The sequence below is a fragment of the Oncorhynchus clarkii genome, chromosome 13 (assembly GCF_045791955.1).
Source record: "Oncorhynchus clarkii lewisi isolate Uvic-CL-2024 chromosome 13, UVic_Ocla_1.0, whole genome shotgun sequence".
In the NCBI taxonomy this organism is placed as follows: Eukaryota; Metazoa; Chordata; class Actinopteri; order Salmoniformes; family Salmonidae; genus Oncorhynchus; species Oncorhynchus clarkii.
In genome coordinates this window covers 28,893,409-28,949,467 of record NC_092159.1, presented here as the reverse complement: position 1 = coordinate 28,949,467, position 56,059 = coordinate 28,893,409, and the positions used below count along the sequence as shown (strand labels likewise).

General features: G+C 40.6%; 2 protein-coding genes across 2 annotated transcripts; one reads left to right on the top strand and one right to left on the bottom strand.

The window, feature by feature from the left end:
• Nucleotides 1–25,025: 25,025 nt before the first annotated feature.
• LOC139364499 (zinc finger protein 664-like) lies at nucleotides 25,026–32,440 on the bottom strand. Its single transcript, XM_071101287.1, has 2 exons — nucleotides 31,830–32,440; nucleotides 25,026–26,186 (listed from the first exon to the last, which is right to left on the bottom strand). The coding sequence occupies exons 1-2, from the start codon at nucleotides 32,200–32,202 to the stop codon at nucleotides 25,636–25,638; spliced, it is 924 nt and encodes a 307-aa protein (XP_070957388.1). The 5' UTR covers nucleotides 32,203–32,440; the 3' UTR covers nucleotides 25,026–25,635.
• A 13,394-nt stretch (nucleotides 32,441–45,834) lies between these two features.
• Nucleotides 45,835–50,076, top strand: LOC139423534 (zinc finger protein 180-like). Its single transcript, XM_071175134.1, has 3 exons — nucleotides 45,835–46,354; nucleotides 49,040–49,165; nucleotides 49,322–50,076. Exons 1-3 carry the CDS (start codon nucleotides 46,027–46,029, stop codon nucleotides 50,074–50,076), a joined length of 1,209 nt encoding a protein of 402 aa, XP_071031235.1. The 5' UTR covers nucleotides 45,835–46,026.
• Nucleotides 50,077–56,059: the final 5,983 nt, after the last annotated feature.

The window sequence follows — 56,059 nt, the reverse complement described above, 5'->3', positions numbered from 1 at the left end:
ACCAGTCTGCTGTTCCCACATGCTTCAAGAGGGCCACCATTGTTCCTGTTCCCAAGAAAGCTAAGGTAACTGAGCTAAACGACTACCGCCCCGTAGCACTCACTTCCGTCATCATGAAGTGCTTTGAGAGACTAGTCAAGGACCATATCACCTCCACCCTACCTGACACCCTAGACCCACTCCAATTTGCTTACCGCCCAAATAGGTCCACAGACGATGCAATCTCAATCACACTGCACACTGCCCTAACCCATCTGGACAAGAGGAATACCTATGTGAGAATGCTGTTCATTGACTACAGCTCGGCATTCAACACCATAGTACCCGCCAAGCTCGTCATCAAGCTCGAGACCCTGGGTCTCGACCCCGCCCTGTGCAACTGGGTACTGGACTTCCTGACGGGCCGCCCCCAAGTGGTGAGGGTAGGCAACAACATCTCCTCCCCGCTGATCCTCAACACTGGGGCCCCACAAGGGTGCGTTCTGAGCCCTCTCCTGTACTCCCTGTTCACCCACGACTGCGTGGCCACGCACGCCTCCAACTCAATCATCAAGTTTGCGGACGACACAACAGTGGTAGGCTTGATTACCAACAACGACGAGACGGCCTACAGGGAGGAGGTGAGGGCCCTCGGAGTGTGGTGTCAGGAAAATAACCTCACACTCAACGTCAACAAAACTAAGGAGATGATTGTGGACTTCAGGAAACAGCAGAGGGAACACCCCCCTATCCACATCGATGGAACAGTAGTGGAGAGGGTAGCAAGTTTTAAGTTCCTCGGCATACACATGACAGACAAACTGAATTGGTCCACTCACACAGACAGCATTGTGAAGAAGGCGCAGCAGCGCCTCTTCAACCTCAGGAGGCTGAAGAAATTCGGCTTGTCACCAAAAGCACTCACAAACTTCTACAGATGCACAATCGAGAGCATCCTGGAGGGCTGTATCACCGCCTGGTACGGCAACTGCTCCGCCCTCAACCGTAAGGCTCTCCAGAGGGTAGTGAGGTCTGCACAACGCATCACCGGGGGCAAACTACCTGCCCTCCAGGACACCTACACCACCCGATGTCACAGGAAGGCCATAAAGATCATCAAGGACATCAACCACCCGAGCCACTGCCTGTTCAACCCGCTATCATCCAGAAGGCGAGGTCAGTACAGGTGCATCAAAGCTGGGACCGAGAGACTGAAAAACAGCTTCTATCTCAAGGCCATCAGACTGTTAAACAGCCACCACTAACATTGAGTGGCTGCTGCCAACACACTGACACTGACTCAACTCCAGCCACTTTAATAATGGGAATTGATGGGAAATTATGTAAATATATCACTAGCCACTTTAAACAATGCTACCTTATATAATGTTACTTACCCTACATTATTCATCTCATATGCATACGTATATACTGTACTCTATATCATCGACTGTATCCTTATGTAATACATGTATCACTAGCCACTTTAACTATGCCACTTTGTTTACATACTCATCTCATATGTATATACTGTACTCGATACCATCTACTGTATCTGCCTATGCTGCTCTGTACCATCACTCATTCATATATCCTTATGTACATATTATTTATCCCCTCACACTGTGTACAAGACAGTAGTTTTGGAATTGTTAGTTAGATTACTTGTTGGTTATTACTGCATTGTCGGAACTAGAAGCACAAGCATTTCGCTACACTCGCATTAACATCTGCTAACCATGTGTATGTGACAAATAAAATTTGATTTGATTTGATTTGATTTGAAGTTGGGTTGATGTTTGGCTCTGAATATGTCTCGAAATAATTTATATAATAATAATATAACATACTAATAATGAATAGCGAAGAGAATGACGGTTTTCTGTGAATATCTTCCATAACGTTACTATAGTTAATTACCATAAATATTAGAAAGCCGGGTTTGACCGTCGGCGTTGTATGAGCTACAGTACAGTACCGTTATCTAGCTGGATAACGTTATGTCCTAACTAGGCACAACTAGGTTTGGATTATTTCCCTCAACTATATTCGTTCCCATATAATGTATATCGTTTCCATAAAGCCAACATGGCTTTACACTCATTAACGTAAGTTTCCAATCTAGAGCAGTTCTCACTTTTGTGATAAGGAACTAGCAAACGTTAACTAACTAACTAAGAAAGGACGGTGACCTGTCCTGACGAGATGTTACAACGAACTGAATCGTCAATGGAGGTCTTCCTCTTTATATAGCCTGCTACAGCATGCAATACTATTAACTCACAAGGGGGCATAACGTTAGATGTACTACGTTTACATGGACAATACTGTCCCATTTTGGAAACGTTACATGTACAATACTATCCCATTTTGGAAGCGTTACATGGACAATACTATCCCATTTTGGAAACGTTACATGTACAATACTATCCTTTTTTGGAAACATTACATGGACAATACTATCCCATTTTGGAAACGTTACATGGACAATACTATCCCATTTTGGAAACGTTACATGGACAATACTATCCCATTTTGGAAACATTACATGGACAATACTATCCCATTTTGGAAACGTTACATATACAATACTATCCCATTTTGGAAACGTTACATATACAATACTATCCCATTTTGGAAACGTTACATGTCCGAGTTAATTATCTTTTCAGATCTTCTCAGAAGTTAATCAAGTCCATGCAATGGATATAGACAAAATTAGATTTCAAGGACTAGCAGAGGACGAGAGGCAGGGGTGAGGACATCATCCTGCTATTTTGACAGTCCCTGAAGGACAATACAGAAGAGGTATTTGCTCTTATTCCTTCCCTTTCTCTAATGTATTTGGTAATAAAATTAGCAAGTGTAGTAAGATCCATGCTTTACTAGGACTGGAGACCACAGCGGCAATTCTGCTCTTGCCCTACCTATTCAAAGAGGACCCGAGTGGCCTTTATGTCCGTGACAAGGTATGCTTATGCACCAATCATCTGTTTCTTCATAAACATAAGTGTGCATGCTTATATAAAACTACAGCTGAACATTTGTTATGTTCTTTCTTAATTGTATGTGTATTAATCTTTTCTTACTTTTGTTGACACAGATTTCACCGCTCTTCACTCCTTTACTGCACATCAGCGGAAATCCATTTCACCATGAGAGTGAAATCCCGCTGGCCTTTGATGGGGAGAACATCCACGTCCCCGAGGACATCCCCATAGGACTTGGGGCTCTGCTAGGGCTGGATTTTTTATTTCCCCTTAAATTTCCCAAAAATGTCAGAAAAACACTTATGTTGTTAAGTTTCTGTGTTCTGGGGATAAGAGAAGTTGGGTGAAGTTACCAGGGCCGGTCATAAAGATGGCAAACTTCCTAACATAACTAAGTGGATACGATATACACACTAAAGCTGAAAAATCTGTATTTAGCATCAAGTCTACAATATTGTTAGTTTACCCATGATACATTAAAAATGAATGTTGTTTTTATTGTACATCATTATTTTAGATTTTTTTAAATGTCATGAAATGCACTTTACAAAGTAATTGTATTATTTATTATGGTCTGACATGTCTGCAGAAATGTTGCAATTTTGTAATGTGTTTTGTTTGGTAAATTGTTTTGTAAATATTAATTCACATTTGTGGTGCCAGAAATAAACAATTCATTATTTTAGTCAATATTGTCAATATTATTATTATATGTTTTTATAATGGAGGGAGGGTGGACAGGGAGTAAAAAAATGAACCCCAAAAGGTTCTTTGAGGAACCATGATAAGGGGTTCTTCAAATAATTTATAGTGGTTCCCACGAAAGTATTTTCTCAACTGCGATACCAACTCCAGTCAGCCACTGTGACGTATAATCTAGTGGACGGGACGCTCCTTCAACATCGACAGTTAGTCAGACACTTTGGTTCACTCTAACTTGATGGATAAAAGGTTTATTCAATAAATCTAACAACTCCTCTCATACTGGGAAGACCCCCACAGGCCTTAAGAGCAGTTTTATTTCAAATGTAGTACCCGGACGGAGAAAATCCAATAAGAGTTTTATAGTTTCATCCTTAGGGTTACTTACCCTAAAGTGGACACACTCCCATCAGTTTCTGAGACAACTGCCCAGACTTTGTAGGCTGTTGAATAATGCTTAAACCTCATCTTTATCAAATTATCCATTAAAGATACCAATTTAACACCTACATTTGTCTACATATGGGTTGCTTAAATTGTATCTAATTATATTCCCAGTTTTACTTTATCAAATCTCTAGTAATCATTAAACACACATACAATTCATCATGTTTTCATATATTCACAGAATCCATATAAAATGTAAGAAATTCTTAGGTACTCACGAAAACCATTCAATTAGCTTTTTCAAGGACTCTCCATAGCGAAGAAGCAGCTCTCCAAACATACTCCCAGCAGAACATTTTTTTTACTTTTGTTTCCCAGACAATGACCATGGGATCGTCAACGGTTCTCTAACCTCCCAGAGACCACTGGAAAATCAAGCCTCCCAGGAACGATAGACCTTCCGCTGCTTTCTAAAATATCATCCCGCTTATTATCCAAATTTCAATAATCTGAGTAAGCATATTTCTATATGTTACTATCAAACGTCAGATTAAGACTCATTTCCACATTCACACAACTCTCAGTCACACAATGCTATTCCCAAACATATCTAATCAATTAGTTTTTCAACAATATTTGAACCTGCAGGAATATTTTCACATTTCTATCTCATGGTTAGTTCCTAGGATAATGCAACTCATACATTTACATCTTTCAATAATTCCAAAATGGGGTCCAGGTTTTAAAAAATTACAGGTGCACCTTATCTTATACTATATCATAAATGGTCTTAGCTAGTAAACACAGATTCTAGTTTTCATCCAGTTCACAGATAGCTGCCTCGGCCCTGTTTACACCTCCAAGGTGCCCCCCTCACTCAGGAATACACACTCAGAGCCTACGAGGATTTTCTAAAACCTCCACTTTACGTGTTTCGCTCGTCTTTCTTTCTTTTCTTTTTTAACTACGTTTGAGATGTGGTATCCACTCGGCTCGCTGCGCCTCTCAGATCAAAGGTGGGACCATCTGCTCCGTTCCCAAAGTGTGGTCTCCCCGAGATCCCATGTTTGAGGGATCCCTCGTGCACGATTTACCTGGGTCGTCAGGAGCGGTCACCAAGTGAAGATTAACATCCCCATCGCCAAATGTGGTTAATTTCTTTAATATCAAAGGAGACAAACTTATCACACAGAGTTAAATTTAAATATTTATTCACTTATTAATAAGGGAGCAGGTCAATACAACACACAAATATAAAGTGAATCAATTGAGTGCTCTACGATAATGATGGTTGGTGGACAAATCACCCCCAGATGATTCGTTGAGAGCCACGATACAAAAGTACAAAGGTCTGTTACAGCCAAGATACACCCCTTTCAACCTACATGACGACTAACAGATGTATAGAACGGGTCACAAGGTTAAGATTTGTATGAAAGATAGTTATAATTCTCAACAGACAGTATCTGCTGTAAAAACAGTACTCGGTGTAGAGACCAGGGTCTGGCCCTGAGGTCATCTCTCCCTGGTATCATATAGAACAGGAACATTAACTCATGCTCTGGAATGCGGCCTATTTAGGTTTTATCACCCAAAAGACATTGTAAATCTCCTGTCAGTGTTATCTCCCAGAGGCCCATCCTCAGTAGAACACACAGACACAATAGTTATAAGAACCCTCTATTCTGTTGCATATAACAACCATTTGATACAATAAAAGTACTATAACATAATGTTGACGTTTTGCTCTCAGTGTCCACTGAAAGTTGACTAGTAACAACAACTGGGACCTAAAAGACACCCACCATGAGACCCACTAAATCTGCCCAAGAAAAGGGAAACAAAATAAAAACCCACACCAAACTTAAAAACAGGAAGTAAACCAAAAAGTTGGATCGACTAAAGGTGTTGACTCTCCACATCTATCAAGACAACTGGAGCACTGGGCCAGACACTCTTAAATAGAACCTGGACCAGCTCAGGTGAAACACCTTCCCACTTATGAGATGGACAAGCCAGCACAGGTGTAACACATACTGACTAACGAGGTGACACCAATCAGTGCACCCTACGTGCTAACGAGCTATACCTACTAACGAGCTATACCTGCTAACGAGCTATACCTGCTAACGAGCTATACCTGCTAACGAGCTATACCTGCTAACGAGCTATACCTGCTAACGAGCTATACCTGCTAAAGTCCAACCTCAAAACATAAACGAAAAGACCAAAGCCTGTAACACCTTGCCCCTGTAGACAACAAATATATCCTATATTTTTGTTGGACATGTTTGCTCACCCCCAACAGAAAGCAACTTTTCACATAATCAACTACATTGCTTCTACAATATAAACATGGTGTCTACTGGCTGTCAACAATTAAAAACACAAAAAAAACACATTTCTAAATAATAATAATATACAATAGTATCATTTTTCTTTCAATAGAATCCTAAAACCCACTAGCTTCTAGAACTCTCGTCCCCTTGGAACGAGACCAAACAAAACTCATCTCCAATACGGAAAAACGTGCATTTAAAATAAATTGTGATCCATGGCAACGCACTGGCTAAACGCAAAACATGTTGACTGCCCACCCTTGAGACAATCAGCAACCAACTCCTGCAATATCCGTAGTAACTTTCCACCTTACTTCTCGCTCTCTTTTCAGGGTTCACTCGATAGGCATGTTGTTGGATCGGGCCCAGTCCCCAATGTCATGCATTTGGGTTAGCACATCTGAGAATGAATCCTGATATTCTAAAAGCAGGGCAACATTGTCAATATAATTGTACCCAAATATGGTCAGCTGGTTGCATAAATAATTATGATTACTAAATGTTACATAAATTGTAAATATGAAAATCAAAACCAAATGTACACCACTTTGTTAATATGTATTGGCAATACTTCACTTAATGGTGAGGCATGGAATAATAAAACATGTATATTTTGTCAGGCTGAATGTTTGAAATATGAGTAGGTGATTTGAGTCATGCTTCTTCAGTAGTGGAATAAAGACAATTAGCATTTGAATGTTGTCAAGAAATACTGGAGTAATGTCAGATTGTTAATATTGATTATAGACCAACTTATTATACTGCTTTCATGTGTGTATATACACAAACATCTGCAACAATTATCATATTACATGTATTTTTTAAACAAGCAGCTTTTTCAACTTGTAGAAAACAGCTAGCTACATTTTGAAGTGCTGCATTTTGATTAAAGTGGGTCACCAATGCAGTAAGTGTAACACAGCTCTTTTTTTGTTACTAACTTTTTGTTAAATTATACTCTTTCAATTCAGAGCCTGGATTTTCCCCTGAGGCTAATATCCATATCATGCTGCAATCAATTGAACAGGGCAAACGATAAGGTAGAACATCATTAAAATACTCCTACTACAATGTTAAAACATTCTTCATTGTGACATCATGAAAATAATCCTACTACAATGTTAAAAGATTCTACATTGTGACCTCATTAAAATACTCCTACTACAATGTTAAAACATTCTACATTGTGACATTATTTCATTGATATCAAGAAACAACTACTTCATGTATGTATTTTCTAATGTTTGATCAGAGATCTTGTATCAGAGAATCTCGTCACATTTATCACAGCTATGAGGTTTCTTTCCTGTGTGTGTTCTCTGGTGTGAAGTCATCTGGCTAGATGTAGGAAAACTCTTCCCACATTGATCACAGCTATAAGGCTTCTCTCCTGTGTGTGTTCTCTGGTGTTGAGTCAGATGGCTAGCTTGAACAAAACTCCTCCCACATTGATCACAGCTATAAGATTTCTCTCCTGTGTGTGTTCTCTGGTGTATTTTAAGTTCTGATGAAGATTTGCAACCTTTCCCACAGTCAGAGCAGCAATGAGATATCTTCCCTGTGGGTCTCTGCTGGTGTTTCTTGGGGTGTTTTGATGTGGAGAGACTCTTCTCTGCCCCGTCAGCATCATGAGGTTGTTGAGGCCCGCCAGAGGATCCACGATAGTCACGTCTCTCTCCTGTGTGAACAAAAAGTCTGACAGGTGGTTTAAGGCCCACAACAGCAAAAATACACTGTAAAAAGGTGATGCCAACAGCGTAGCCATTATGTTGTACAAACAATGATGTCTGTAATGAATGTTAATTATTTGACATTTGTCTTAAGACAGTCAAGTGAACAACAAGTCATATTTTGTCTTGTTTTCACATTAGTAGTAACATCGACGATTGTAAGCAAGAAATACGTTTTTAAAGTTGTTGAAATCCTAAGCAGTGTGCCAGAAAACTTTTGGTCTCCAATATAGGCACCTTTCTGTAGGTCTATGTTGTTGTTAGGTGAAGTTATGGGTCCTACAGTAGGTCTATGGTATTGGTATAACTAGCGGTTTCTGCATTAGCATGGAGGAGTTTCTGCAACCAAATTGTGTTTTAGCGAGCAGAGGGCAGAGAGTGATGCAGAGCGCGATGCACCCATTTGGGGATGTCCGATAATATTTACGCACCACCACTATTGATTTATGGAGCTTCTCGAAGTAATGTTTTCACCTCAAACAGCAAGTCAACAAAGTCTTACAAATACTTTGATTAGAGTAAAATATTTCCAGCTCTCACTCTTGATAACCACTCGACATGAAAGGGAAAAATGTAATGCTCTGATCCAGTGGAAATGTCATACAATACCTGATTACTTCTTATCCCTTTCACAAATAGCCTACAGCTGTGTCTGTCCCAAACTCACTGGTGCGGGAAACTGAGAGCCCAGACTATTTTATACAATGTTGCTATCACGTTTCAGACAGACCTAGGTGATAGTTGATACACTGTTTAAAGTTCTATGTAGACAGGCCATGCACAGCCAATGTGATTTATTTTTATCTGGATATTTTCTAGATGTTTTTATTTGTTGGCTTTATGTAGGCTATTTTTTACATAGTTGGCAATGGCAATAAACATTATTTATATTTATATAATTTTCATTTATATTTATATAGAATGTAGATTAATCACAGACAATGATTTTGAGATACGATTATAAATTAAATTAAACTGTTCCAGTAAAATGTGAATATGAAAATCATAACTGGCACCAGATCAGTAGAAATGGTTAGATACATTTGCACTACCAATGGAAAAGGTTGCTGACTGCTGTTGTAGTCTATTACTGAAAACTTCAGGAGCATAACATCAGAATTTACAAAGGCCAGCAGCAGCGGGAGGAGGAAGAGTTTTTTCCTTATGGTTAGGCTATCTTGATCTCTGGTTCCCTCGAGTCATTTGTGTGTCTCAATTATTTAATAAAACATGTGATTCCTATGTTGATGATGTAAAGAACATTTGCTGCTCTGTGGTGTGTAATGAGGAGCAACCAGACACTGCACGCATTTCTGAAATTGCTTATTCCAGTTACTAATAAGCATGCACCCATTAAGAAAATGACTGTAAAAGCTGTTAAAAATGATATGGTTGAGAAGGATGAGGCAAAAGGAATGGCAAATAAGTCTGGCTGTACAACCGATTGGCAAACGTCCTGCAAATTGAGAAATCATGTGACAAACTGAATAAAAATAAAAAGACACAATGAAACAAAGATAAAGGACATAAAGAATGATAGTAAAAAGCTTTTGAGAACCTTACATACAATGTTGGGAAAAAATTAACTGAATCAGATGACTCATTCATCACAAAGCCCACTACTTTTAGGATTTTTTCATTGGCAAGATTAGCAAACGTAGGCATGTCATACCAGCAACAAACGCTGACAAACACATCCAAGTATATCTGACCAAATTATGAAAGACAAGCATTGTAATTTAGAATTCCGTAAAGTCAGTGTGGAAGAGGTGAAAAAATTACTGTTGTCTATCAACAATGACAAGCCACCGGGGTCTCACAATCTAGATGGAAACTTACTGAGGATAATAGCGGAGTATATTGCCACTCCTATTTTCCGTATCTTTAATTTAAGCCTACTAGAGAGCGTGTGTCCTCAGGCCTGGAGGGAAGCTAAAGTCATTCGACATGCGCTATGCTCTGCATAGTTAGCTCCAGGTAAAATGTTGCACTTATTCAGCCATTCAGTGACCAAAAACAAGCTACATATGGACAGTACCAAAATAAACTGACTCTGGAAATGACAAAGCGCCTCGTAACCTTGCTGGAAATGGGACAAACGGACCCCTTCTGTGGTAACAGACTGGGACGATTTCTAATCAAATCTAATTACCAGGAACGGTGGTTAATTTGAACCACAGAGACTGTGTGGGATAATAACATGGCCTTGTTCCCTCGACTCAGCTACCAACCACCAATCTCTAAAAGGGCCCTTAACCTGTATCACTAGACACTTTATAGTGAGCTACAGGTAGGAATCAGCAATGAATCCCAAGATTGAGCCACCTATGGGAGGGGTATCTATTTGCTGCTCTGTGGTGTGTAATGAGGAGCAACCAGACACTGCACGCATTTCTGAAATTGCTTATTCCAGTTACTAATAAGCATGCACCCATTAAGAAAATGACTGTAAAAGCTGTTAAAAATGATATGGTTGAGAAGGATGAGGCAAAAGGAATGGCAAATAAGTCTGGCTGTACAACTGATTGGCAAACGTCCTGCAAATTGAGAAATCATGTGACAAACTGAATAAAAATAAAAAGACACAATGAAACAAAGATAAAGGACATAAAGAATGATAGTAAAAAGCTTTTGAGAACCTTACATACAATGTTGGGAAAAAATTAACTGAATCAGATGGCTCATTCATCACAAAGCCCACTACTTTTAAGATTTTTTCATTGGCAAGATTAGCAAACGTAGGCATGTCATACCAGCAACAAACGCTGACAAACACATCCAAGTATATCTGACCAAATTATGAAAGACAAGCATTGTAATTTAGAATTCCGTAAAGTCAGTGTGGAAGAGGTGAAAAAATTACTGTTGTCTATCAACAATGACAAGCCACCGGGGTCTCACAATCTAGATGGAAACTTACTGAGGATAATAGCGGAGTATATTGCCACTCCTATTTTCCGTATCTTTAATTTAAGCCTACTAGAGAGCGTGTGTCCTCAGGCCTGGAGGGAAGCTAAAGTCATTCGACATGCGCTATGCTCTGCATAGTTAGCTCCAGGTAAAATGTTGCACTTATTCAGCCATTCAGTGACCAAAAACAAGCTACATATGGACAGTACCAAAATAAACTGACTCTGGAAATGACAAAGCGCCTCGTAACCTTGCTGGAAATGGGACAAACGGACCCCTTCTGTGGTAACAGACTGGGACGATTTCTAATCAAATCTAATTACCAGGAACGGTGGTTAATTTGAACCACAGAGACCGTGTGGGATAATAACATGGCCTTGTTCCCTCGACTCAGCTACCAACCACCAATCTCTAAAAGGGCCCTTAACCTGTATCACTAGACACTTTATAGTGAGCTACAGGTAGGAATCAGCAATGAATCCCAAGATTGAGCCACCTATGGGAGGGGTATCCCTTTGTGGACAAATCTCAAAGTATTACTGCTACCCTGGGGAGATTGCTTTACCCCTTGAACATCGGCTCCAACCCTCTTTGGTTGTGGCAGGCTTGCCACATCAGACTACAAAGGGAAGCACAGCCGATAGCTGCCCAGTGACACAAGCCTACAAGACAAGCTGAATAACTTCAAAGCTCGCGTCGAGGTAAGTAACACTGAAACATGCATGAGAGCATCAGCTGTTTCAGACAACTTTGTGATCACGCTCTCCGCAGCCAATGTGAGTAAGACCTTTAAACAGGTTAACATTCACAAGGCCACAGGGCCAGACGGATTACCAGGATGTGTACTCCAAGCATGCGCTGACCAACTGGCAAGGGTCTTCACTGACATTTTCATCCCCTGTCTGAGTCTGTAATACCAACATGTTGCAAGCAGACCACCATAGTGTTCTTGGGCACAAGGACTATTGCAACCTGCCTAAATGACGACCGACTCATAGCACGCACGTCTGTAGCCATGAAGTGCTTGAAAGGCTGGTTATGGCTCACATCAACACCATTATCCTAGAAACCCTAGACCCACTCCAATTTGCATACCGCCCCAACAGATCCACAGATGATGCAATCTCTATTGCACTCCACACTGCCCTTTCCCACCTGGACAAAAGGAACACCTATGTGAGAATGCTGTTCATCGACTTCAGCTCAGCTCAACAGTGTTGGTTTACATTGTTTCTAAACATTGGAGTAAAAAAAAAGCTTATTTGGGGTTCTGATGGGGTAAACAGTTGAACTAAGCTCATAAGGCATGCATTATATTCTTCAAGAATCAATGCCTATAAATAATTTAAAAGTCAAAATATGGATGTAGCAATTGCACATTTCCCCTTTAACACCACACATCAGTTCAAACACCGCAGAGTTTGTGCTTCTGTTTTTAAGACAGTACTTGCTATTGTTAATCACGGGCCGTGCATCGTTAGAACCATCGGATGCCTTAATACCAAACCGGGCCCAGATATCCAGTTTCCGCCTCTTCTTCATTGTTCGATGAGACAGTCACCTCCCCCTCCTCTTCTTTTACTGAAACGTCGTCGTCCTCCTGTTTCACTCTGAACGAGTCTTCCTCTTCTTTAACTGAGACGTCTTTCTCGTCTTCTTTCACGGTAACAGCCTCAACCTCTACTTGTTCTGTATTGTAACAGCCTCCTCTTCCTCCTCCTCTTTCACAAAAGCTTCTTTCTCCATCCAGCAGACCTCCTCTTCTTCAGCAGGAACGCGGTTAAGTTTGAGACTGGAGCTATGAGGCATATACTGAAGTCGCTAAGTATAATTCAAAGCAGTGTCACTTATCAGCAGCAGGTGATCAATGACGTCTGAAGAATCAATTCGTCGAACACCTGATTGGTTTGGTATTGGGCTCGTTCGACATTGCAGCCGACAGTGCAGGTGACTGCTGACTGACTAATTTACAAATCACCTTGCATCATAAATAACTACTCATTATTATTTATAAATCAGTCAGCCAGTCACCGTTTACCCACAACGCAGCATGGATTTGATGCTCTCGAACACGGCCAGTGGTTTAATATATGACATAATGGCTACACTGGTATGGCGTGTGACGTCATCTATAAAAATGTGGCTGTTCTAAATTCTGTGTTGCTCAAATTCTTGAATAATGAACCTTTTTTTTGACACAATTGGCTGGAAAGCGTCAATTCTTCAGGAAGCTTTGTTTCCCCATCACTACTTTTCAGCATGTTTTCTGTGTATTAGACTACGGGAGTTTTGTAACATTTTCTACCTTGGCTTACTTTTATTTGGGTTCTAACTGGTCTCCAGTAGTTGGTCTCACTGACCATAACCGTGCTGATTGGCTATGCTGGTTAGGCTAATAGCTAGTTGGCTAGATAGCTAATATTAGCAGGCTGGCTAACATAACTGCGTACAGCTAATGTTAGCAGGCCGGCTAAGATAACAGTATTTCTGTTATTTGATGTGGCTCTCTCCAATTTCTCCGGATATTTTGTAGGTATTTCTGAACATGGCGCCAATGTAAACTGAGATTTTTGGAAATGAATATGCACATTATCGAACAAAACATACATTTATTGTGTAACATGACGTCCTATGAGTGTCATCTGATGAAGATCATCAAAGGTTAGTGATTAATTTTATGTCACAAGTCCGACCGAGGGTGTTTCCCTTTCCCGGGCGGGTGGCGCTCGGCGGTCGCCGTCACCGGCCTATTAGCTGCCACTGATTGTTTTTCCTCCCCCTCCTTGTATGTTGAGTGGTAGCACCTGTGGATGTTTAATTAGTTTGTCTTTATTAGACAGCCGGCCCGCCTGGTTGTTGTGCGGGATTATTTTCTATGTAACCTTCGGCTCTGTGGTATAGGCACGTGTTAGTGCCCGGTCGGGATTGTTTCCCATTGTACATTTTGATTCCCTGTGTTTTGGGAACGTAACTTTTTGTGAGCACCCTGTGGTGCGTTGGTGCGATTAAAAGACGCGCAGCATTGAACTCTCTGTCTCCTGCATTTGACTCCACACCCACGACACCCGGAGCATTACATTTTATCTCTATTTCTGCTTTTTGTGACTCCTATCTTTGGCTGGGAAAATGGCTGCGTGTTATTTGGACTTGGCGGTGATCTAACATAATCATAAGCATTTTAAAAATTGGACACAATAGGTAGATTAACAAGATGTTTATCTTTCATTTGCTGTATTGGACTTGTTAATGTGTGAAAGTTAGATATTTCTAAAAAATATTTTTGAATATCCTGCTCTGCCTTTTCAACAGAATGTTGTCGAGGGGTTCCGCTAGCGGAACGTGTCCTAGAAAGGTTAATTTGAAGTTCTACATTTGAAGTTATTTCTGTTGTACTTTACATCATAGGGAATAGGCTGGTCCTCCATATTACTTCACACCTGACTTTGTCATTCTTCTGAATTCTGATTGGTTTTATGTAATAACTTCAAAAATAGAACAGTTAGGTGTAACTTTGCAATGGGACTTAAAACGTTTTTGGGGAAAAATATTTTATTTGATATTTTATAAACTTTACCATAACTTAACCATTTTATTACCCTCTGTCACTCACTTTAAATGTTTAGATAATAAAGCATTTGACCTTTCCACTGCGTTAAAACCAGTTGCTCCTATCTGAGACGCAGATGTCTCAACTAGGCACCTGGAAATGCAAATGCGCTACGCTAAATGCTAAATGTACTCGTTAAAACTCAAACGTTCATTAAAACACACATACAGGGTATTGAATTAAAGCTACACTCGTTGTGAATCTAGCCAACAAGTCAGATTTGTAAAATGCTTTTCGGCGAAAGCATGAGAAGCTATTATCTGATAGCATGCAACACCCCAAAATGCCTGAAAGCGACGTAAACAAAATAATTAGCGTAGCCGGCACTACACAAATAGCAGAAATAAAATATAAAACATTCATTACCTTTGACGAGCTTCTTTCTTGGCACTCCTATATGCCCCATAAACATCACTATTGGGTCTTTTTTTTAAATTAAATCGGTCCATATATACCCAAAATAGCCATCTATGGAAACTGTGTAATTCAGAAAAAAACATTGTTTCAAAACGCTGCGTCATTTTTTTAAATTAAAAAAGTTGACGATAAACTTTCACAAAACACTTCGAAATACTTTTGTAATCCAACTTTAGGTATTAGTAAATGTTTATAATCTAAATGTACTCGTTAAAACTCAAACGCTCATTAAAACACACATACAGGGTATTGAATTAAAGCTACACTCGTTGTGAATCTAGCCAACAAGTCAGATTTGTAAAATGCTTTTCGGCGAAAGCATGAGAAGCTATTATCTGATAGCATGCAACACCCCAAAATGCCTGAAAGCGACGTAAACAAAATAATTAGCGTAGCCGGCACTACACAAATAGCAGAAATAAAATATAAAACATTCATTACCTTTGACGAGCTTCTTTCTTGGCACTCCTATATGCCCCATAAACATCACTATTGGGTCTTTTTTTTAAATTAAATCGGTCCATATATACCCAAAATAGCCATCTATGGAAACTGTGTAATTCAGAAAAAAACATTGTTTCAAAACGCTGCGTCATTTTTTTAAATTAAAAAAGTTGACGATAAACTTTCACAAAACACTTCGAAATACTTTTGTAATCCAACTTTAGGTATTAGTAAATGTTTATAATCTAAATGTACTCGTTAAAACTCAAACGCTCATTAAAACACACATACAGGGTATTGAATTAAAGCTACACTCGTTGTGAATCTAGCCAACAAGTCAGATTTGTAAAATGCTTTTCGGCGAAAGCATGAGAAGCTATTATCTGATAGCATGCAACACCCCAAAATGCCTGAAAGCGACGTAAACAAAATAATTAGCGTAGCCGGCACTACACAAATAGCAGAAATAAAATATAAAACATTCATTACCTTTGACGAGCTTCTTTCTTGGCACTCCTATATGCCCCATAAACATCACTATTGGGTCTTTTTTTTATTAAATCGGTCCATATATACCCAAAATAGCCATCTATGGAAACAGTGTAATTCAGAAAAAAACATTGTTTCAAAACGCTGCGTCATTTTTTTAAATTAAAAAAGTTGACGATAAACTTTCACAAAACACTTCGAAATACTTTTGTAATCCAACTTTAGGTATTAGTAAACGTAGATAATCTATCAAAATGATCACGGGGCGATGTGTATTCAATAGCTCCACGTCTTGAAATCATGGTCGGAAATCTCTCCTCCAAAACATCCTGTCGGAGACCGGAAGAAATGGAATCCCTTTCCTTTGTTTTACCAAGAAATAACTCTCAGGAAAATGACGACAATGGCGACATCGTGTGGAAGCTGTAGGAATTGCATCCTTGCATCCTTTTATTTAATTTGGTGTCCTTTAAACAATACATGCAAGTGGCGCATTAATATTATTTTCAGCTTTCAGTGACCAGTTTTTCTTGCGCTTTTCAATGAAACACACACTCTGTTATAGTCACAGCCGTGATTTAACCAGTTTTAGAAACTTCAGTGTGTTTTCTATCCACACATACTAATCATATGCATATACTATATTCCTGGCATGAGTAGCAGGACGCTGAAATGTTGCGCGATTTTTAACAGAATGTTCGAAAAAGGAGGGGGTAGACTGAAGAGGTTTTAACAATGGAGAATTGGTTGATTTCCAGTTGAAGTATTTAAGATGCTTGAGGACAAAAGTATTGTCCAACCATCAGGCAACTTGTTTCATGCACATCAAATGTGAGGGTGAATTTCAGATGTTCCCTGCTTGTATTGATGAAGGAGTGGAATCGATGAAGTTCCTATGCTGTCCCCTGGAATAGAAGGAACACGTCATCAATGAAGACTTTTTCAGAGCCTGATGGGGTGCTAGAATGGATTGTTAGGGCTGACAATCACATTCTTCTCAAACAACCCCACATACAGATTGGCATAATTAGATTCAATTTTTTAAACTACAATGACCATAACGACTTGCGTGCCTACTTGTCTTGTCTGTGTTTCTTTTACACCTGCTACGTAAAAGAGACAGAAGAATGCACAATGGTCAATGCTATCCCTACCCTAAACCCTAACCTTAACCCCTAACCTTAACCCTTTTAAATGACCAACTTCAATGGGCTAGGGATGTCCCAAGGATGTATCTCTACCTGAAAATACATGATCTAAGTGATTGATAGTTGGTATTCAGCAGTCATAAAGCCTTATTTACTTTAATTAACTACTAAAATAGTGATTTTGTCAGACAGCAGCTCTGCACTTTATTGACTGACTGATCTATTCATCCTTCCATCCCTCCTCAGCCTTCCTGTTCTCTGAAGACCCAGTGAGGGTGGAGCTCAGTCAGAGAGCTGTTGAGGGACTGGTTAGGAAGAACACTTCTACAGCCAGAGAGGTGAGAGGTCACACATTCTACATCCAGAGAGGTCACACATGGTTTAGATGGAAAATATTTATGTCCCATTAGCAGTTCATAATGTAAGCAAAAGGGAATATGTTCCATCATCTATGTTTATTTACATTAGTGCAAATTGTCCACTGATATTGGTTCAATTTATCACCTCTTTTGGCTGTGTGAAAATTAATTTCCCCTCAGACACAAACATCTGTTTTTTGATATTATGAAGGTCATATGTAAAAATGTACTTTTACCCGAGTCATTCACCCCATGTCTTTACATTGCTGATGCATATTCAGTGGCCTGACTGCATCAAGACTATGTCAAAGGCCCATCCTGGTAGCTCTGAACCTAATGCAGCTTGGAGTGATCAGATGGCAGAAGTCACATTCAGGTGCCCGGTGTAAATGAGGCCATAGATGCTCCATATCCATTACTTTGAATGTTTTATATAATATGACAAAATGTGTTTATTTCTGTTGCAGGGGCAGTCAAGAAATGGAATGGCAAGGCCACAGGACATGAGACATGAGCAGAGCTGTGGGAGACCACCTCAAGCCCCTGGTAGAGCCTGGGGTGGTGTTTACCACTCCACCACACCTTCAGCAGGCTTGAAAAGTGGAATTGATACTATTTTTCATAAGAGGGACCAAGAGTCTGTTGATTGGTCGGTCATTGTGTTCATTTGTTGAAATCAAATCTAGCTTTATTTGTACAGCATATTTCAGACATGAATGCAACACAGTGGCTTCACGGGAAAAAACAAATAAAAAAATGAAAATAAACAAATATTTAGTACACAACAAACAGAAGACTAACAACTGCAAGACTAATGAGCACCATAAGGAAATGCAATTGATTAAAATATTAATTGGATGCAAAAACCAACCAATTGTTTTTTAGGAGGGGCTGAAAGTCACTATGGGGGTGTCCACTGAAAGTTGACTAGTAACAACAACGGGGACCTAAAAGACACCCACCATGAGACCCACCAAATCTGCCCAAGAAAAGGCAAACAAAAGAAAAAACCATCACCAAACTTAAAGACAGGAAGCAAACCAAAAAGGTGGTTAAAATAATTTATTACAATCAATACCATTCATACTATTACAAAATCATAATTCTCATTCATTCTTAATTAATTGTATTTACAAAAACATCAAACAAAAACAAACCTCAGGGGAGCATCGTCCCTCCCCGTCATACCTAACCAATACCTAACCCTTTCCCTATCTCCCCTTCCCTAATCTATCCCCTTACCAAACTCACTCTAACACTCCCAGCCCTAAACCCCCTTTCCACCTCTCCCGTGCCGCATGCTTCCCCCACTTCCTCTCCTCCCTCTTCATCTTCCCCCTCAAATCACCTTCCACCCTTCTCACTATCCCTTCCACCCCCCAATCTCTCCCTGTCTTGACTAAATTCTGCCTGGCTTCCCACAGTCCCTTTTTAAAGAGACTCATGAGAAGCCAGAGCAGAAACCTGTCCCTATCCGTTCCCTTTGCTCTCCCTACGCCTCTCTCTAGCCTAGCCCATGTCAAAACAAAATCACTCCTAACCACACCTAGCATTACCCGTGCCCTAGCCCAGACTAGTCCGGCAAAGGCACAGTCCCAAAAGGCATGGTGCACAGTCTCCTCCCTGCCACAAGAGGATCTTGGACAGGTGGGGGATTGCACCAAACTATACCGGTACAAGATGGCACGTACCGGCAAGCACTTATGGAGGCCCAACCAATTCAGGTCCTTGAGCCTGTTGTCCAGGCCTAGCGCCTGCACTCCCTCCCAAACCACTGACGAGATGCCCGCTACAGGCGCAGGACTCCCTGCCTGCCTGACCTCCTCGTACAGGTGCCTGTGGTCTAAACCTACTCGGGCAACTTCAACCTCGGGGTGCGCACGCAGCCACTTGGCCGCATGGCCAAAATGCCACGGCAGCTGTTCCGCCCGAGGACCCGCGTTAGACCACACCATTACGCTTCTCGCCTTATACGAGAAGAACACCCGCAGGAGGTAACCGGACGGGTGTATAACCGGACGAGCAAGCTCCGTCAACAAGAAAGAAACAAAAATGGCGTCCAGCTTGAGGGGGAAATGTGGTACCCCCCTACCTCCCTCCCCGATGGGACAGATCATGCGTGCCCTGGCGACCCACTCGCACCTGCCACTCCACATAAACTGAAACACAAGCCTCACTAGAGGCCTCCTCAGACAAGCCGGCAATGGGTAGATGTATGCCACATACAAAAGAGACGGCAACACATCCACCTTTAGGACCAGGACTTTGCCCATAAAAGACAAATACCTAGCCTTCCACATTGCTAGCTTCCTCTGTACCACTGCGATACGCATGTTCCAGTTTAGCGTCGCTGAGCCGGAGGTCTCAAAATGAACCCCGAGAATCCTCAGGGCCCCTTCACAGAGAGATAACCCCCCAGGCACATCCGTTCTACCGCGCCATCTTCCGAAAAACTTGACGGAAGACTTTGCATGGTTCAGAACTGCTCCCGACGCTCGGGTGAAATCCCCAAAGATGGCAAGGGACCTTGCCAGGCACGAGTCCTTGCACCACAGCAAGGAAGTGTCGTCGGCGTACTGCGTCATCTTAACACGCAGCCCACCGCTTCCAGGGATCAACAAGCCTTCCACCCCTGTGTCTGCCCTAATGGCAGCCCCCAGAGGCTCCATGTACAGAACGAAGAGGAGAGCCGAGAGTGGGCATCCCTGCCTGACCCCAGACGAGAGGTCAAAAACGTCACCTAAGTGACTATTTACACTAACTCGACACCCCGCTCCGACATATAAAGTACGGATCCATCCTATAAACTTCTCCCCAAATCCTAATCTACCTAACACCCTGAATAGAAAAGATCTATTCACGCGATCAAAAGCTTTCGCCTGATCTAGCGCTGCTACCATTAAAGGCAGCCCTCTATCTTCAACCCAAGCGATGGAATCCCTGATCAACTGTAGGTTCCATCTTATAGAGCGGCCCTCTACCCCGCACGTCTGATCCTCGTGGACGACGTAGGGAAGGGCTGTGCGCAACCGGTCTGCTAAAACCTTTGCAAGAATCTTGTAATCTACGCACAGCATGGTCAATGGCCGCCAGTTGCCAAGGTCAGTTGCTTCCCCCTTCTTATAAAGAAGTGACAGCACACCAACAGCCATTGATCCCCCCGGGACCCCCGTCTCAAGGATGGCCTTCAAGACTTCGAGAACCACTGGTCCAAGTATACCCCAAAACTTGAGGTAAAACTCAGCCGGCAGCCCATCCATCCCAGGCACCTTCCCTTTTCCCATCCTCCTAAGAGCGCTCTCAACCTCTTCTAGTGAGATCTGGGCCTCCATCACGTCTCTAATGTCCTCTGGCAACCGCCGGGACAAGTGTTCTAAAAACACGTTTCCCTGCTCTACATCTATTTCCCTTTCCTTAAATAAACCTTGGAAATTATCAGTTGTCACCCTGACCATTTCCTCTGGTTTACTTACTATACTACCATTTTCTTCCCTAACTCCCTTCATTACCTTCCTACTCTGTCTGGCCCTAACCGACTTAAAGAACATAGCGGAACAAGTCTCATTATGTTCTAGAAAGCCACTATGCGCACGCTCCAGGAAAGCTCGAGCCTTCTGCTCCTGCAGCTCCCTGAGCTGCGCCTTTAGGGCTGCGAATCTCTCCCAGTCAATCGACCCGCCGAGGTTGCCTGCCTCGTACTCGAGTTCAATTAACCTTTGGATACGATCCACCTCCCTCCTTTCCTCCCTTTTTTTCCTTCTACAATATCCTATTATAAAAGCCCTTATCCTCCCCTTGACTAAATCCCACCACTCTAACACCCCCTCGCACATGGACCGGAGGCCGTCAAGCCTCCGAAAGAAACAAAAAAATGCGTCAACGAAAGCCTGCTCCTCCAGTATATCCCAATCTAACTTCCAGTACCCCCTACCGAAGAGGCAGACTGGCGACCCCACCTGCAGGAACACCCCGTCGTGATCCGTGAAGAAAACAGGCAACAGCCGCCCAGACAACTGACCCAAAGACCTGGATACAAAAATGTAGTCGAGCCTCCGCGCAACCCCCCTGGAGTTGAGCCATGTAGGACCGACCATTGCCGGAGTAGTGTGCAGGCCACCATCAACCAGACCATGGCAAGCCATTAGCCCAGAGATGGCACCTGCACTGCTATCACCGCCTAACCCTAAATCTATATTAAAGTCTCCTCCTATCACCAAGTGCCTGTTTGTAACACACAGGGGCGCCAGACAGTCCACCATCTCCCTCCTGTCTGCCGCCACCTGTGGCCCATACACCCCAATTAACCTATATCTAGCTTCTCTAAACTTAACATCTATCCCCAAAACTCTACCCTGCATTATTACAAAAGTGTTCTCTATTTTAACCTCTCTATGCCCACACAAAATCCCTACTCCTGTTGAGTGCACCCCTCCTATGCCCCAAAAAGATTCCCCCTTATCCCACTCCCTCTTAAATCTACACACATCCCCACCATCCCTCAGGTGAACCTCCTGTAAAAAACAGAAATCAAACCCCACACCCTCTAAATAACAAAAAACCGCCCTCCTTTTAACATTATCCCTTAACCCCCTAACATTTAGACTAAAAAAAGAAACAGAACTATTCATTTAATTATTTACAACAAATAAAAACCCCAAAACCCAAAGAAAAACCAGGAGACTCACCCGATGCTCCCCTGGTCCATCTCCACCGGCGGGGACGTCCTCTCCTCTCCTGACGCCCCCCCGTCCTCCATCCCAACCCATGATCCAGGCAGTGTGTTGGGTCCTCCCTCCCCACCCACCATCCCCCCCTCCCTGTTTGCCTCCGGGCTGCATATAGGGGACCCCATCTCCCCAAACAGGAGTTGGGATCCCTCTAGCAAACAACCCACCGACCCCTCACTGGAGTCATCCACTAAAATTCAAGGGGCTGAGGCAAACCGGGAGGACAAATTACCCTCCCCTCCCCCCCCCGCCACTCTCTTAACCCCCCCCTCCCCCTCCACACCCCCCTCCCTCTCACTTCCTGCCAAGCTCCCCCTCTTTATCCCTTTCTTCTTTGGTGAAGGAGGTAGCGGGGAGACACAACGTCCCATCCCCACTAACCCCTCCACCAAATCCCTCATTTCGACCTCGAGGAAGCCTGGCAGGCTGTCCCCCCACTCCTTCCCCCCATCTCCCCCCCCTACCACCCCCTCCCCTCCCACCTCCACTCCTCCGTCACTGTCCCCGTTCCCTCTTCCACTCCTTCTCGTACCACTGTCCCCTTCTCCCTCTTCTCAGCTCCTCCACCTTCTTCCGTCCCCTTTTTCTTCTCTCCTTCTGTTCCATTCTTTTCTTCTCCTCGCCTCTTTCTTCCCACCTCATCCTTCTTCCCATCTTCTTCCTGCGCCGTCTTTTCCCCTGTGCCATCCATGCAATCCGCACGCGTCCATTCTTTCCTCCCCCCATCCCCCGCTCCCCCCCCAGCTGCAGACGCGTATGACCTGTGACGAGCCGTGCAATTACGCCACAGGTGTGCTCTTGAGCCACACCCGTGGCAAGCCTTGGGCTCGTCACACTCCTTGGCCTCGTGCTCTTCCGACCCACAAAAACGACATTTCTTGGCGCTGCACGAGGCCAGGATATGGCCGTAGGCCATACAACGCCTGCAGAACGGGGGCTGACGTGCATAGTAGAGTGTTCCCCTGTCAGCCCCCAGGGAGAACATCGCCGGAGGATGGAGGTAGCCATCCACACTCTTCGGGGACTCCCTGAGTAACGCCTGGAAACCTCTCCTCCCGTTCCAGAAACCCATGGAGTCCCTGAGGTACCTCGCTGAGGAGACATTGTCCCTGTACCTCCCCAGAAAGGCCCTCACCTCTTCATCTTTCACATGCGGATTGTACATGGTTACGGTGACCACCCTGAAGTTGTTCTTCGCCAGGCTGGTCACCGCATAATGGCACAGGGGTCCCGTTTTCTCCGCTTCCTTTGCCATCTTCATTACTTCGTCATGTTTTTCTTCTTTGTGAAACGTCACATCGAAAGCCTTCTCATTCGGGTTCCCTTGAAGGCAGAGCACTTCCTTCACCTCTATCCTGAGGCATCCCATCAAAATGGTCCTTCCAAATGTCTCTCTACTCCACTGCTCCATCTCCTTTTCAGTCCAGGCAAATCGTAAGGTATTTGCCATACCAATCCCCGGAACCGATCTTGTTTGCTTGTATTGATTCATTTCAAAAAATAAGCTCTCTTCAGAAAGAAGCTTCAACCTGAAATGAAAACATATTTAAACCAAAAGTGTGGCGCAACTAAAGGTGTTGACTCTCCACATCTATCAAGACAACTGGAGCACTGGGCCAGACGCTCTTAAATAGAACCTGGACCAGCTCAGGTGACACACCTTCCCACTAATGAGACGGACAAGCCAGCACAGGTGTAACACATACTGACAAACGAGGTGACACCAATCAGTGCACCAAAGACACATTTCAGTTGAATGCATTCAGTTGTACAATTGACTAGGTATCCCCCTTTCCTTCATGCTAACCTCCAACCTCAAAACATAAATGGAAAAACACCTTCCCCTTTAGACAACAAATCTATCCTATATTTTTGTTGGACAAGTTTGCGCACCACCAACAGAAAACAACTTCCATTTCACATTATAATCAACTACAATGCTTCACCTTCTACAATATTAACATGGTGTCTACTGGCTGTCAACATTTAAAAACAAGATTAACACATTTCTAAATAATACATTTTGGGGAAAAAATCCATGAGCTTCCAGAACTCACTTCTTCCTAAAACTCACTAGCTTCTAGAACTCTCTTCTTCCTAAAACTCACTAGCTTCGAGAGCTGTGGTCTTCCTAAAATTCACCAGCTTCTAGAACTCTTGTCCCCTTGGAACGAGACCAAACAAAACTCATCTCCAATACAGAAAAACGGGCATTCAAAATAAATTGTGATCCATGGCAACGCACTGCCTAAACGCACAACACAAATCTTTCTAACTGCCCACCCTTGAGACAATCTGCACCCAAGTTGTCCTTACCAAAGACATGTCTGATTTCAAGAGGAAACTCCTGCAATATCTGTAGTAACTTTCCACCTCACTGCGGAGCTTCTCTCTCTTTTCAGGGTTCACTAGATAGGCATGTTGTCGGATCGGGGCCCAGTCCCCAATGTTATGCTATAGTACATTTGGTTTGGCACATCTGAGAATGAAGCCTGATATTCTAAAAGCAGGGCAACAATGTCAATATAATTGTACCCAAAAATGGTCAGTTGGTTGCATAAATAATTAGTACTAAATATTACATGAATTGTAAATATGAAATATCAAAACCAAATGTACACCCCTTTGTTAATATGTATTGTGAATAAATCACTTAATGGTGAGGCATGGAATAATAAAACATGTATATTTTGTCAGGCTGAATGTTTGAAATATGAGGTGATTTGAATCATGCTTCTTCAGTAGTGGAATAAAGACAATTAGCACTTCAATGTTGTCAAGAAATACTGGAGTGATGTTACATTGTTAATAAAATTGATTATAGACCAATTTATTACACTGCAAGTATGTTGAAATGAAGTTGTGTTGAGAAGACATCTTTTCAATTACATTTGGCTAAATGTGAATAAAAACGTGTCAAAACACAAATATTTTTGACTGCCTTGAGACAATCAGCAACCAAGTTGTCCTTACCAAGGACATGTCTGACTTCAAGAGGAAACATATTATTCTATTCAATTATATTTTGCTAGGTGGGATAGCCCCAATGTCAAAACACAGTTTTAACGTGTCCAAATCAATAACCAATATGTAGAAACAGTTTGGGATAAATTGAAAACCTAAACAAGTGTTGCATTTTGATTCAAGTGGGACTTTTTTTGTTAGTCACTTTTTGTTAAATCATATAAATAGTACTCCTTCATTTCAGAGCCGGGATTTTCCCCTTGAGGCTAATATCCATATCATGCTGAAATCAAGTGAACAGGGGGCAAATGTTTAGGGTTCTACATTGTGACATTATTAAAATACTCCTACTACAATGTTAAAACATTCTACATTGTGACATCATTAAAATACACCTACTACAATGTTAAAACATTCTACATTGTGACATTATTTAATTGATATCATGAAACAACTCCATGTATTTTCTGATGTTTAATCAGAGATCTTTTATCAGAGTATCTCTTCCCACATTGATCACAGCCACAAGGTTTCTCTCCTGTGTGTGTCCGCTGGTGTACTATCAGGCTGCTTAGCTGAGTAAAACTCTTCCCACATTGATCACAGCCGTAAGGTTTCTCTCCAGTGTGTATTCTGTGGTGTATAGTTAGATAACTAGATGTAGTAAAACTCTTCCCACACTGATCACAGCTAAAAGGTTTCTCTCCTGTGTGTCCCCGCTGGTGTACTATCAGGTTGCATCGCTGAGTAAAACTCTTCCCACATTGATCACAGCCGTAAGGTTTCTCTCCTGTGTGAATTCTTTGATGTATTTTAAGGTCTGATGAAGAGTTCAATCTTTTCCCACAGTCAGAGCAGCAGATAGATTTCTTCCGTGTGTGTCTCCGCTGGTGTTTCTTGAGGAGATCTGATGTGGAGAGACTTGTCTTTGCCTCGTCAGCGTCATGATGTTGTTTAGGCTCCCCAGAGGATCCACGATTGTCCCGTCTCTCTCCTGTGTGAACGACAAAGTCAGACAGATGGTTAAAGGCCCACAACAGCAGAAATCCACTGTTTATTTGAGGTAAAAGGTGATACCCAGAGTGTACCCATGAAGTTGTACAACAATTGACGTCTTTTAAATTTGACAATTAAAACAGTCAAGTTAGCAACAAGTAATTTTGTCTTGTTTTCACATAAGTAGTAACATTGATGATTGTAGGCTAGAAATAAGTTATTCAAGTTGTTGAAATCCTAAGCAGTGTGCCAGACAACTTTTGGTCTCCAATATAGGCCCTTTCATTCATTGTGTGCAAAAGGCATGAGGAGGTAGGCAATAAATAGGCCATAGGAGTGAATAATTACAATTTAGCAGATTAACACTGGAGTGATAAATCATCAGATGAGCATGTGCAAGTAGAGATACTGGTGTGCAAAAGAGCAGAAAAGTATATAATTAAAAACAGTATGGGGATGAGGTAGGTAGACTGGGTGGGCTATTTACAGGTGGACTATGTACAGCTGTAGCGATCAGTTAGCTGCTCAGATAGCAGATGTTTAAAGTTGGTGAGGGGGATAAAAGTCTCCAACTTCAGCAATTTTTGCAATTCGTTCCAGTCACAGGCAGCAGAGAACTGGAAGGAAAGGCGGCCAAATGAGATGTTGGCTTTTGGGATGATCGGAGCTTTACCTAGCGTGGACTTATAGATGACCTGGAGCCAGTGGGTCTGGCGACGAATATGTAGCGAGGGCCAGCCGACTAGAGCATACAGGTCGCAGTGGTGGGTGGTATAAGGTGTTTTAGTAACAAAACGGATGGCACTATGATAAACTGCATCTAGTTTGCTGAGTAGAGTATTGGAAGCTATTTTGTAGATGACATCGCCGAAGTCGAGGGTCGGTAGGATAATCAGTTTTACTAGGGTAAGTTTGGCGGCGTGAGTGGAGGCTTTGTTGCGAAATAGAAAGCCGATTCATGATTTGATTTTGGATTGGAGATATTTAATATGAGTCTGGAAGGAGAGTTTACAGTCTTGCCAGACACCTAGGTACTTATAGATGTCCACATATTCTAGGTCGGAACTGTCCAGGGTTGTGATGCTAGTCGGGCGGGCGGGTGCAGGCAGCGAACGGTTGAAAAGCATGCATTTGGTTTTATTAGCGTTTAAGCGCAGTTGGAGGCCACGGAAGGATTGTTGTATGGCATTGAAGCTTGTTTGGAGGTTAGATAGCACAGTGTCCAAGGAAAGGCCAGATGTATACAGAATGGTGTCGTCAGCGTAGAGGTGGATCAGGAAATTGCCCGCAGCAAGAACAACATCATTGATATATACAGAGAAAAGAGTCGGCCCGAGAATTGAACCCTGGCACCCCCATAAAGACTTCCAGAGGACCGGACAACATGCTCTCCGATTTGACACACTGAACTCTGTCTGCAAAGTAGTTGGTGAACCAGGCAAGGCAGTCATCAGAAAAAGCGAGGCTACTGAGTCTGCCGATAAGAATATGGTGATTGACAGAGTCGAAAGCCTTGGCCAGGTCGATGAAGACGGCTGCACAGTACTGTCTTTTATCGATGGCGGTTATGATATCATTTAGTACCTTGAGCGTGGCTGAGGTGCACCCGTGACCATCTCGGAAACCAGATTGCACAGCAGAGAAGGTACGGTGGGATTCGAGATGGTCAGTGATCTGTTTATTAACTTGGCTTTCGAAGACCTTAGATAGGCAGGGCAGGATGGATATAGGTCTGTAACAGTTTGGGTCCAGGGTGTCTCCCCCTTTGAAGAGGGGGATGACCGCGGCAGCTTTCCAATCCTTGAGGTTCTCAGACGACATGAAAGAGAGGTTGAACAGACTGGTAGTAGGGGTTGCGACAATGGCGGCAGATAGTTTAAGAAATAGAGGGTCTAGATTGTAAAGCCCTGCTGATTTGTATGGGTCCGGGTTCTACAGGTCTTTCAGAACATCTGCTATCTGGATTTGGGTAAAGGAGAAGCTGGCGACGCTTGGGCGAGTAGTTGCGGGGGGGGCGGAGCTGTTGGCCGAGGTTGGAGTAGCCAGGTGGAAGGCATGGCCAGCCGTTGAGAAATGCTTGTTGAAGTTTTCGATTATCATGGATTTATTGGTGGTGACCATGTTACCTAGCCTCAGTGCAGTGGGCAGCTGGGAGGGGGGGCTCTTGTTCTCCATGGACTTTACAGTGTCCCAGAACTTTTTACAGTGTCCCAGAACGTGTATTGGTTCCTGACTTCCCTGAACAGTTGAATATCGCGGGGACTATTTGATGCTATTGCAGTCCGCCACAGGATGTTTTTGTGCTGGTCGAGGGCAGTCAGTTCTGGAGTGAACCAAGAGCTATATCTGTTCTTAGTTCTGCATTTTTTGAACGGGGCATGCTTATCTAAGATGGTGAGGAAGTTACTTTTAAAGAATGACCAGGCATCCTCAACTGACGGGATGAGGTCAATATCCTTCCAGGATACCCGGGCCAGGTCAATTAGAAAGGCCTGCTCGCAGAAGTGTTTTAGGACGAGTTTGACAGTGATGAGGGGTGGTCTTTTGATTTGGAGGGCAAGTTGGTCAGGATAATGTCTACGAGGGTGCCCACGTTTACAGATTTAGGGTTGTACCTGGTGGGTTCCTTGATGATTTGTGTGAGATTGAGGGCATCTAGCTTAGATTGTAGGACTGCCGGGGTGTTAAGCATATCCCAGTTTAGGTCACCTAACAGAAAAAACTCTGAAGCTAGATGGTGTCGAGGGCACAGCTGGGAGCTGAGGGGGGTCGGTAGCAGGCGGCAACAGTGAGAGACTTATTTCTGGAGAGATTCATTTTTAAAATTAGAAGTTCAAACTGTTTGGGTAATGGACCTGGAAAGTAGGACATTATTTTGCAGGCTAACTCCTCCCCCTTTGGCAGTTCTATCTTGACGGAAAATGTTATAGTTGGGTATGGAAATTAAATAATTTTTGGTGGCCATCCTAAGCCAGGATTCAGACACGGCAAGGACATCAAGGTTGGTGGAGTGTGCTAAAGCAGCGAGTAAAACAAACTTAGGGAGGAGGCTTCTGATGTTGACATGCATGAAACCAAGGCTTTTTCGATCACAGAAGTCAACAAATGGGGGTGCCTGGGGACATGCAGGGCCTGGGTTTACCTCCACATCACCCGAGGAACAGAGGATGTGGGTGCGGCTAAAGGCTATCAAAACTGGTCACCTAGAGCGTTGGTGACAAAGAATAAGAGGAGCAGATTTCTGGGCGTGGTAGAATAAATTCAGGGCATAATGGGCAGACAGGGGTACGGTGGGGTGCGGGTACAGCGGAGGTAAGCCCAGGCACCGGGTGATGATAAGAGAGATTGTATCTCTGGACATGCTGGTTATAATGGGTGTGGTCACCGCATGTGTGGGAGGTGGGACAAAAGAGGTGTCAGAGGTATGAAGAGTGGAACTAGGGGCTCCATTGTAAACTAAAACAATGATAACTAACCTGAACAACAGTATACAAGGCATATGGACATTTGAGAGAGACATACAGCAAGGCATAAAGTAATCGCAGGTGTTGATTGGGAGAGTTAGCTAAGACGACAGGTGAGACAACCACAGCTAATCAGTTAACACAACAACAGCAGGTAAAATGCCGATGACTAGGCAAAGAGGGTCGGATTAACTACACCTAGAGCTTGAGTTCGCGGCTGGGGCCGAAAAAAAATCTAATTAAAATAAACAGAATGGAGTACCATGATTAATGGACAGTGCAGCAGGTATCAGCTATGTAGCCAAGTGATCATAGTGTCCAGGAGGCAGCAGTAGATGGAACAGGGAAGCCGCGGAGGAGTCGCCACTACGCTAGCACGCGGGCGACACGTATATCTGTCGTATATCTGCATGGGCCAAAAATGGTGAGCGAAGATTTTAGTTTTCACAATCTATTCTGAATATTACAGCGCAATATCAGTGCAAGATTGGGAGTGCTACCCAAGGAAACTCACATTAAGTTCTGTGTCACTATTTACTAATTCCCCACTGTGGGGGAAAACTCAGGGGGTTCTCATTGGCTGACTGCAAAAATAGCCTCCCTTTTCAGGTTGCTTATGAGTGCATTTCACATCACTTCGGATTATAATTGTAAGGCTCGCTTGAATGTCCTGGTTAATATGTTTGTGTTATTATCGCAAATCAACTGCTTTATACTTAAAAAACACTTCAACCAGTAAAATGCTCTTTAACATCAGCCTGACAATGAGGGTTTAAAAAATTGGCCCAAAACTTCACCAAAAAATAACATAGACCCACTGTAGGACCCATAACTTCACCTAATAACAACATATACCCACTGTAGGACCCATAACTTCACCCAACACTAACAGAACTGCTGTAGGACCCATAACTTCACCTAACAACAACATAGACCTACTGTAGGACTCATAACTTCACTAACAATAACATAGACCTAGGACTTTAAATAATGTAACATTTCAGGTGAAACATGGAATCTAAAATGTATTTGTCATGACATTTCATAACCTGATCACCAGATAATTTTGTGAATAATCCCACACACATTATGAGCTAAGTATCTCTGTGCGCAAACAGACTAACGAGACCCGACTGTAAATCAAGCAGACAATAACACATTATAAACATAAATTTGTTAGGGATGTTGGATCCAATGTGGAGCACGGCATAACTGTCTTTACCAGAGTAATGAATGAAGAAGCACTTTGGTTGTTGTTGCATGTCGTGATGTCTGTCACGTGACTGTCATTCAGAAAATGATTTTCTGGATCAGCTGATGATAGTTGAACATGTGACTGTAACTAAACAGCTTCTGTATTAAGAATGTGTAATTATTGAAGAACCACATTAATGACAGTATCCATTTGGGTGTTGTCAATAAAGTTAAAGTGACTCTCGGTGAGAACCATTGGATTTAGCAAACTCTGAAATGATTTAGGATTTCTGTGCCCATGAAAACGGTTTTCCCAGCGTAATATAAGGAGCCACTAAATGTTACGTAGTTAGAGAGCATTTCAGAGATCTGAATACAAAAAACTGTCCTAACAGGACAATAACCTAAACCACAAGGCCAAATCTACACTGGAGGAGATTACTAAAATGACATGAGTGGACTAGTTACAGTTTGGACTTAAATCGTCTTGAAAGTCTATAGCAAGAGACTTGAAAATGGCTTTCTAGCAATGATCAACATCCAACTTGACAGAACAGAAGGATTTAAAAAAAGAATAATGAATTTCACATGAAGATAGGTTGCCTATTGGATGACATCACGACTTCCTATCAAAGCCAACTCCTTGAATGCCTTAGTATGACATCACTCACTCCTTCTAGTTTGCAGTTGTTGAATTTTTTATTTTATTTTGCTCAAAACATGTATTTGTTTCCCTTTTATGTGTTTATACTTTAATGTATTTATATATCACTTTTCAACAGGAAAAGTTTTTTTTAAATCCCTGGAGGACGCCATGAACAATTCTGACAATACAAAAACATATTCAAGTGTAGAACACCCTTTTAAAATCACACATTAGTTTAACAATTGCAGAGTTTGTGCCCCTGTTTTATAAGATAGTACTCACTGTATTTACTGGTGTTAATCAGACCAATGTCCCTGTTTTATAAGATAGTACTCACTGTATTTACTGGTGTTAATCAGTTCTCCAGTCTTCTCTTCTTCATCCTCCTCTAATATGACAGTAATCTCCCCCTCTTCATCCTTCATTCCAAAAACGTCTTCATCTTCTTTCACTTCATCCTCCACTCCAAAAACTGCATTTTCCTCCTTATCTTTTACAGTAACATCCTCCTCCTCTTTCACTCTGAAGGCGTTTTCCTCTTCTTTCACTGAAACGTCTTTCTCTTCTTCTTTCACTGTAACAGCCTCACCCTCTACTTGTTTTTGTATTGTAACATCTTTCTCTTCCACCTCCTCTTTGACGAGAGCTTCGTTCTCCGTCCAGCAGACCACCTCTTCTTCAGCAGGAGGAGAGTAGCTTAGTGAGCTCATGGTCAGAGATAATAGATAGTTAGCATTAGCGACTAGACTAGTCCTAACTTAACCAGCCAGCTAGCTGACTTACAACGTAAATATGAAATTAAATGGGGTAGCTAGCTGTTTCCCCATAACTATGTTTAAATCATAGTGGTAATTAAACCACGAAATTGTCTAAAGAGCTTGAATGTTCCGACTTTGTTGTCCAGCGAGCTACCGAGGTGTCTGCAGTTGTTGAAGAAGCGTTCCGTCCACTAGATTATACGTCACAGTAGAAACATCGCCTGAAAGACACATATCGCCATCTGCTGTTTGGAGGGAGGAAACGCAGTTGAGGAAGGAAAACTATTTTTATTTTCTTCATTGAATTATAATATTATAAAGCAGTTTAGGGAAAAGTTTTTTTCCTCGCCATTAAATAATAATATTATATCAACACGTACAAAGAGCAACAAGTGTTGTTTGATTAGGTCAGATTTTTTTTAATGAAAATTCAAAACAAACTACATCTACTCCACATCTGTATTCCTGATTCAGTCAAATAACTAGATATCAAAATAAGCCCCTAGTTATGGATACCCTTGATAAAGATGAGCAAAAATGACTGTATATAAAAAATAAATACATTTTACCCACTACCAGGATATTTTAGTCCAAAACCTGGTTTAACTCTCTGCTAGGAGGCTGAAACTTGGCCATAAGTGGATCTTCCTTCTTTATAGATCAGTATTTTAATTCTTTATTTTATAGAGTCGTTTATCTCATCTTTATCAAGGGTGTCAACAATTTTGTCCCCCACTGACCTCCATACTGCTGCTACATAGCGTAACAATACATCATGTAGATGTATATAATGAACAGACTAGGTCTATACTGCTCCTACATGGTGTAACAATACATAATGTAGATGTATATAATGAACAGACTAGGTCTATACTGCTCCTACATGGTGTAACAATACATAATGTAGATGTATATAATGAACAGACTAGGTCTATACTGCTCCTACATTGTGTAACAATACATAATTGTTAAGGGATTTTATATATATAATGACTAATTATGTATACATTTCAATCAGGATGTACTAATCAGAATACTATTATGTTACTGTATATGTACTAATCAGAATACTATTATGTTACTGTATATGTATGAATTTTCTTTCTTGATCCCAGTACTGAATATAATGTGTGTGAATGTGGTCAAGAGTTAGTCATTGTTCTGTCTGTTTCTTGGTACAAATGAATCAGACTGGCTAGAATGCTTATCTACACGAGAAAACCTTGACTCGTAAATTATATTAAATTGGTAGGGAGACAGATGTGGGAAGGCTTGAGATACAGCCTTTGTACTGGAACGGAGATGGCACGGGTTGGGGCTGGAACTAAGGACGTCATTTTCAGTTTATAACCTGTGGTAAAACTGTATCGTATTCAGTACCCTCGTGAATAAACTCTGCTGATTGACTTTGAGACTGGGCTCTGTCTATTATTATAGAATAAGGGTCTTACAAGTCCTTATGAATGGACAGAGTGTTTACATTTAATTGGGTATTAAAACAGAGCAATTTAATTCCTTTAACAAATTGGTCCTTCGAAGCCGGGATCTAAAAATCCGTCCCTGCCATCTGGAGGTCGTACGCCGAATAAATCGTGCACGAACGGGTCTGGTCCTGTTAAGTTAAAGACTTGGCCTCTGAATTGAGGTTTTAAAAAAAAACAGGCCGGTATTCACCCCAGAAGACAGGGACGGTGACAGATCCAAACGAACAGTGCTTTTCCCATTCGGCAGCAGGTCAGTAGCCTTTATTCTCGAATTTGGGAGGGATTATTTAGGATATTTCTTGATTAAATGTTATAAAGGAGTTTGGATTTGATCAATAATAGGTGCTTGAATATTCTGAACAAATACAATGGGTTTTTACCTTGGGTTTTAACCAAAATCGAAAGGAAGGAAACAGGTCTGAAATTGACCTGTGGTAAGGTGCACTACCATGAATAAACTAGAGCTTAATAAATCCTCGTTTTGCAAGCCAGAAGGTTATTAAGGAAAGATATAGTACGCATTGGAGAATTAGGACGCTTGTTCCGTACAAATAAGATAGCCATTAATTCAAAAAACATACCTAAATAAAGTTTGAACCTGAGTAGTCTATCTGTATATGGGAAGTAGTCTGACTATCAAGAAGTAGTAGATAGATATATATAAAACAGGTGAGGATAAGTTAGGCTTGGTGAGAAGGCAGGGGAATTCTAGGCGAACAGAATAATTGAACCTGTACAATGCTGAAAGAAATTAATATCTAAAGGAGAGGTTAACTTAGTCTAGAGTAGTGAGATATGAGATATTAACGTTGAAAGTCAAGGAGAATATCCTACGGGTGAAATGTAATGTCCTATCAAAAGTAATCTATAGACGTGGTTCACAGGAAGGAAAATACATACTGATAATCTTTAAAGAGACACACACATAGTCAGACAGAAAAGGAATAAAGTAATTAAGTAACGGTAAATTGCAAATTCATAGAAATACACGCACATAGAATTTAAAATTAAATATAGAAAGGCATAGATAAGTGATTAAATACCATGGCTGCTAGTAACGGTAAGGATTAAGAATGGGTGGAAATTCCTCAAAGAAAGTGTCGGAACTAACGGGAGATTACCGTTATAGGAGAACAAAGAGAATGGAAGGGAGGCATCCAAAATCTGACTCAGACAAAGAACCTGAATAGAAGCTGATATTACTAATATAGTCAGGAAGGGTTTTAAATTAGGATGATTTTCTGGGAATTCTCTGTGTCAAAGTTCTGCTACTACAGACAATTATAATAATATAATTATTGGCGGGGAAACAGAATCATTTTAATAGCGGGACACCAAGGTACGTATTTCAGCTTTGAAACCGATAGACTAAAATTGATTTTAGATCTATCTGACAATAAAAAAAAAAAAAAAAAATAAAAAAAAAAAAAAAAAAATCTATTTGCATGTTTTGCCTGAAAAATACGGTCGCCAGTGTTTGTATAAAATATGAACTGAAACGTTAATATGTGTTTTAGATTGAATTGAAAAAAGAAGTCATTAAAAATAATGGCGAGACAATTGATGTAATACGCTATTTTGCCCAAAATGATCTGGTGGAATAATGTATTGAGATGGGAGTCGTATTTAAATAAATGTATCATAGAAGAGAAAGTCACCTAAAGTTAAATGTAGGGAATAACGGAGAGATACGATACAATTTCGTGCTATCCGGATGTTATAGCTCTTTATGAATGGACTGACATACGATAAATTTAGCACAGAAAATGGTATGTTTAAATGTTAGGGTATAGAAAGTTGAGAAGTTTGGTTGGTTTTACTTTGTTGATTAGAATTTAAAGCTGAACTCAATCTGAATAGGGAATATATATTTTACAGAGGCAGGCAGATTTGCGGCGTCGTTTTACGTTGAACAACATCGTTCCTCAAATTTAAACAGAAAATTGGTTGTGGCATTGAGGGAAAATGCGTGCATTATAGCTTAGAGTTACTTTTCAAAAGTGGCTAAAAGTTCCAAATACATTTTTTTTTTAAAGGAGAAATATCGGAATTGCAACGAAATTGCTAGGCATTCAATGGGGCTATATAGTGCAACGCTTTGGACTATAAAATAGGTAAGAATAGTTTAATCGTAAAAAGTTGTGATTGTTTTCCAGAGTAAAAGTTTGGGTTAAGGGGATTTCCCTGTTACCAGAGACAAGATATCTTAAAGGGGTACACTCACATATGGATTATTAGGAGTTTTAATTAGACAAGTGAATATCGTATTGGGAATAGAGTCGTAATTAAAATGTTAAGTCAAAGACGAGACAGTTACTTAAATCAAAATGAATTCTAAATAATAACGAAGAGACAATTACGATTTATGCCCATCGAATTTTTTTTATAAAATTAGCAAATTTAGAGATATTGGTTGGTGTTGTAAATTATAATTCAAGATTTGAACAGATGTGATAAATTAGGTTTGGTTTATCGAACAACAATTATTTACAATTCATTGAAAGTCGTTACGGATTGGGTCGAAGTTGAGCGCTTGTTGATGACATCACTCGCAAGGCACTTTTGTCGCCACGGAAATTATGTTGTGACTAGGGGTAACGGAGGAAATTGTTTGTCTTTTAGAAGGAAAATGCGTGCATTATTGTTTTGAGTCACTTTTCTGAAGTTCAGGAAAGATGCTAAAAACGAGCAGCTGATTCGCTGGGTGGGCATCATAGATTTGTGTTGTTTATTTGGACTGTATTGGGCTATGAGAAAGGGAGACTGGATGTCTGAATCGTAAAACATCGTGATAATGGATTCTGATGGTTATTGATTCCGGGTTTGATTGTTTATGTAACACCAGTGAATTTGAGCACTGTTTCCATTGTGTGGAACCATGTTAGGGTATTTAAAGTTGAAAAGCAACCTCTATAGAAAAACATAATTAGCTAGGTTGAATTTGGTTATTTTAGCTTTTCCCCTGATACATAGACATCTGTAACAGGGGCAGGCAGATGATTTGTTTTATTGAGATGTAAACGTGAGTCTGAGTAATTTTGTCATCTGAAGCATTATAGTAGTGAGTTTTTTGTATAGTTTTTTTTTTTTGCTGATAAAAGTGGTTTGTTTATTTGGTTACTGGTTATGGTCAATTTTAGGGTTTGATTTAACTTAGTTAAACATTGTATTCTGGTGTGTTTAAGTAGGATTCCTTATTCCGGGACAGATGGAAGTTATCTAAAATATGTAAGTTGAAGGAGCCATGGGAGAATGCGACTGCATTTTATTAAAATCTGGGATTAAATGACGGATTTCTTACACTGAGAAATGTACGACATTTGCGGCAGAGGGAAAAAGTAATACAATTAACCTGATAACATTATTATCCAATGTATCTAAGGGTAGCATGTTCATTTAAGTAAACATATACATAGACAATGTTTAAAACTTATGATTAATGATTTGAGTCAAAGGGGAATTATCATTAAGTTTAGTTTATAGATCACTTTTGAGTTTCTGAATCGAAGTAGCATAGTGAATGCTAGTTAGGCGTGTTGTGTTCTTTTGGGAAAATTGAGGTTTATGTTTCTCACTTTTAGAAGTTTCCTGGGGTTATAATTTTGGGGAGAGTGGGGGACATAGCGGCCATAAACGACCAAATTGAAAAAGGCCTGGAAGTTTTGATTATCCATTAAGGTTTGCAAATATATACACATAAAACATTTGTTAGGACTATTTGTTTTAGTGCAAAGGTATTTTAAAGAGGCACGCTCACATATGGAACTTTATGAGTTTATTTTATGAGTTTTATTTTAAGGATAAAGTGTTCTTTAATATGTCTAAGGTAGTATGGAACATGACTATAAAAGGGTGGTATGACCTTTTGACCTTATCGTGGTTATCTTTTGGGGTCTGATCAGCCCCGGGGGAGAGCCATTTGTATAATGAATTGTGGTCAGTTGGGTTACTAATTTTAAGGTAAATTCATTATAATGGAGTTTTAGTTAGGGGTTTAGAATTATTGTTTGAATCACTGAAGAGAAAGTGTTTCAGGATTCTGATTTACAATATTAGCTGTGAAGTTTTTGAATTGGCTATTATGGATTTGATATTACAACAGAAAATAATTATATTTATCATTGAGAATAAATAGGGGTGATCAATTACTGTAGATAAGGTATTCCACACTATGCAACATATATTAAATTCATGTTATTGTCAGATAGAATACTGAGGATCCCTGAAGGAAAGAGCTTGTAAGTGTAGGAAGGATTTTATATGGTTAGCATTTGTTTAGGCTCTGTTTAACTATTAGGTTTTTTAAATATTATTAAATTTAACAGGAATATAGGACATCTGTGGTGATTTAGGATTATTGTAAGGATTAAGATAGATTGATTAAGGAAATGTAAGGACTTTAGAGATTGCCACTTATAGACATGTTTGTCTAAAATCAATGATTTTAGATAGTCAAACAGTGAGACGCTTAGTGGCATTTTGAGAGATAGGAGAGAAAGGAATTACTGTTTAAATCGGTAAATATATATTTAAGAACATAAAAATAGCACAGATACTTCTTAAACTAAATAAGACATTTGACAGAGAATTGATACAGGATTGAGATGAATGGATAACCAAGGGAGAATTGGACTTACATGATAATGTCAGAAAATAAGGATAATTTACTAATCCTACCTAAGTCATTATTTAGGGTATATAAGGTTGTTACCTGGGCAGAGCCAGGTATCAAAAGGGGGGTGGGTAAGTTAGTGGCCTATTGGATAAGAAACTAATAATCAAACAAACAAAAAAAGCTAACAAATAGGCATAGAAGTTAAAGATATAATCAGATAAAACATATGAGAAACTGTTTGTTAACCAAGCCTGTATGTCCAGGATTTTATGCATTACAGGTGAACTACAGGTGAAGTCACTCAATCCAGTCCCAGAGGCTTGTTGGGGGGACCATACCAAGGACTCCTGGTGACAGCTAGCTGAAAGAGCTACCCGGATACATATCGCACGGCGGGAGGGTAAGACACATTGGCACTGTCGAACAATAAACAGTGTTCGAGAGGAGAACTGGAATGAACAGAATTCCGGGGGCCATCTCTCGAATGAAGTAATCCTCCCTGTCCTATCACCCCTGTTTTTGTTCATAGAAGTGAAGGTGTGTCTGGCTCTTGCTAGTGATGTGTTCTCGGGGAGAGGGTGGGGCTTCACATGGAAGCTGTTCGTCTGAGCTGTTTTATCGTGGGTGCCATATTCCTGATAGAGCACGTCCTACTTGAGTATGCGGAGAGTGGTAATTTGACCCATGGTTTAGACGATGAGGATTTTGTTCCAAAAACAAGCATAAGAGATCCCTAGATCTGGGTAGACAGGAAGTTAGAGTAGAGGTTGGGAAGGATTTCTCAATGGGGTTTTATGTAGACCAAATGGGGTCTCTAACTACACATCAATCTCCTCTTCACATCGGACTCCTGATGATCAACCTCCTCCTTCACATCTGACTCCAGTGATCAACCTCCTCCTTCACATCTGACTCCTGATGATCAACCTCCTCCTTCACATCTGACTCCTGATGATCAACCTCCTCCTTCACATCTGACTCCTGATGATCAACCTCCTCCTTCACATCTGACTCCTGATGATCAACCTCCTCCTTCACATCTGACTCCAGTGATCAATCCATAGCGTCTTCTTTTTTGGGGAATCCCGATGGACGACGTCATCGAATAGGACGTCATCACCACCACAAGTTAATAGTCATTCAGGTTATCAATGGGAAGAACATTAGCAATATGTCCTGTCTGGTAACTTGTCTCATTTAATGGATTTAAATTGGCAGGTGCACAGGGAGAAACCCCATTAAAACACGTTTGGAAGTCTAACTGTGGCCTGTGATGTTGGGATAAATGATAGTCCCTTATTATACAAGAGACCAAATTCACAAATTCTACATGTCTTAAGTGTAAAACTAACAATGACTCAATAATCCTTCTGGGAATGTTATGACATCATAAAGATATGGGAGGAGTTAGAATGTTGGCTGTCAGAAGTACAGTTATACAATGTAAAATGACGTTTAATCTGTCTGTCTGTATATTTCAAAACATGGCATATGAGGATGCAGTGAGATACCCGATGGTTGGATGATACTTTTCTAATCAGTCATCTTAAATGTTATACTTAAAACCTGGAAATCAACCAATCCTCTGTTGTTAATTCAATAGAATGGTAAAATGCTTTATTATCTAAAAGTTGAAAGTGAGTGTGCAATGAAGATTTATTTCCAAAGCTGCAATGATGGGACACACACAGTATGGATGTAATGATCAGTAGTGACGGGATATAAATAGCACTCCCACAGAAATTCTACATAAATCTGCCCTATAATATACTAACAAAAAAACAGTTGAAATGTCTATCAAAGTTGTGATCGTATAGTGGATTTAACAATTCCTACTAATTCCTAATTTACTATAATAAAAATAAATACATTATTTCCATGTGTCTCATATTCACTACATCAGAATAAACTGTCATCCATTTTAGTATCAAAAATTATCAAATTAACCTGAAAGATTATGCAATGTAAAAGTATAAAAAATGTATAATGCACATAAACTAACAGAACCGGGCTAATAAACTGTCTGGTGTTCATGAGTTTATAAAACATATACTTTATACATTTGTCATAAATTACCTGCATTGATGAGACACATTGTGGATGAATGATCAGTAGTCAACAGGGTAAAAATAGCAAACCTAAAGAAGATGCATTTTCCAGTTTGCTACCAACTTGAAAGAGGGAACTTTAGCATAAAACCTACATGGAAAACAGATTCGGCAAAAAACATATAGAGGCTTATTTGACGCCAAACCAACAACAGTAGTTACTAAAACATAAATAGCTAATGTATTATTACTTTATAAACTACACACACTGAAAACAAACAAAACTTCTGAAACACAGCCCACACAATCAAACTGTCGCGCCACCCAAGAGCTCCTCCCCAAAGAGCTAAATGAGCTCTCTTTATTTCCTCCTGCCTTACTGCTCATGCGCTCTTAAATTGGCAGTGCACGGTGAAGGCTCCATGCAGATTTCGCAACAAGTTATTGATTTGGACACGTTAAAACTGTGTTTTGACATTGGGGCTATCCCACCTAGCAAAATGTCATTGAAAAGAAGACTATGCCCGACATCCAATATTTGTTCGGTTCTAGTTAAAAATATGTATTTTCTGAAAATTTTTAAAATGACTTTAAAGCAATGTACTGTTAGTAGCCGAGTGGTTAGAGCGTTGGGCCAGTAACCGAAAGGTTGCTGGATCAAATCCCTGAGCTGACAAGGTAAAAATGTTGTTATGAACACGGCAGTTAACCCACTGTTCCTAGGCTGTGTCATTGTAGATAATAATTTGTTCTTAACGGACTTGCCTAGTTAAATAGAGCTGAAATAAAAAGTCGACTAGAGTTCTCAAAGCTATTGAGTTTTCGGATTCAATAAAGAAAAATGTGAAACAAATTATACTATTGTATATTATTATTTAGAAGTATGTGTTTTTTCTTGTTTTTAATTGTTGACAGCCAGTAGACACCATGTTTATATTGGTGAAGGTTGTTTTCTGTTGGTGAGCAAACTTGTCCAACAAAAATATAGGATATATTTGTTGTCTAAAGGGGAAGGTGTTACAGGCTTTGGTTTTTCCATTTATGTTTTGAGGTTGGACTTTAGCACGTAGGAAAGGGGGATACCTAGTCAGTTGTACAACTGAATGCATTCAACTGAAATGTGTCTTCAGTGCATATATATATAAATAATGATGTACAATAAAACAACATACATTAAAAATGAAACATAGGTAAACTAACAATATTGTAGACTTGATACTGAATACAGATTTTTCAGCTTTAGTGTGTATATCATATTCACTTAGTTGTGTTAGGAAGTTTTTCATCTTTATGACCGGCCCTGGTAACTTCACCCAACTTCTCTTATCCCCAGAACACAGTAACTTAACAACATAAGTGTTTTTCTGAAATTTAAGGGAAATTTAAGGGAAAACAATTAATTCAGCCCTAGCAGAGCGCCAAGTCCCATGGTGATGTCCTCGAAGGCGTGGATGTTCTCCCCATCAAAGGCCAGCGGGATTTCACTCTCATGGTGAAATGGATTTCCATCGATGTGCAGTGAAGGAGTGAAGAGCGGTGAAATCAGTGTCAACAAAAGTAAGAAAAGATTAATAAACATACAATTATTAACAAAGAACATAAATGTTCAGCTGTAGTTTTATATAAGCATGCACACCTATGTTTATGAAGAAACAGATGATTGGTGCACAGGCATACCTTGTCACGGACATAAAGGCCACTCGGGTCCTCATTGAAGAAGTAAGGCAAGAGCTGTATCGCTGCTGTGGTCTCCAGTCCTAGTAAAATAAAGCAATGATCTTACTACACTTGCTGATTTTATTACAAAATACATTAGAGAAAGGGAAGGAATAAGAGCAAATCCCTCCCGTCTGTCCAGAGCCGCTAGAGCCTCCCGTCTGTCCAGAGCCGCTAGAGTCTGCCGTCTGTCCAGAGCCGCTAGAGTCTCCCGTCTGTCCAGAGCCGCTACAGTCTCCCGCCTGTCATGAGCCGCCAGAGTCTCCCATATGTCATGAGCCACCAGAGCCGCCAGTCAGCATGGAGCCGCCAGAGCCGCCAGTCAGCCAGTATCCTCCAGAGCCGCCAGTCAGCCAGGATCTTCCAGAGCCGCCAGTCAGCCAGGATATTCCAGAGCCGCCAGTCAGCCAGGATCTTCCAGAGCCGCCAGTCAGCCAGGATTTTCCAGAGCCGCCAGTCAGCCAGGATCCGCCAGAGCCGCCAGTCAGCCAGGATCCGCCAGAGCCGCCAGTCAGCCAGGATCAGCCAGTGAGCCGTGAACCTGCCTGAGCTACCTCTTAGTCCTGAGCTACCCCTCGGTCCAGAGCTTCCTCAGTAATGAGGCACCCCTCAGTCCAGGTGGGCCCTTTGTTAGGGCTACTAGGCCAAGGTCGGCGGCGAGGGTCGCCACTCAAAGGACGCTAAAAAAGCAGACTAAGACTATGGTGGAGTGGGGTCCACGTCCCGCGCCAGAGCCACCACTGTGGACAGATGCTCACCCAAACCCTCCCCTATGGGTTTAGGTGTGCGGCCTTAGTTATCTTTGTTTTCTTTATTATTTTGGTTAGGCCAGGGTGTGATATGGGTGATTTATGTGTTTTGTCTGTCTAGAGTTTTTTGTAGATTTATGGGGTTGTGTTCAGTTTAGGTGTCTAGGTAAGTCTATGGTTGCCTGGATTGGTTCTCAATCAGAGGCAGGTGTTTATTGTTGTCTCTGATTGGGAACCATATTTAGGCAGCCATATTCTTTGGGTATTTTGTGGGTGATTGTTTCCTGTCTTTGTGTTTTATGCACCAGTTAGGACTTTTTCGGTTTTCACGTTTATTATTTTGTATTCTGTTCATGTTTAGTTCTCTTATTAAAAAAAACATGAACTATAACCACGCTGCGTTTTGGTCCGCCTCTCCTTCCCAGGAAGAAAATCGTGACACACCTTCAGCTGTGGGGTCTTTGTAATGCAGATTTGATAGTTAGATTTTCAATAATGAATGGTTAGCTGTTATGTGACAATTAGGTCAAAAACTATATTTTATTTTTTGGTGTAGATGGCCAAGGAAGTTGCACAGAACTTCCCCAACATCCCAAATTGATATGGAACCTTCAAAAACACATGGAGCAACTGCAGAAATAAATGGCTGAGGATATACTAAAAATGTCTGGTATGTAATGACATTTAATTCAAAGTAATGTGGGACAGCCATATGTTCAGTTCATGCCTATGAGTTCAGAGTTTAAAAAAAGCCTGCATGTGTGCCACTGATGAAGAACCTGGATGTGGCCCAAAGACTGACTGGGTTAGTAACTTTACTTAACATGTTTATAATCTTTTGACAACAGTGACGGCATATAAGACAATTTATGATATAACACAATGGATGGCTAATTCGTCATTCTGCATTGATATTTGATATTATATATAACTTGTTACACTTTGTTTTGTTTTGATTGAATGTTTTCCATGCCAACTGAGGTTCCATGTGCTGTGCCTCGGAATGAAGACAAAGGAGTTCAACAAAGTAAAGAACACAATCTGGAAGTGCAGTCTTTGTTGTTGAAAATGTCTGCTCTACCCCATCCACACTGAAGAGGCTCTGACATGTACATCAACCAGGGATAAAGAGAAAGTTAACACTGACATGTACATCAACCAGGGATAAAGAGAAAGTTAACACTGACATGTACATCAACCAGGGATAAAGAGAAAGTTAACACTGACATGTACATCAACCAGGGATAAAGATAACGTTAACACTGACATGTACATCAACCAGGGATAAAGATAACGTTAACACTGACATGTACATCAACCAGGGATAAAGAGAAAGTTAACACTGACATGTACATCAACCAGGGATAAAGATAACGTTAACACTGACATGTACATCAACCAGGGATAAAGATAACGTTAACACTGACATGTACATCAACCAGGGATAAAGATAACGTTAACACTGACATGTACATCAACCAGGGATAAAGAGAAAGTTAACATGGTGAAACGTTTCATACTTATTTGAAGTTAAGTGTCGGTTGACATGTTGGAAAAGATTAAAGGTCTACAATTTCTGTTAAATTTGTCAATGTTACATTTTTAATCATTGATTTTCTGGCCACCATTACTGTGGTTACATGTTCAGTATATGTATTGACCAGCAAACCCACTGCAGCCTACCTCACCAGCTAACTCTCCATCCCTGTTCAGTATTTGTATTGACCAGCAAACCCACTGCAGCCTACCTCACTAGCTCACTCTCCATCCCTGCTTTGGACAATTAATAGTATGACTCTCGTACTTTGCTATTTTATTTTATGGTTGATATTAACGATAAAAGGAGATATTATCTGTCTCTCTCCTACAGGGAAAATAAGTACTTAGAACTACCAATTTTTGCAGATAAACATTCAAGAAAAGGGTAAACACAACACTGGACTGAACCCCATAACTGTCCAACTAATATTAATGTGCAACAATATAGAAGAGACATGACTAGAGGTTATGCAATATGGGTGTATGCTGCATGCTTCTTAGGTGTGTAATTGACATGACCAAGGAGCTATTGCAAATTTGAAACTGTGAAAAATGTACGTTACACCTTGTGATTTTACACTACACAAACAAGAGGGTGCAATATGGAAGTAGTCAGCAGACAATAGGTCACACGACCAAGGAGCTATTGAATTTTTTATTTAAAAAATAAATAATGTAAAACCATGTGAGATGAAAATGGACAAACTAAAGGGTGTGCAATATAGAAGGGTAGTCAGTGGACATTCTGAACCTTGTTTGAAGTCAGTAGATCACATGACCAAGGAACTATTGAAATTTGAATGTAAAAAAAGTTTGTACTTCGTAACTAATTCAACTAGGAATACAAAATGTTGCTCACATTTCCACATGTTTATTAGCTTTGGAAAGCGAATTAATGTCCAAATCGTGAAAATAAGAACTGTGCAATGTTGTGCGCAATATTTCCAACATCATGACACTTATTTGGAGTCTGTGGCTCAAGTGGTTTGAACGATATTTAGGTTTGAAAGCGCTAATATCTGTTGAATATCCAACTTGAAACTGTCTTTTGCTCGGTAGTTACACTGGCATACAAACTCGGTAGCATAGAGTTGATAATCCATATGACGCTGGAAATAGTGCATTCTGGGTAGTTTAGAAGATTTCCCGAAATAAGTTAATAAATATGTAATAACGCAAAAACATAACTGTTTGTACTTATAGGTAACCATAAAGTGACTACAACTAGCTTACTAAGTATTTAACCACACTGTATTGTTACACTGGTGAGTAAAAACTTCCTACACTTTAACTTACATTTTACTCAACTACGTTACCCCCTCCAGTCAGCAGAGGGCGGTCTGGGAATTTAAGGCGACGCTGTTGGTGTGACGTATAATCTAGTGGACGGAACACTTCTTTCAGCAGCAGCAACAGTTGGTCAGACACCTCGGTAGCTTGCTAGACGAAATAGACGAACCAATAAAGCTCTTTAGACGCTTTCGTGTTTATTAGCCACTGTATTTTAAACTCACTACTGTCGTCTACTTAGTTATCCGATTTAATTTCACATTTACGGTGTTGTTATTAGTCAGCTAGCGGTCTGGTTAAGTTAGCATTAGCCTAGCTGGCTAACATCTCCGACCATGAGTTCACTAAGCTACTCTCCTCCTGATAAAGAAGAGGTGGTCTGCTGGATGGAGAAAGAATCTCTGGTGAAAGAGGAGGAGGAAGTTACAATACAAAAACAAGTAGAGGGTGAGGCTGTTACGGTGAAAGAAGAAGAGAAAGACGTTTCAGTGAAAGAAGAGGAAGACGCGTTCAGAGTGAAAGAGGAGGAGGATGTTACAGTAAAAGAAGAGGAGAATGCAGTTTTTGGAGTGAAAGAGGAGGAGGGGGAGGTGACTGTCACATCCAAAAAGGAGGAGGAAGAAGACGAGGAAACTGGATATCTGGGCCCGGTTTCCCAAACGCATCTTCAGGCGTCCAATGGTTCTAACAATGAATTTAGCCGTAAGATGGTTTTGAGAAACCGGGGCCTGATTAACACTAGTAAGTACTGTCTTAAATACAAAGGCACAAACTCTACAGTTGTTGAACTGATGGGTGGTGTTAAAGGGGAAATCTGCAATGCTACATCCATTTTTATTTTATTTTTAACTTTTACATTATTTATTTATAGTCGTTGATTCTTGAAGAATATAACACATGTCTCATGAGCTTAGTTCAACTGTTGTACTCCTTCAGAACCTCTAATAATACAAAGACTGCCCATCCATGAGGTGAAAATTATAGTTTAATTTCGAGGCTATATAGTATATTCTAGATTTCATCCACGATGTCATAATGATAGTTTAACCAGGTTTATAGGCTATATAGTATATTCTAGAATTCATCCATGAGGTCATAATGATAGTTTAACCAGGTTTCTAGGATATATAGTATATTCTAGAATTCATCCATGATGTCATAATGATAGTTTAACCAGGTTTCTTGGCTATATAGTATATTCTCGAATTCATCCATGATGTCATAATGATAGTTTAACCAGGTTTCTCGGCTATATAGTATATTCTAGAATGACCAGTGTAGATTTCCTGTGGAGGTCAAATTGTTAGAGCTGTTGATAAGTCATTGTATAATATTCAGCCAGTTTATTTTCATGCCATTACATCAATATAGTCTAACCAGAAGAGAAAAGACTCTAACCGAACCACCTCCTCCTGGTGGCCTTTGTAAATTCTGAAGTTGTTGGTAATAGGCTACACAAGTAGTCGGCAACCTACATTTGGAGTGCAAATATATCTTACCATTTCTACTGATCTGGTGCCAGTTATGATTTTCATATGCACATTTTCGTGGAACAGTTTAATTTAATTTATAATAGTATCTCAAAATCATTGTCTGTGATTAATCTACATTCTATCTAAATCTAAATTAAAATGATAAGTAACTTTTATTGCCATTGCCAACTATGTAAACAAATAGTCTACATAAAGCCAACAAATAAATATACTATAAATCACATGGCCTGTCTACAATGAACTTGAAACATTGTATGAAATATTCTGGGCTCTCAGTTTCCCGCGCCAGTGAGTTTGGGACAGACACAGTTGTCGGCTATTTGTGAAAGGGATAAGAAGTAATCAGGTATTTTATGACATTTCCCCTGGATCAGAGCATTATATTTTTCCCTTTCGTGCCGAGTGGTTATCGAAAGGGCGAGAGCTGGAAATATTTTTCAAATACTTTGAGGAACTATTCTCATTTGCAATTGATTTTGATTAGACTTTGTTTAGACTGTAAACTCTCCTTCCAGACTCATATCAAACATCTCCAATCTAAAATCAAATCTAGAGTCGGCTTTCTATTCCGCAACAAAGCCTCCTTCACTCACGCCGCCAAACTTACCCTAGTAAAACTGACTATCCTACCGATCCTCGACTTCAGCGATGTCATCTACAAAATAGCTTCCAATACTCTACTCAGCAAACTGGATGCAGTTTATCACAGTGCCATCCGTTTTGTTACTAAAGCACCTTATACCACCCACCACTGCGACCTGTATGCTCTAGTCGGCTGGCCCTCGCTACATATTCGTCGCCAGACCCACTGGCTCCAGGTCATCTACAAGTCCATGCTAGGTAAAGCTCCGCCTTATCTCAGTTCACTGGTCACGATGGCAACACCCACCCGTAGCACGCGCTCCAGCAGGTGTATCTCACTGATCATCCCTAAAGCCAACATCTCATTTGGCCACCTTTCGTTCCAGTTCCAGCCGCCTGTGACTGGAACGAATTGCAAAAATCGCTGAAGTTTGAGACTTTTATCTCTCTCACCAACTTTAAACATCTGCTATCTGAGCAGCTAACCGATCGCTGCAGCTGTACATAGTCTATCGGTAAATAGCCCACCCAATTTACCTACCTCATCCCCATACTGTTTATATTTATTTACTTTTCTGCTCTTTTGCACACCAATATACTGTACATGACCATCTGATCATTTATCACTCCAGTGTTAATCTGCAAAATTGTAATTATTCGCCTACCTCCTCATGCCTTTTGCACACACTATATATAGACTCTTTTTTTTATTTTTTTCTACTGTGTTATTGACTTGTTAATTGTTTACTCCATGTGTAACTGTGTTGTCTGTTCACACTGCTATGCTTTATCTTGGCCAGGTCGCAGTTGTAAATGAGAACTTGTTCTCAACTAGCCTACCTGGTTAAATAAAGGTGAAATAAAATAAAAAATACTTTGTTTACTTGCTGTTTGAGGTGAAAATAAATTTGCTTTGAGAAGCTCCTCAGCTCATTAGTGGTGGTGCGTTAAGACAATCAGAAATACTATCAGACATCCCAAAATGGGCACATTTATAGGCCTACATTTGCACGCAGGCCAGGTAGACTAGTTGTGTGTGCATCGCCCTCATGCTGAGCAAATACAGAAAGGGGCCTTTTTTGGAGACCAAAGGTCGTCTGCCACACTGCTTAGGTTTTGACTGTCTTAAGACAATTGTAAAATAATTTAACAGACGTCAATTGTTGTACAACTTCATGGGGATGCTCTGGGCATCACCTTTTACCTCAAATAAACAGTAGAGTTCTGGTGTTGTGGGCCTTTAACCATCTGTCTGACCTTGTTGTTCACACAGGAGAAAGATGTGACTATCGTGGATCCTATGGGGAGCCTCAACAACATCATGAGGAAGAGAAAAGTCTCTCCAGATTAGAACTCCTCAAGAAAAACCAGCAGAGACCCACCGGGAAGAAATTTAACTTTGGGAAAGGTTGCAAATCTTCATCAGAACTTAAATTACACCAGCGAGTACACTCAGGAGAGAAATCTCACTGCTGCTCTGACTATGGTAAAAGATTCAACTCTTCAGTAAAACTTAAAATACATCAAAGATTACACACAAGAGACAAACCATATGGCTGTGCTCAGTGTGGGAAGAGTTTTGCAAAATCTAGCCATCTGACACTACACCAGAGAACACACACAGGAGAGAAACCGTATAGCTGTGATGAATGTGGGAAGAGTTTTACTTCATCTAGCTATCTCATTATACACCGGAGAACACACACAGGAGAGAAACCTTGTGGCTGTGATCAATGTGGGAAGAGTTTTTCTTCATCTAGCTATCTCATTGTACACAAGAGAACACACACAGGAGAGAAACCTTATAGCTGTGATCAATGTGGGAAGAGTTTTACTTCATCTGGCCAGCTGACTTTACACCAGAGAACACACACAGGAGAGAAATTGTATAGCTGTGATCAATGTGGGAAGAGTTTTACTAGATCTGACCATCTGACTTTACACCAGAGAATACACACAGGAGAGAAATCTTATAGCTGTGATCAATGTGGGAAGAGTTTTACTAGATCTGACCATCTGACTTTACACCAGAGAATACACACAGGAGAGAAATCCTATAGCTGTGATCAATGTGGGAAGAGTTTTACTAGATCTGACCATCTGACTTTACACCAGAGAATACACACAGGAGAGAAACCTTTTAGCTGTGAACAATGTGGAAAGAGTTTTACGACATCTAGCTATCTGACTATACACCAGCGGATACACACAGGAGAGAAACCTTATAGCTGTAATCAATGTTGGAAGAAGTACTCTGATAAAAGATCTCTGATTAAACATCAGAAACTACATGAAGGAGTTGTTTCATGATATCAATGAAATGTCACAATGTGGAATGTTTTAACATTGTTGGATTATTTTAATAATGTCACAATGTAGAACCCTAAACGTTTTCCCCCGGTTCTATTAATTTCAACATTAAATGGATATTAGCCTCAGGGGAAAAATCTAGGCTCTGAATTGAAAGAGTACTATTTATGAGATTTAACAAACAGTGACAAAAAAAGAGTTGTGTTACACTTACCACGTTGGCCACCCACTTGAATCAACATGTAGCCAGCTGTTTTCTACAAGTTGTCCTCTAACCAGTGATGTACACATTATTCCCAGATTCCGTGTGGTTTTTGCTGCGTTAGTTTCAACAGGACGTGCAACCTCATCTCCCTCCTTTCGCACAATTGATTTCAACATTATATCGATGAGTGATGACAAATAAGTTTTGCGTTCCTTTGTTTAGCGACCCCTAAATTTAAATGCATCACTCCAAAATGTAGCTGACTGTCTTCTGAAGGTTGTCCTCTAACCAGTGAGGTGAAATATATCTCCCATTTCCATTAGTTTTTTTAGTTGTGTTCGTTTCAACATCACGTACAACCTGATTCCCCCCTAATTGATATCAGCGTTTCTGGTGCTTGTGCAGTTTATTTCAGGTGCTTGTTTAAGAAAAATTCAAGTAATATGATTATTGTGGCAGATGTTTGTGTATATATAGGCGTTCAATATATCACAAACTGTTTCTGCATATTGGTTATTGATAATGGAATTTATATGTTTAAGGTAATGACTAAAGGATTCCACCCTGAAACGTATAACTGTGTAAAGAATTAGAATTAAGACTGTAATTCTCTAATGTGTGTGCGTAGGACAAGTTAAGACTTTACTATTTAGAAATTCAAGTGAGACATTCAAGGAAATTAGGAACTGTTAACAGACAGCTTGTGACAGACAACTTGTGACCACTGTAAAACTGATAACAGGAAGGAGGTCTCCCCACCCAGGGAGGGGAGAAACCGTTAGGCATGCAGTAGATTATGTAACATGTTTCAGGATATGATAAGCAATGTATGTGTTGGAGAATACTTGTAAACAGCATTGACAGTGTTTGAGAAGAGTAGGGGTATTTATATGACCAAATGTGAGGTATAAAAGGCTATGTGCTTGTATGATTTTCGGAGCTCTCTGAATAAAGAACTTACCTGTTGCAGAAATTCTGGGACTTTGTCCAATTCTTCTATGAAGGGGCCGTACAACCCCCAGCAGTCTGACTGGGGAATTGGTCAAAGTAGATCGTGAGTTTTGGGTTCATATCATTGGAACTAGACATTCTTGTGACAGTTATTGATTTGGAAACTTGGGGAGGGGGGGGGGGGTGAGAAGAAAAAAACAATTAATTGGAAAGACATTGAAAAGAAGGCTATGCCCAACGTCCAATAAGCGTTCGGTTGTAGTTGAATGTGAAAGTTGAAAATGTTTTTTTTTTTCAATGACTTTAAAACAACTTAATTTCAAGGTACTTGCAGCCTATACACATGGACGCAGTATGATAAATTAGTTTATAATCAATTTATTAACAATCCTACATCACTCCAGCATTTCTTGACTACACTCAAGTGTTAATTGTCTTTATTCCACTACTGAAGAAGCATGACTCAAATCACCTCATATTTCAAACATTCGTTTTATTATTCCATGCCTCACCCTTAAGTTAATTATTGCCAATACATATATACATACATATATACATATTCATATTTATAATTAATGTAACATTTAGTATTCATAATTATTTATGCAACCAACTGACAATTTTTGGGTACAATTATATTGACATTGTGGGATCATTCTCAGATGTGCCAACCAAAATGTACTAGAGCATGATATTGGAGACTGGGCCCCGATCCTTCAACATGCCTATCGAGTGAACCCTGAGAAGAGAGAGAGAAGCTCTGCAGTGAGGTATAGAGTTACTACGGATATTGCAGGGGTTTCCTTTTGAACTCAGACATGTCCGTGGTAAGGACAAATTGGTTGCTGATTGTTTCAAGGGTGGGCAGTGCATTTCCATGGATCACAATTTATTTTCACACATTTTTCTGTATTGGAGATGAGTTTTGATTGGACTCGTTCTAAGGGGACAAGAGTTCTAGAAGCTAGTGAGTTTTAGAAGACGAGAGTTCTAGAAGCTAGTATGTTTTTAGGAAGACGGGAGTTCTAGAAGCTAGTGTGTTTTTAGGAAGACGGGAGTTCTAGAAGCTTGTGGGGAAAAATGTTTTTTTCTTGTTTTTAATTGTTGACAGCCAGTCGACACCATGTTTATATTTTAGAAGGTGAAGCATTGTAGTTGATTATTATGTGAAATGGAAGTTGTTTTCTTTTGGTGGTAAGCAAACTTGTCCAACAAAATTATAGGACATAAACTCAGCAAAAAAAGAAACATCCTCTCACTATCAACTGCATTTATTTTCAGCAAACTTAACATGTGTAAACATTTGTATGAACATAAGATTCAACAACTGATACAAACTGAACAAGATCCTCAGACATGTGACTAACAGAAATTGAATAATATGTCCATGAACAAAGAGGGGGTCAAAATCAAAAGTAACAGTCAGTATCTGGTGTGGCCACCAGCTGCATTAAGTACTGCAGTGCATCTCCTCCTCATGGATTGCACCAGATTTGCCAGTTCTTGCTGTGAGATGTTACCCCACTCTTCCACCAAGGCAACTGCAAATTCCCATACATTTCTGGGGGGAATGGGGAATGGCCCTAGCCCTCACCCGCCAATCCAACAGGTCCCAGACGTTCTCAATGGGATTGAGATCCGGACCCTTCGCTGGCCATGGCAGAACACTGACATTCCTGTCTTGCAGGAAATCATGCACAGAACGAGCAGTATGGCTGGTGGCATTGTCATGTTAGGATGACTGGCAGAGATGCTAGGAAAAGCCATATCTCAGACTAGCCAATAAAGAGAAAAGTTTAAGATGGGCAAAGTAACAGACACTGGACAGAGGAACTCTGCCTAGAAGGCCAGCATCCCGGAGTCTCCTCTTCACTGTTGACGTTGAGACTGGTGTTTTGTGGGTACTATTTCATGAACGCTACCAGTTGAGGACTTGTCTGTTTCTCAAAAAAAGTTAACGGGTCTGAATACTCTCCAAAATATATGACCAAGCTGGAAGTGGAAACGCCAGCCCAGCCACAATCCTAGATGTTCACTGATGATCAACCTCCTCCTTCACATCTGACTCCTGATGATCAACCTCCTCCTTCACATCTGACTCCAGTGATCAATCCAGAGCGTCTTCTTTCTTGGGGGAATCCCGATGCACGACGTCATCCAATAGGCCGTCATCACCACCACCGCCCACAAGTTAATTGACATTCAGTTTAGCAATGGGAAGAGCATTACCAATACGTCCTGTCTGGTAACTTGTCTCATTTAATGGATTTACATTGGCAGGTGCACAGGAAGAATCCCCATGAATTAAAACGCAGTTGATCTTAAACTGTGAAACACTTATGGAAGTCTTTATCAAAGTCCGTTGCCTGTGATGTTGAGACAAAATTCAGAAATTATTCAGCACAACGGCAGAGTCATGTCTGAAGTGTAAAACTACCAATGACTCAATAATCCTTCTGGGAATGTTATGACGTCATAAAGTTATGGGCGGAGTTAGAAAGTTGGCTGTCAGAAGTACAGTTATACAATGTAAAATGACTTTTAATCCATCTGTCTGCATATTTCAAGACATGGAATATGCGGGTGTGGTGAGATACCCAATGGTTGGATGATACTTTTCTCATCAATCATCTTAAATATTAAAAACTGGAAATCAACCAATCTTAACTCAATGGAAAGTTCAAATTCTTTATTATCTTAAAATGTAAAGTTCTGGGCGATGGAGAGAAATAAAATGGTGCAGTTTGAGGCCACGTTGTGGATAGTGATGCAGGAGCTGGAGATGGGGGTGTGTCAGTGGCAACCTGTCATTCAGGGCAGAGACCCAGATTTTTTGACCCAAGAAATTAAATATATATATATATATATATATAAATATATAAACATGTGGGGGGGCTTGCCTGTTTTGCATGTTATTTTGGCATTAATAAGTGTTGCACATCAGTTGCAAACAATGTAAAAAAAAATATATACATATATATTATATATACCATTGAGTTAATAAATTTGCATACACACATGGTATCTTTTTAGTTTTCATGAGTAAGGCAGCTCCAAATTGCAGGTGTTTCAGCTTAGCTCAGTGCTTTCTGTGGTGGTGGGGCAAGCCAGCAAAAAATAGGAGCACTGCGCTGTAATTGGCACAGTGTTCTGTCACTCATGGGGACACTGTCGTGGTGAAGTTTATGTCCTTAGTAAAGGTAGACATCCAAAATGTCAGGCCTTTGCATCCTGCCATAGAGTTAATATTACAAGTGGCCTTCCAAGAAGGCTCAAGGTCATTGGCCACAGATAAAATTACGTCAAATCACGTTATATGTACGGAAGCTTTGATTGGACTGATCATGCCAACATCTTACTGTTGTGTTGTGCTGTGTCTTGCAGGCATGCATCTAAAAAAATATTGAGGAGGCCCCACCTAGATTGACATGCTAAAATCGCCACTGGGGTGTATTCCAGTGGGTTTGGGCAGATGTGATGTAGTTAATGGAGATGGAGGTGTGTTCTAGTGGGTCTGGGCAGGTGTGATGTAGTTAATGGAGATGGAGGTGTGTTCTAGTGGGTCTGGGCAGGTGTGATGTAGTTAATGGAGATGGAGGTGTGTTCTAGTGGGTCTGGGCAGGTGTGATGTAGATAATGGAGATGGAGGTGTGTTCTAGTGGGTCTGGGCAGGTGTGATGTAGTTAATGGAGATGGAGGTGTGTTCTAGTGGGTCTGGGCAGGTGTGATGTCGGCGTTTGTATGTTTTGTATTGTTTATAAAAGATCAACATTTATTTTTAAAGTCCCAATTCAAAGTTAACCTAATTGTTCTATTTTTGGAGTTGTTACATAAAACCAATCAGAATTCATTAGAATGATAAAGTCAGGTGTGATGTCATATGGAGGACCAGCCTATTCCCTATGATGTAAACTACAACAGAAATAACTTCAAACGTTTTACTTCAAATTTAACCAATCGTTTGCAATCATGACTTGAGTGATTAAAGTAAACCAATGTTTTGGAAATACACAATGCCATCTAACCAACTAATCAAAGAATGGTAGCTATACAGTATGCAGTTATCTTAGCCAGCCAGCTAACGTTAGCTATTTAGCCAAATAGCAATTAGCCTAACCAGTGTAGCCAACCAGCACGGAGACCATTTAGAACCAAACTAACAAAACCTAAACGTGTTTGCAGATCAAAAGATCAGAGACATACAGAATGTATGATCAGAAGTCATTGATCACATGCTGCTGATAAAGTGATACAGGCAGCACACTGCTTTGAAGTTTACTGTTTAGCGATTTGGACGCATGCCTCGTAGCTCCGGTATATAACGTAACATCCATACCGAAAAGTTGACAAAACAAAAAGGAGCAACCATGTTAATTTCCTCTGTTGTTTTGTGCCCACGGCAAGAAGGTACCAGAGCCTACCCTGCTATCGGGTTCCCACTAGATAACACAACCACACAGTTCATGAAAAGCATGAGGTGAAGCTTGAGCTAGATATCGACCTAGTGTGACCATCCTGGTCTCTCAAATCAGTGAGTCAACACAGAAAGGAGCAATGAATGGATAGTTCATTTATTTCCAAAGCTGAAATGATGGGACACACACAGTATGGATGAATGATCAGTAGTGACGGGATATAAATAGCACTCCCACAGCAATTCTCCATTAATCTGCCCTATAATATACTAACAAAAAACAATTGAAATGTCTATCAAAGTCATTGTGATCGTATAGTGGATTTAACAATTCCTACTAATTCCTACTTTACTATAATACAATGATTACATTGTTTCCATGTGTCTCATCTTCACTACATCAGAATAGACTG

What these genes read in the sequence shown, in the direction of transcription:
- LOC139364499 (XM_071101287.1), bottom strand. Translation starts at nt 32,202, where the DNA reads ATGAGCTCACTAAGCTACTCTCCTCCTGCTGAAGAAGAGGTGGTCTGC. An exon ending in GATTAACACCAGTAAATACA is followed by an intron (nt 26,187 to 31,829) that starts GTGAGTACTATC and finishes TCGTTCACACAG; the next exon opens with GAGAGAGACGGGACAATCGT.
- LOC139423534 (XM_071175134.1), top strand. Translation starts at nt 46,027, where the DNA reads ATGAGTTCACTAAGCTACTCTCCTCCTGATAAAGAAGAGGTGGTCTGC. An exon ending in GGGCCCGGTTTCCCAAACGC is followed by an intron (nt 46,355 to 49,039) that starts ATCTTCAGGCGT and finishes TTGTTCACACAG; the next exon opens with GAGAAAGATGTGACTATCGT. An exon ending in CACCGGGAAGAAATTTAACT is followed by an intron (nt 49,166 to 49,321) that starts TTGGGAAAGGTT and finishes ACAAACCATATG; the next exon opens with GCTGTGCTCAGTGTGGGAAG.